The sequence below is a fragment of the Sorex araneus genome, chromosome 2, assembly GCF_027595985.1.
Source record: "Sorex araneus isolate mSorAra2 chromosome 2, mSorAra2.pri, whole genome shotgun sequence".
Lineage (NCBI taxonomy): Eukaryota > Metazoa > Chordata > Mammalia > Eulipotyphla > Soricidae > Sorex > Sorex araneus.
Window position 1 is genome coordinate 259,224,587 of NC_073303.1, and position 60,948 is coordinate 259,285,534.

Here is a 60,948-nt window from a genome sequence, read left to right on the forward strand (position 1 = left end):
AGTGGCCTGAGCGGTTTCTGTCCTTCGTCTGTCCTCCATCACGCTGTTTCTCAGGTAGTTGTGCGGACAGAGGCGTCTGTTTTTCTGCCCTTCGTTGCCGGCTGCAGTGTAACTGTCCCACCTCTGGTTCCCAAAGCTACTGGCCCTCTCTCATCCCCAATCCAAACCTGGGAGTCTCTGTTTTCCACACCAGCCGTCTCCTGCAGGTTTCCAGGTGCGGTTTCCTGGGGGTTGGGGGTGTTCAGTGCTTATTGGCCATTTGTGTGCGGTTTTCCCACTCCTTGGACAAATGCTTATAAGCGCTTTCGGCCTGCTTTGATGTTGGTGCTGTTTCTTTTTCAGGTGGTTTTGGTTTCTAGGCCATATGCAGTGGTGCTCAGGGGTATTCCTGGCCCTTTGCGTAGGGGTCACTCCCAGCCAGGCCCCAGGGGACCATGCGGTGCCCCAAATCAAACTGGGCTGTCCGAGTGCAAAGCATGGCTCTCCCACCCTGTGAGCCTTTCCCCTGCCCGGTTTACTGGCGCATTATTCAGAATGGTATTTAGTTATTTGGGGGCTGGGATCACACCTGGCGATGCCTGAGGACTGCTCCAACTGTCGGCTCAGGAGGACCATATTAGCGTCCACGGGTGGACAGTCTCCTGTGACGCATATACTCAGTCCTTTTGCTGTATCTGCAGCATCTCAGCCTGATTTGTGTTTTGTTGTTGTTTTTGCTTTGTGAGTGAGTGAGTGTGTGTGTGTGTGTGTGTGTGTGTGTGTGTGTGTGTGTTGACAGAGATCAAACTCAGAATCTCAAGGAAGAAATTCTGCCTGTTGTAGTCATATTCCTGTATTCCTGGTCCAGTATTGACATTTTGGCAGTGTGGAAGGTATGGTACAATAATAGCCATACATCTAAAGCATGAGTATTGACACTTCTTTTTTTTTTGCTTTTTGGGTCACACCCGGCAATGCACAGGGGTTACTCCTGGCTCTGCATTCAGGAATTACTCCTGGCGGTGCTCAGGGGACCATATGGGATGCTGGGATTCGAACCCGGGTCGGCCGCGTGCAAGGCAAACGCCCTACCCGCTGTGCTATTGCTCCAACCCCAGTATTGGCACTTCTTGGTCCGGAGTGATAGTCCAGTGGGGAGGGTGTTTGCCTTGCACACGGCCAATCTGGGTTCGATCTCCGGCATCCCACAGGGTTCCCCCAAGCACTGCCAGGAGTAATTCCTGAGTACAGAGCCAGGTGTAACCCCTGAGCATCTCTGAGTATGACCCAAAAAGAAAAAAGAAAAAAAAAAGCTTAAGTATTGAAACTTCTATTTTCTTTTTCTTTTTGGGTCACACCTGGCGATGCACAGGGGTTACTCCTGGCTCATGCACTCAGGAATTACCCCTGGCCGTGCTCAGGGGACCATATGGGATGCTGGGATTTGAACCCGGGTCGGCCGCGTGCAAGGCAAATGCCCTACCCGCTGTGCTATCTCTCCAGCCCCAGTATTGACACTTCTAAACAATCACTGTCATCACTGTCATCCCTTTGTTCATCGATTTGCTCGATCAGGCACCAGTAACGTCTCCATTATGAGACTTGTTGTTACTGTTTTTGGTATATTAAATACACCACAGGTAACTTGCCAGGCTCTGCCATATGGGTGGGATACTCTTGGTAGCTTGCTGGGCTCTCTGAGAGGGATGGACGAATTGAACCTGGGTCAGCCATGTGCAAGGCAAATACCCTATTCACTGTGCTATCGCTCCAACCCACTTCTAAACAATAATAATAAAAATTTAGAAGAGGGATCGAGGAGATAGGACAGGGTTAAGACACATGCCTTGAAGCTTGAGGCTTACCTGAGTGTAAGACCCGGCACCACACATGGTCTTCTGAGCACTTTAGGCATGAGCCCTGAGCACAGAGCCAGAATAAGAACTAAGCCCAGCAGGTGTGGCCCAAAAACCTAAAAACAACCCCCCCCTCCAAAAAAAACCCCTCAAGATTGAAAATCAAAAGCAAACTCAAAAAGCTGCAGTTCCCTGCGAGCTAGTGGTGGAGAGGACACAGACGGTCTGGGGCCGGTGGGCGGCTGGTGGCAGCACAGGTGGGCAGCTCCCGTGGAAAACAGGTTAATGGTTTCCTAAAAATAAAAGCTTAACACGCTCAGTTTCCCTAGAGCTTGGCAAGAGCACTCCTCGGTGTTTACCCCGGAGAAGGAAAAATGTTGTCGGCTTACACAAAAAGCCGGTCTACCAAGGCTCATAGCAACCCCGTCGGTCATCGCCACGCGCTGGAGTCAGCCCAGATCTCTCAGCCGCTGCGGCCGACTCATCACGGCCACTCCTTGTCACACAGAAGACGGACAGACCTCGGAGCCGCGACACTGTCTCTAGGAAATCTAGGAGGAAAAGAGAAAGCGACTCTAGGACCAGGGCTGTGGCTCTGCAATAGAGAACATGCCTCGATGATGCGTGTCTTGGGTCTCGGTCACTGAAATCATAAAATCAACAGAAATAAAATAAAAAGAAGAAAAGCCTTGCTCAGATGACCTACTCTAAGACCCAAAAAGAAAAAAGAAAAAAAAAGCTTAAGTATTGACACTTCTAAACAACCACTGTCATCACTGTCATCCCTTTGCTTATCGATTTGCTCGAGCGGGCACCAGTAACGTCTCCATTGTGAGACTTGTTGTTACTGTTTTTGGTATATCAATACACCACGGGTAACTTGCCAGGCTCTGCCATACGGGTGGGATACTCTTGGTAGCTTGCTGGGCTCTCTGAGAGGGATGGACGAATTGAACCTGGGTCGGCCACGTGCAAGGCAAATACCCTATTCACTGTGCTATCGCTCCAACCCACTTCTGCGTGTACTGGGGCTTGAGCAATAGTCCAGCAGGGAGGGCATTTGCCTTGCATGCAGTCCATCCGGGTTCGATCCCCGGCATTCCGTACGGTCCCCCGAGCACCACCCGGAGTAATTCCTGAGTGCAGAGCCAGGAGTAACCCCTGCTTGGCATCTCCTTGGTCCCAGTTGCCTCTGTCTTCAGGACTGGGAAGTGCCGCAGAGATGGGGGTGTGGGTGTCAGAAACTCAGGGCTGGATGCCCTGGCAGTTGAGACTCACTTGGGGACCCGCATAGCCAAACAGGAAGTTTATCCAACCAAAGAAGGCCCAGAGAAGATGCTTGCCCTCTTCATTTCTTTTGTTTGGGATGAGTGGGAGGGATTGGTGGTGCTTGGTACTCCTGGGGGGTGAGGGGAGGGGAGGGAGGTGGGATGTTCCCTGCTATCGCAAGACAAGGAAAATGCCTTCATCCCTCTACTAGGTCTCCAGCCCCTCCCTTCTCATTTCCACACAGCCGTTTCCCAGCCCTGTCCCAAATCTTTCCATCCTTTAAAAAATGCTCACCTTGGGCTGGAGTGATAGCACAGTGGGTAGGGCATTTGCCTTGCACGTGGCTGACCTGGGTTCAATTCCCAGCGTCACATAGGGTCTCCCGAGCACCACCAGGAGTAACCCCTTTGCATCACTGGGTGTGACCCAAAAAGCAAAAAAAATAAAATAAAATAAAATAATAATAAATGCTCGGACTGGAACGATAGCACAGCAGTAGGGCATTTGCCTTGCATGTGGCCAACCCGGGTTCAATTCTTCCGTCCCTCTTGGAGAGCCCAGCAAGCTACCGAGAGTATCCTGCCTGCACGGCAGAGCCTGGCAAGCTTCCCATGGCACATTCAATATGCCAAAAACAGTAACAACAAGTCTCAAAATGGACATGTTACTGGTGCCCACTCGAGCAAATTGATGAGCAACGGGATGACAGTGACAGTGACAGTGACGATAATAAGTGCTCATCTTCAGAAAGAAGCAAGAGGGCTGGAGCGATAGCACAGCGGGTAGGGCGTTTGCCTTGCGCGTGGCCGACCCAGGTTCGATTCCCAGCATCCCATATGGTCCCCTGAGCACCGCCAGGGGTAATTCCTGAGTGCAGAGCCAGGAGTAACCCCTGTGCATCGCTGGGTGTGACCCAAAAAGCAAAAAAAAAAAAAAAAAAAAAAAAAAGCAAGAAAGGGGGTGGGGGGGGGGGAAGGAAGGAAATAGACCCTCATCTCCCCTTCCAAGTCTGGCCCTGGGCAGAGGGGCCGCCTCGCTCTCTGCTCCACTTCCTGGCTTTCTTCCAGGATCTGCCGGGGGGGGGGGGGGGGGGTGGCTCCCCAACCTCGCGTTTGCTCCTTCCTTTTCCCAATCCCGCACTGAGGCCGGGTCCCCGTGGAGAGGAGCGGGCCGGCGTGGCAGGCCCTGCCCCCTGCACCGGACACTCTTGCCCACCGCTTCGGTCCTGCTCAGCTCCTGCGTGCGGCTGTCCGCCTCGCTCAGGGGACTCGGGCCTGTCTCCTAGCTACGCCGGAGAAAGGGCAAGGGCCTTGGTGAGAGCGGAGCTAGAAATAGCAGCGCGGGAGAGGCGGGCAGGGGCGGACAGGAGGCCCCAGCTGCCTCCGTGCCTCAAGTGGAGAACGTGGAGAACGTTCGCTTCAGACCCGGAGCCTTGTCACACAGGCGGCAGGCTCAGGGCACAGAGGGAGGCGTGGCCAAGGCCGGGCTGCAGACTGACTGTGCTCAGAGGCTCCGAGCACGCCCCTTCTGGCACACCTGATGCCCCCACCTTCACTCCCCTGTGTGAGTCCTTGTTTCTTTAGCCTTGCGGCCACCCGCAGTGGTGCTCAGGGCTTACTCCCAGCTCTGTGTTCAGAGATCACTCCTGGTGGTGCTCAGGGGACCCTCAGCTGTACCAGGGATGGGACCACGGTCGGTCACGTGCCAGGGGAGCTCAATAACCCCTGTACTGTTTCTCTGGCCCTGACTGAAATTCCTTTTGTTTGCGTGTTTTTGTTTGGGGGTGGGGCGTATCTGGCTGTATCCAGGGTCTCCTCCTGGCTCTGTGCTAAGGGATCATCCTGGCAGTACTCAGGAACCCTAAGGGGTGCCAGGGATCGAACCTGGGGCAGTTGAGGGTAAGGCCAATACAGGCGAAGTCTCGGTACGGTCTCTGACCCAGCACACACCGGTGAGAAGGTAGCTGTGGCTGACAGGCTGCTGCGCCCAGGCAAGGGCTGGGGGAGCCACGGTTTACTGACACGGTTTCCCGACATCTGTGGCACGCTAGACGCAGCACCCTGGGGCGGCAGCTCCTCTCTCCAGCGCAGCACGCAGGAAACGGGGGTAACCACATCACAGGAAGCGGTGACCCCAAGACAGGTAGATGAGAGAGACCTGGTCCAGCATGGGGGCTCAGCAGTGCAGGTGGAGGGAAGAGAGGGAGGAGGGGGAGGAAGGGGAGAGGGAGAGAGGGGTGGAGAGGAGGGAGAGAGGAGAAAGGGAGAGGGAGAGCAAGAAGGGAGGGGAAGAGGGAGAGGGAGAGAGGAGAGAGGGTCTCTGAGCTCCGTTCCCTGGGGCCCTCTGGGTCTGCCTGCAGGTTCCATGGGTCTTCTGGGCAGTAAGGACATCTGAGTATCTGAGTACGGGTGAGTTTGGGATTAAGACTCAGTTGGGGGGGCTGAGGCTGGAGAGATAGCACAGCAGGTAGGGCATTTTTGTCTTGCTTGCGGCTGACCTGGGTTCGATTCCCAGCAGCTCATATGGTCCCCTGAGCACTGCCAGGAGTCATTCCCGAGTGCAAGTGCAGAGCCAGAAATAACCACTGTGCATCGCCAGGTGTGACCCAAAAAGCAAAAAAAAAAAAAAAAAAAAAAAAAGGCTCAGTTGGGGGAGGGTGTTTGCCTTGCATGTGGCCGATCAGGTCCGATTCCCAGCATCTGATAGGGTCCCCCCCACACCACCACCGAGCACTTCCAGGAGTAATTGCTGAGTGCAGAGCCCGGAGTAACCCCTGAGCATCGCAGGATGTGATCCAAAAAGAAAAAAAAAAGGACTCACTTGGGCCGGGGTTGGAGTGATAGCACAGCAGGGAGGGCGTTTGCCGTGCACAACGTGACCAGGGTTCAATTCCCAGCATCCCATATAGTCCCCCCAAGCACTGCCAGGAGTGATTCCTGAGAGCAGAGCCAGGAGTAACCCCTGAGCATCGCTGGGTGTGACCAAAAAAAAAGGTGGACCTAGGTCTTCCCCCCTTCTTTGGAGGCGCCCCCCCAACCCCCCCACTGGAGACTGGTCAGCACCGCCAGGGGCTCTGGGGAGCAAAGTCCTAGTGGGTGCCTTGCCGGGGCCTGGTCACCCTCGGGATGAACCGTCCCACCACAGCTGCTGCCTTCCCGCTCTGCTCCCACCCTTCTGCCTGCTGCGGGGGGCCAAGGGCGTAGGATGGAACCTTGGGCCCCCCGCCCCCAGGCCCACCAACACGGCGGTTCCTTCTCTTTGCCCCTGGGGCCGCTCACCCGGCTGCGTGCCCTGGGCGAGTGGGCCCCGGGAAATGAGTCAGTCGGGGAATCCTGACCCATTTGCTGCTGCCGGGGGCGCTGGTGCCAGCTGCCCGGCGCAGAGCAGAGGGTTCCTCCAGCGACGCTCCGGTGCCACCGCCTCGCTCAGCTCCTCCTTCTGGAACGGATTGTAAGTGAACTGAAGAGCACTTTGGCCTTAGGGGAATGTCTGGGCAAGAGCAGATTCATTCCTTCTGCAAATCTGCAGCGCGGCCTGCTGCGTGCCAGAGACTGTTCTCGGTGCCGGCTGGCGGAGGGGAGCGGCAGGGCGAGGAGAACAGCCCCACACAGAAGTCGGGCCAATCTGTCGCTTCCCACAGTGATCTGGGCCCCGAGGGAGGGGCAGGAGGAGGGAGGAGTGTGGACTCGGGTGGATAGTTCGCTCCCTTCAGATCACTCGTGCTCAGGGCTGGGGGCGGGAGGGCGGGAAGCCCAGGGGCCATCCTGGTCACCAGTCACCGTGTGGTCCCTGAAGCCCCTTCGCCCCCCACGCCGCTGGGTGTGACCCCCCGACCCTAAACCAAACAAGCAACCGTCTTCTGAACGGCTCTCAGCTGAGTCCCGGGGTGGCGCTCCCCAGCTGCTCCCGCCCTCAGACGAGCCCCCTCAGAGCGGAGAATGTTTTTTGGAATTGTCTTGGTCAGTAGCCATGACGGGGAAAAGAGCCTTATGGAAAATTTTAATCAGGCAGGAAAAGAGAAAGAAGGAAAATGACAAAAGGCTCTTATTCCTAACGCTCACACGTGACTGTTGTTAACACTTTTTCCCAGGGTGTTTTATGCATCAAAACACTTTTACTTTCTGTCCTCTTAGACTCATGGCATAGACATTTTTCAAGCAAATGATATCTTTTTTTTTTTCTTTTGGGTCACACCTGGCGATGCACAGGGGTCATTCTTGGTGGTGCTCGGGGGACCGTATGGGATGCTGGGAATGGAACCCAGGTCGGCCGTGTGCAAGGCAAACGCCCTACCTGCTGTGCTCTCGCTCCAGCCCCACAAATGATATCTTTTAAAATAAAAAAAAATTTTTTTTTTGGTTTTTGGGTCACACCCGGCGATGCACAGGGGTTACTCCTGGCTCATGCACTCAGGAATTACTCCTGGCGGTGCTCAGGGGACCATATGGGATGCTGGGATTAGAACCCGGGTTGGCTGCATGCAAGGCAAACGCCCTCCCCGCTGTGCTATTGCTCCACCCCACAAATGATATCTTAAAAAAAAAAATGCCCTTTCATTTTTTTGGTTTTGGAGGCTCAGTCAGTGGTGCCTGGGAGTCGCTTCCAGCTGTGCTCAGGGAACCAGGGAACCGTGCAATTCGAGGAATCCGACATCCAACTCCAAACCGCACCCACGGGAGGCGGTTGTTCCGCTCACCTACATCCCTGGCCCTAAACAACAATCTTATCTTGTTGGATGTTTTGGGGGCCACCATACCCGTGCTCTGGGATTGATCCTGGAAGTGCCCCAGAAGGGACCAGACGAGTAAGGAGACATCTGCAAATTGCAGTACTTGTCTGGCCCCGTCTGATTTTCGATGCCTTGGCAAAGGAGGCAGCGTCCCTGATTCTTGATCTTCGACGGAGGTCGGAACTCTGGATTCCTTCTCTCACTTGAGTGAAACGTGGTACTCCAAGCATAGCTCTTTCAATTCCTCTTTGAGGGACCCGAATAGTGTTCTCGTCCTGTTTTCATAGGGCCCAGGTCTCTGAGGCGTATGTTAGTGCAGGAAGAATGGTGGAGTCAAAAGATATTCCCAGGGGCTGGAGCGATAGTACAGCGGGTAGGGCGTTTGCCTTGCACGCGGCCGACCCGGGTTCGATCCCCGGCATCCCATATGGTCCCCCAAGCACCGCCAGGAGTAATTCCTGAGTGCAAAGCCAGGAGTAACCCCTGAGCATTGCTGGGTGTGACCCAAAAAGCAAAAAAAAAAAAAAAAAAAGATATTCCCAGGGGCTGGAGCGATAGCACAGTGGGTAGGGCGCTTGCCTTGTAAGCGGCCGACCAGGGTTCAATTCCCAGCATCCCATATGGTCCCCTGAGCACCGCCAGGGGTGATTCCTGAGTGCAGAGCCAGGAGTGACCCCTGTGCATCACCAGGTGTGATCCAAAAAGCAAAAAAATGAAAAATAAAAAAAAGATGTGCCCAGAGCCAGAGGTTCTTTGTCCTTGTAACAACTTCTTCGATGCTCTTAAAGGTGTTTCATGATGCTCTCTTCCTCCTGCGCAGTGAGACCTCAGGTACCAGGTCGTTTGTCATGTTGAGTTCTCGACCTAGGTACACATAACTGCTACATTCGGAGATGTTCGTTCCATTGAGAGCAAATGGAATGTCAGGAACTAGTCCGTTTCTAATGAACTAGTCTGTTTCTCATGTGCATGAGCAGCACGTCCATGCACAAGGTGTGTGGCGTGTTTGTCAGTGTGCAGATCTTACAACATGCCACTCACATGGCAGAGCCTGGCAAGCTACCCATGACGTATTTGATATGCCAAAAACTAACAAAAATGGGCCTCATTCATATCTTTTTTTAGCTTTTTGGGTCACACCCGGCGATGCTCAGGGGTTACTCCTGGTTTTGCATTCATATTTGCATATTCACACATATACATAGAGTATATATTCACACATATGCATATAGTATATATTTTTCCTGTTTGAGTCACACCCAGCTGTGTCCAGGGCTTCCTGCTGGCTTTCGGCTTGGGAATCATCCTCTCTGTGCCCGGTGTCCATATGCAGTGACAGGGATCAAACTGGGGTCAGCCATGTGCCAGGCAGACCCCCTTACCCACAGTGTTATCTACCCGGCCCTTTAAGATTCTTTTAAAAGAATCCTTCACCGGAAGTGGAATTGAAAATTGTAGGTATTATTAAGTTGCAGATACCACCAAATTGCTTTTCCAAAGGGAACTATCTAGTCGCAGTGGCTTGGAAGCCTGAGGGAAAGTTCGTCCCTTCCCTGACTCACTTGCTCTATACCTTTGTCTCTGCTGGCTGGCAGGCCGCCGGGGAAGGCAGGTGCTCTCCTCTTGGTTTGATTTCAGTGTTTTGAAACTTTTGGGTCACACCCACAGTGCTCAGGATAACTCCTGGCTCTGCAGTTAGGAATCATCCTGACAGGGCTTGGGGAAGCATACGCCATGCAGGGCATCAGACCTGAGTCAGTCCCTGCAAGGCCAACGCCCTACCTGCTGTACTATTTTTCTCCAGTCCCCTCTCCTTTGTTTTAATTGGAATTTTGGCTCCGTCATTTGCTAGCAAATGAAATGCCCCTGAGCAAACCAGTTTACAGATTTTTCTTTTCTTTTTTTTTTTTTTTTGAGCCCACCCAGTGATGCTTAGAAGTTACTATTGACTCTTTACTCAGGAATCACTCTGGGCAATGCTGGGGGATCGTGCGGGATGCCAGGGCTCGAACCCAGATAGGCCTGTATGCAAGGCCCAGTGCCACACCCATTGTTTGATCCCTCTGGCCCTACTCAGTTACAATGATAACTTTTCTAGTCAAGAGTCTCACAGACCAGGTTTGGGGGCGTGGCTTGGAAATGACTGCTTTCTTTTCCTTTGCTTTTTTAAATTTAAATTTTTTTAAAGGCCACAACCGGCTGTGCTCAGGGCTTGCTCCTTGTTCTGTGCTCAGGCACCATTCCTGGCAGTGCTCAGGGGACCATATGCAGTGCTGGGGGAGTTAAACAAGGATCAGCCAAGACAAGTGCCTTAATTCCTGTTCTAAATCTTTGGCCCCTGTTGTAAGAATTTAAAAGATAACTATGAAAAAAAAAAAAAAAAGGAAGACTAGAGGCTAGAGCGATACGCTGTGGACTAGATGCATTGTCTGTCTGCTTGAGGAGGCCTGGGCTCACGGCCCAGCATTTCTGGCCCCCAAGACCACTGGCAGTGACCTCTGACCATGAGTCTTGAGAACAGTGTCCAAGTACCACTGCACGTGGCCCCCAAACTAAGCTTGCTTCCTTTCTTTTTACTTCTCCCCCCTAAGAATTCGTTCTACTGCTGCCCAAAAAAGAAGTCCATGGGGCTAGAGCGATAGTACAGCAGGGAGGGCATTTGCCTGGCACACGACTGACCCCGGTTCGATCCCTTGCATACCATATGGATTACTCCAGAGCACTGCCAGGAGCAGTATGAATTATTCCAGAGTAGTAATATGAATTACTCCAGAGCACTGCCAGGAGTAATTCCTGAATACAGAGTCCGGAGTAACCTCTGAGCATCTCAGGGTGATCTCCACCCCCCACCTCCCCGCCCCCCCAAAAAAAGGCCTTGATTCCCGGGCAGTTCTAGCTAGAGAGTACTCTTTCCTTTTGGAATAAAAGAAACCATTTACTGTCAGGCAGGGGCCAAGGGATTAACATGCATTACTCTATTTAATCCACACAAGGACCCTACCAAATAGGTTCTGTTATTAAGCTGTTTTAATGATGGGGAAGAAAAGGTTCAGAGAAGCTGAGCAATCTTCCCAAATCACACAGCAGGGAAGCGGCAGGACTTGATCTCAAGTCTGAGAATTACTCCGGCTATCATTTTGTCATTCTTTAGCAAGAGTGCATTGCAGCGATAGCATTCAGATTCACCCCAAGTTGATCTTTTCCCCCAGTCCCTGAAGCCCCAAGTTTCTCCATTAAAATAGGGAATAATAATAGTCCCGGTGCAGGGTAATTGTGAGGATTAAATGAGCTAATTAACTTGCAAATCTGCATTGGAATTAGAAGTGCTTTGTCTCACTGCGGGAGCTCTCCTGCGCCCTTCCAGCGAGGGGCTCTGGGCTGAGGCCCCAGATTGCAGGAACCTTCACTGGAGGTCGCACTTGGCACCAGAGGCCAAACTGGAAAAATCTGAAAGGCACCAAGGGTCATGCTTACCCCCTCTGTGTCCCTGGGTGATGCCAGGCAGTGTCGGTACTATTGCCTCAGTCTCTCTCTCTCTCTCTCTCTCTCTCTCTCTCTCTCTCTCTCTCTCTCTCTCTCTCTCTCTCTCTCTCTCTCTCTCTCTCACACACACACACACACACACACACTCACACATACACACTCACACGCACTCACACACTCATACACACTCAGACTCACACACTCACACTCACACACACTCATACTCATACGTGTACACTCTCACACTCACACATACACTCATTCACACCACTCACACACACACTCATACACACTCACACACACACATGCTCGCCCAGTGTGCAGCCCTCTGCAGCGGCCACGTGACGGCGAGTGCACGCGTCCCCTGCTCCCCGGTGGGCGGGGAGCGCCCGGGTGGCCTTGTTATGAATGAACGCGGGGCCGAGCGCGGGGCGCGGCTTCAGAGGCGAGTCTCTATGGCGACGGGAGCAGGGGAGTGCGCGCGCCCAGCCCTCCCGGGTCTCCTGCCTTTCATTCCAGAACTCGGCCCGGCTCCCGCCTCGCGGGCTCCACTGAGTTAAGTGCTCAAGGTCACGGGAACAAAGAGAGAATGACAACTAAATGGGCTTGTCATTTCCCTTTCCTTGGCATCCCTGGGCCCGGGGAGCCTGGGCCTCGTCTGGGAAGAATCAGAGTTGGATGCTGGAGCCGGCTGCTCAAGAAGGGGGTCACCTCGGAGACTTCCTGGGACAGGGGAGCGGGGGCAGGTGGCATGACAGTGATCCGGGGCCGGGTGGCCTGCGGGAAAGGCCTTCCGAGTCATTCAGACGACGCCGGAGAAAAACTTCTGGGTCCAGCTTCTGGCCTGCACCCAGCAGACAATATGAAAACAAAGACTGATGAATTTTGTGGCGGTCCAGGGTGAAGGATGGGGGGCCCCACCCCTCACCCTCTGCTCCCCGCCACTTTCTGTAGACCCAGAGCGGCCTGGTCAGGTCTGGGCTCTGGCTAGGCACCTGGTCTGTAGCTCACATGTCTGGAATCCTGTTATGCCACAAGCCTTCTTAGGCCAGAGTTGAGTCTCTCCATCTCTCTGTCTCTGTCTCTGTCTCTGTCTCTCTCTCTCCTCCCTCCCTCCCTCTCTCCTTCTCTCCTCTCTCTTCTCTCTCTCTCCTTTCTCTCCTCTCTCTCTTCTCTCTCCTCCCTCCCTCCTTCTCTCCCCTCTCTCCTCTCTCTCCCCTCTCTCCTCTCTCTCCTTTCTCTCCTCTCTCTCCTCTCTCTCCCCTCTCTCCTCTCTCTCCTCTCTCTCCTTTCTCTCCTGTCTCTCCTCTCTCTCCCCTCTCTCCTCTCTCTCCTTTCTCTCCTCTCTCTCTTCTCTCTCTCCTCTCTCTCTCCTCTCTCCCTTCTCTCCTCTCTCTTCTCTCTCTCTCTCTCTCTCTCTCTCTCTCTCTCTCTCTCTCTCTCTCTCTCTCTCTCTGTATTTGCTGAAGGAAGAATGAAAGCATTTCCTCCCAGGAAATGCATTCAGAAGGGCCCCAGGGGTGGTTTTCTCGCTGGCGCCCTGGGTTGGAGCTCTGCCACTACATGCTTCCCGAGAAGCACAGAGCCGAGAGTAGCCCCTGAACACCACTGGGTGTTTGATCCCATGTGTTCCTCTGAGTCCTACCAGTAATGATCACTGAGCACAGAGTCAGAAGTAAGCCCTGAGCACCTCTGGGTAGGACCCCCCCCCCAAACAAAGAGCAAAAAACCCATAAAGATAATTTATGAATGGGGAAGCAGATGTTGGGAGCGACTTCCCTTGAATCAGGTCCAGATCGTGCAGGTAGTCTGAGACCTCACAGGGACTCATGTGTGGGTTCCCTTCATTCCATTCTGCGTGTTCAGTCACCAAGCTGTAGTGCCCCACAGAGCTCAAGATCAGAGTCTCCCTGTGACCATGAGGATGTGAGCTTGAGTTGCTAGCTAGCTGCCTCATCTTTCCATCCACCCACCACCCACCCAGCCATTCATGCATTCAGCAATCTGGTTAGGCAAACAACTATCCATCTGCTGTTATCTGATGCTTGTCTCTCCCCACAGTTACATATGGTGGAATCCTAACCCTCAAGGCGGCACTCTGGGGAGGTGGGCCTTTGCGAGGTGATGAGTGCGCAAGAACTCTTGGACGATCAGTACCTCTGTAGAAGAGGCCTCAGAGGGACCACTCATCCCTGTAGCAGCTCCCTGATTTCCCACTTCCAGCTTGCAGAAGGGTCAGAAGTATAAATAAATAAATAAAGTCCCAGTATGGGCTTTTGTCCCAGAAGTCCAAACAGACTTAGATTCCATTTTCCCATCATCTCTCCATCCCATTCAGTGTATCCTGAATGGATACCCTGGTGTGGACAGGGGCAGCAGTTGGAATAAATGATTCAGAGGTCATGCAAATATCCATTCCACAGGGGAATTCTGCAATTCTGCAGGGGACATCCTCTATACCATTTCTGTTGGGGGGGACAGGAGGGGTACATACATGTGCTCAGGGGCTACTCTTAGCTCTGTGCCCAGGGACCACTCCTGGCGGTACTTGGGGGGGCCATATGCAATTCCGGGGATCAACCGAGATTAGCCCCATGCAAGACCAATTGCTTAATCCTGGTGATATCTCTGGCCCTGTGGTGTGTTATGCCAATTCTATGTCAGCAAGGGCTGCATGTAAAGATGATGAGGAAACAGTAATTCATCTAAAGAGCTTGAGGGTTTAGTCTCTCCTTTTGGGGAGAGCCACACTCAGTGGTGCTGAAGGACCTACTTCTGGCTCTGTGCTTAGGGGTTGCTGGCAAAGGTACTTGGGGGAGCATATTGTATCAGGATTGAACATGGGTGTCCTGCATGCAAAGCACATGCTCAGTCTAATCAGCTCTCTCTCCAGCACCCCAAGGAATAATCTCTTTGTGAAGTGCAAAACTAGAATTTGGGTTTTCATTTGAATCTTCTCGCTTTTTCATCCATTCATCATCTTGCTCATCTCTCTTTAGTGACTTCCATTTTGTTTATGGAAGGAGCTGCCTCTTTTTGCTTCTGAATCGAGCATTTGCTGTTCCTTTTATGGGGATAGGGGTACACCCGGCGATGCTCTGGGCTTACTCTTGACTTTGTGCACTCAGGGATCACCCCTGGCAGGGCTTGGGAGGCTGTGGTAAACCAGTTTCTGTTGATTTGGGGTATTTGTCATCCTCCTGCTAGATCCCAACGATGAGAGGTCATTTTGTTCCTATCCAGTTAATGCATTCCTATCCTTTGCTCCTTTTTTGGTTGTTTTTGTTTTGAGGCCACATTTAGCAATGCTCAGGGATTACTCCTGGGTCTGCACTCTGGAATCACCCTGGCAGTGATATGGGATGTCAGGGATCAGCTTCGTGCAAGGCAAATGCCCTACCGGCTATACTATCTCCTTGGCCCCTATCCTTTGCTTCTTAACTAAAATGTTTGGCTCAGGGCTGGAGTGATAGCACAGCGGGTAGGGCATTTGCCTCGCACTCGACCAACCTGGGTTCGATTCCCAGCATCCCATATGGTCCCCTGAGCACCACCAGGGGGAATTCCTGAGTGCAGAGCCAGGAATAACCCCTGTGTATCACCGGGTGTGAACTAAAATGCAAAAAAAAAAAAAAAAAAAAATTGGCTCAGAGCACCTACATAGAGAGACATTGTCCTTTACTTAGCTATCACAATTCAGTTTATGATTTGTTCACAATCTAAAATCTGGTTAGAATAGACTACTTCTTGGGGCTGGAGCGATAGCACAGCGGGTAGGGCATTTGCCTTGCATGCGGCTGACCCGGGTTCAACTCCCAGCATCCCATATGGCCCCCTGAGCACCGCCAGGGGTGGTTCCTGACTGCAGAGCCAGGAGTAACCCTTGTGCATTGCCGGGTGTGACCCAAAAAGCAATAAATAAATAAATAAATAAAATAGACTGCTTCCTAACTGCCCAGGAACTGTCATTGTGGTCTTTTGGTTTGTATTCTGTCTGCCTAATTTTGGGAAATGACCCACAATAGGCCTTTATTTATTTTTATTTGTGCAGGAGATATTGAACTCAGGGTTTCATCTATCAAAACATGCTCTCTGCTACAGGGCAACTATATTTTGTTTTAGTTTTAGGGCAACACCTGGTGACACTCAGGGGCTGTTCCTGGCTGGCTCTGTGACATGGTATCAGGGATCAAACCTGGGCCTCTCATAAACCATGAGCAAAACACATGATTAGCCCCTTTAGCTGTCTCTCTGGTCCCTGAACAAACTAGAAAGATGATGGGTCCATGGCCAAACCTTCTCAGCATGGAGGACTTGTCAAAAAATGGAAATAGACTTTGCCAGAATAGGGAGAGGATTTGATGGATGTGGACTTCAGAGCTAGCAGAGTTTCTGGAGTTGCAGGATGAAAATGGTGCTTTAGGAGGGCAACTTGGTAAGCCACAACCTAGAATACTTTTTTTTCTTTTTTGGGTCACATCCGGCGATGCACAGGGGTTACTCCTGGCTCTGCACTCAGGAGTTACTCCTGGCGGTGCTCAGAGGACCATATGGGATGCTGGGATTCGAACTCGGGTCGGCTACGTGCAAGGCAAACGCCCTACCCGCTGTGCTATCACTCCAGCCCCTGGAATACATTTTTAATGGAAACAATTCATTGCAACATCCTTCAATGAATTACTGCAGGAGGTAATCAGGTTTTAGAACCCCAACTATATATTTTTTCCCATTTGGGAGACTGTACAGTGTGGGCATTCAAATGCGGTCTAGTTTCAAATGTGAAACTAGATATGCTATGTTTAATTAATGGAGTATGGTGAATGAGTGACAAGGTGATCATGGTGAAAACCCCAGGAGATGGGGGTTCTGTCAAGTCTTTGTTCAGGGAAGGAGGAGAACAGAGAAACAGGAATCCCCTGTTAGGGCGGGGCAGATAGGTATGTGGAATTGCTAAGACCTGCAACCTGATTCAGGGTCAGCTTCCTCATCTATACAGAGGATGACTTGACTCGGAACTTCTTTTTTTTTTTTCTAGTTCCTATGATAGAACCTAGATCTCCAGCACGCAAGTGAGGCAATGTCTCCTCTTTACCATGGCCCTCCCAACCCCCTACTCCCTAGCCTGGCTGCACAGAACGTGCTCAGGGCTTTCTCTTGGCTCTGCGCTCAGGGATAACTCCTGTCAGAGCTTGGGCGACCATATCGGGTGCCAGGGATTGAACCCCGGTGGCTGTGTGCCAGACAAGCTCTCTACCCGCTATGCTCTCTCTCCTAAATTTCTTCTTCTTCTTCTCTTTTTTTTTCTTTTTTGATCACACCTGGCGATGCTCAGGGTTTCATCCTGGCTCATGCACTCAGGAATTACTCCTCGCGGTGCTCAGGGGACCATATGAGATGCTGGGAATAGAACCCAGGTCGGCCGCGTGCAAGGCAAATGTCCTACTCGCTGTGCTATGACTCCATCCCTCTCCTAAATGTCTTATTGAACTTCTTTAGTCCTGGCAACTCTGCTCCTTGCTTTCTAGTGGGCATCCCTAATGCCTAGAATCTCTTTTGAAGAAAAAGCTGGCTTTGAAGTCCCATTTGGGAGAAATGAATTTAAAGATTTTTTTAAAAAACCAGGAATAAGAAACTGATTAAAAGTGGGAAAATGAAACTGATAGAGAATGAGGGTCATCAGGACCTTCAAGGAGGTTTTGTATCTCTCAAGGCACAAAGAGCTGGAGTAAGCAGGTGTGCTGGTTTTCCAGGGGAGATAAGTGTTCTGGTGGCAGTTAGGCAACGCCTCAGCACTGCTATTCATCAGCTTAATAGAGTGGGTATGGTGTCCCTCCTCTTTCATTAACATTTTCATACTTGTTCCTAGAAAGTGGAGAGAAGTCAAGGAAAACACTTTTTGTGTGGGAGCTGGTGTGGCTGCCATGCGGTTATGGAGACTGCCTTGCACATCATTCTGTCTCCAGCAACCAGCACAGCGCCTAGCCCGGTAGGCGCCCCAAAGCAGTTCGTAGCGAAAACTCTAGTTGTCTTTCCCATAGACGCTTGTCGTGCGCACACGCGGCCGCCAGCAGGTCCGCGCCTAGAAATAACATTTATTCTAAGGACATCAGCGCAGGGATTCTTGGGAAGCGGTTCCTCTCCCGCACGCTCCCGCTGCTCCTCCCCTCGAGCCCCTTTGAAAGAACTGGGCGCGCCACGTGATTCCCTCCATTCTCTCACCTCTGCGAGCCTAGCTGATAACGGGCAGGTGCAAGAGCCAACCTTAACGCGCCCTTTCCTCTCCCAGCCAATAGAAAGCGGCGACAAGTAGGGGCGCTCCGCTTTTGTGACTTGCCCCGCCCCCCCCCACCGCACTCCCCGCCCCTTTTGAGCCCGCCCTCCCCACTCCGCCTCTTAAGATTCGACATTTGACAATTCATCCGGCCAATGAGAAGTTCCTCCTCCACCGTGGGGGGCGGGGCCGGGCGGATGATGGACGGCCGCCGCCGGCCAACGGACTCTTAGAATCGCGGGAGGGGTGCGGGACGCCACCAATGGCGCGGTGCCAAGAGCGAGCATCAGGGAAAAGGGGCGGGACCAAAGTGTGCGCCGGCGGGAGGGGAAAGGCCCGGGGAAGCCAGCAGCGCCGCCGTCGCCGCCGCCGCCGCCGCCGCCGCCGCCGCTGCCGCCGCGGCCGCGGGAGCCGGAGCCGGAGAAGGGAGAAGCCAGGGAGAAAATGGCGGCCGTGGCTGCTGAGGCGGCGGCGACCGCGGCGTCCCCCGGGGAGGGGGGCGCCGGCGAGGCCGAGCCCGAGATGGAGCCCATCCCCGGCAGCGAGGCGGGCGCGGACCCGCTCCCGGGCACGGCCACGGAAGCGTCGGTGCCGGACGGCGAGGCCGACGGGCAGCCGCCTTCCCCGCGGGCCGACGAGCCGCCGCCTCCCTCGCCGCCGCCGCCGCCGCCGCCCGGGGAGCCCGCGCGCTGCGGGGACGCGGCCGAGCCGCCGCCCGCCGGGGCCGGGGAGCCGCCCGGGCCGCCCGCGCCCGCCCCGGCCGCCGCCGCCGCCGCCGCCGCCGAGCCCCCGCCCCCGCCCGCGCCCGCGCCCGCGCCCGCGCCCGCGCCGCCCGGGGACGCGGCCGTGTCGCGCCTCATCCCCGGCTCCGAGGTGCGGGTCACGCTGGACCACATCATCGAGGACGCGCTCGTGGTGTCGCTGCGCCTCGGGGACAAGCTCTTCTCCGGGGTCCTCATGGACCTGTCCAAAAGGTACCGCGCCCCCGCGCGCTCCCCCGGGCCGCCCCCCGCGCGCCCGCCCCGCGCGCCCCCGGCGGAGGGCGGGCCCGACCCTGGCGCAGGTGGGCGCGGGGCGCGCGGCGCTCGACCCTCCCCGCCGTCCTGCGCGCTCCGGGGGTCCCCCCACCACCCCCAGCATCCCGCGTTGGACCGTGGGGGACCACGAGAGGCGAGAGCGCTGGGCGCCCGGCGCGGGAGGTTGCGGGTGCGCACTGCTGCGCTCCCGGGAGCCCGTTAACTCGAGCGGGCTTGGAGGAAAGGGGGTGTGCGCGCCGGGCGCCCCAAAGGCTCCCTGTCACTCAGGAGCTTCCATCAGAAAGCGAGCCTTTCTGCTGTTAACTCTGGGAGAGTGGATTCCCCCTACATAACTTTCAGACGGGAAAGCGCTCGCTCTCTCTGGCTCTCCTTTCTCTCTCCTCTCTCTTCCTCTCCTTTCTCTCTTCCTCTCTCTTCTCTCCCTCTCCTTTCTCTTTCTCACTTCTCTGTCCTCCCTTTCTCTCTCCCTCTCTCTCCCCCCCTAGTCCCCCGTCTCCCTCCAATGGTAGTGCTTTTTAAAATTTTTTTTTAAAAAAGAAAAGTTCTAAAGGAAGCCTCGGATTGCTCTGGGACTCTCAATCAAAAGATGGAGCGGCATAAAAGTGTCTTGGTCCCGACCCTTCAGGGCTCGAGGTGGAGGTTCGAACCTCAGAGGCTGAGAGGGTTGGCTTGGCCCCGCCAACCTTCGCAGCCGGCACGTGTTCATCTCTTTTGGGTGTAAAATGCTCGTGCGCGCTGCTTTCAACAGGTAAAGAAGCGAGCCTGTTGGAAGTGTGTAGCGTTAATCTTTCCATTCTCTTCTTTTGCAGATATGAAGTGCAGAGACTCCCATTCACGGCTCTCCATTCTGTTTGCCGCAACAGCACACACTCTCTGACGGTGTCTCACCTCTTGGGAAAGGGCTGATTTTAGTACGCTTTACTTCATTTTTGGGGGGCGGGGGGTGGTTGTCGTCGTTGTCGAGTTGGGGGGGCCGCTTGGAGTCCACTTGGTGCTAGGGATGGAAGTAGGGCCTCACAGATGTCAGGCCTGGGCTCTTATCTTTTGAGTCGCATCCCGGATCCCAGTATGCTGTATATTTAGTTGCCCTTCCATCAGCATGAAAAAGAATCCTTTCCCATTTGGGGAAGAAAGTCACTTAAACATTTCATGTTGAAGTCTGCTGCTGGGAAAGCGGGTGACATGGGAACTTTTACAGTTCTAAACTTTTGTTTGTGTGAAGAAATTGGTCTTTTTCTTCTTTTTTGTTGTTGTTTTGATAGAAAGCACCATAGGACCAATACGCTTTCTACTATGTACTCCTTTATATTCTATGTTTTTATTAGAAAGAGAGACTCAGGGCTGGAGCAATAGCACAGCGGGTCGGGCGTTTGCCTTGCACGCGGCCAACCCGGGTTCGATTCCCAGCATCCCATACGGTCCCCTGAGCACCACCAGGAGTAATTCCTGAGTGTACAGCCAGGAGTAACCCCTGTGCATCACCGGGTGTGACCCCCAAAGCAAAAAACAAAACAAAACAAAACAAAAAACCCCAAAAAACAGAAAGAGAGACTCAGTTGTGTGTTTGCTATTGAATTAAACAGAAGTGAATGCCAGTGATTGTGTGAGAATCTGGATTTCAAATCTGCAAAAGGAAGGTCCAGAAAGGTAAGTTGCTTCTGGAAATGGAAGAGTACTTTTCCTGTCTTGAGGTGCTAACTTTGTGTCCTTTCCTAGTTAAGTATCCATTTCAGTAGAGACCCGCAACTGTTCCGGTTTCCTTTGGGTTTTCTTTGCTACTTTGCTACTTAGTTTCTAAGTGAGGAAACAGTGAACATCTCAATTAGGAGACAATTATGTCCAGCAGTGTATCCATGCTTTCCTCAGAGAGGAACAGTTTCTGCTGTCATTTGGACAGGGTCATGGTTCAGAAAAGTCTGTTTTGGGTTACACCTAGCAGTGCTGCAGGTGGGATGTGTAGGGGACTGCTACTCCCGGTAGGGTGCTTGCGGACTGCTCCCGGCCACTGCCAGAGGGGAGAGGGACAGATGATTCAGCCGAGAGGTGCAGGGGCTGGAGTTCAGACCCCCTTTGGTGCCAGCAGCCCTTTGCACCCAGCCCTCTGAGTCATCTCTCCAGCCTATGGCAAAAGGGTTTTGAAATTGTGAGCTATGTTCAATTGTGTACAGAGTGTTTGATCCTAGATACAGAACTTCATGTTGTGTGGATTAATCAAGTCTGCTTTTATCAGCATTTGGAGTCTGTTCACTTTTTTTGGTCATTGTATTTTGCCTCATTTTTAGAGTCACTTGATTGAAGAACGCATTTTTGAGATTTGTTTTGCAGGGGAATGGGACAGGGCATACACATATAATTCAGAGGCACAGCAGAGAGTGGGCCGAGGTGAGACTGGTCAGGACAGAGTGTGGCCTCCAGTGCCTGCACAGGGATTTGCAGTCAGCACTGTGACTTCAGGCAGACTTCAGTGGCTCACTGGGTCCAGGCTCTCTGCTTTCGGGGTCCACTAATTTTGACTTGAGTCAACTGATGTTCACTTAAAATAAAGCCCTTAATTTCATACATATTGGCAGCAAGTAGGAAGGCTAGGTTTTAGTTACATTTTGATTTGATTATGGTTTTTTTTTTTTTTTGGTCTTTTTCAAAGTAGCTTGCTTTGGCTGAGAAGTTACGTGACACACTGAAAAATGGGGCTATTAGATGATTTAGTTAGAGGCAGGAATGTGAGCTTTGCACGCGAAGCCCAGGGTTCAGCTCCTGTGTCTGCTGGCGGTGACCCCCAAGCATAAAGGCAGGTAGAGCCCTCTCCCTCCCCCCCGTACCCCTATCCCAAAGCATCATATGTGGGGAAGGGGAAGGGGAAGGGGAGGTAGCCCAGGTGGTCGCACGTGACTCTTCCGGTGCGGTGCCCTGAGCTTGGTCCCTGGGGCTGCCTGACCTGCAGCATCAGGGGGTGAGCCTGTGGGACCCCTGTACAGACGCAGCGTTCCGTGTGCTGTAACATTAATTCCGTATTTTGGGCCACACCTGGCTGTGCTCAGCACTTAACTCCTGCTCAGGCTCGGGGGACCATAGGCCTGACCTGGGCTGCTTCCAAACCAAGCGACTTACCCCCGGTCCTCCGTCTCCGGTCTCCGGCAGTGTCTAAAACCGAGCCCCTCTCTCCTCCCCAGTTGCATCACCGTGATTAGAAAGTTCTTCACGATTGGGTTCAGGCTCCCAGTGTCCCAACACTGCTGCCCCCTCCCCTCCCCTCCCCTCCCCCCCCCCATCCACCCAGTTTCTCTCCACCCGCCTCCCTGCCTCCTTGGTAGGTACTTTTATCTTCCCCTTTAAGGCACTGTGGTTTTCAGTATTGTTTCTGGTATGGTATCATGCATCTCACTTGACCCCCTGTCAGCACCCCTTTCCTCCAGGATGACCCTTCCCCCCACCACTACCCTAGCGCTCAGCGCCCTGTCCTGCCCCTCCCCTGCCGTGACAAGCTTCCTGGAACTCTGCTCTCATGTTCCTTCGTTCCGGTTACCTTTGTGCATTGGTTATTTCCCTACTCTGTTATTTTTTGGGGGGGACTGGGGGGAGCTTTTTTGAGCCACACCTGGCATGCTCGGGTTATTCCTGGCTCCGCACTCAGGGGGACCCCCCGGGATGCTGGGAACAAACCGGGTGGGCTGAGTGTAGGAAAAAATGTCTTTCCTGCTGTACTTTCACTCTGGCCCCACCTACTAGGATTCTTTATACCTCACATACGTGAGAGGTCATTCTGCGTGTCTCCTTCCGTCTAACTGTATTCAACAGGATACTCTCTGATTCCATCCCCGGAGCAGCAGACTTCAGGACCTCCTTTTCTTACTGTGCAGCAGGATTCCATCCTGTGCGTGTGCCAGAGTTACAACATGCCTGTTACTGGATGCTTAGGTTTCCTCCAGATTTTGGCTATTGTGACTATTGCTGCATTGCTCGTAGGGGTGCAGGTGTCTTTTCTGGATTGTGATTTTGGACCTTGGGGGTCTAGAGAGAAGACTTGCAGGGTCACATGGGGGCTCAGTTCCTAGTCCTGATGGTTTTCGTTTTTAGGCCACACTCTCCGGGTTTACTCCTGGCGGTGCTCAGGGGACCATATGGGATGACGGGATCAAACCTGGGCCCCCCTGGTGCAGGGCAGGGTTCTACCCACTGGACTCATCCCTCCAGCCCCAGTTCCGAGTCTTTTTGAGGAATGTCCATATTTCCCAAAAGGGCTGAACCCTGTCGACATTTCCACCAGCAGTGACAGAGGGTCCCTTTTAACCTTCACTCACGCCAACACTGGTTGTTTTTGTGCCTTTCGATGTGTCTCTGGTGTGAGGTGATACTGTTGTTTTGATTTGCAGTTCCCCGATGATTAGTGATGAAGAACACTTTTTCATACACCCTTTGGCTAAAACTGCCTCCAAGGTGAGCGATGTCTTCTCTAGTTTATCTTAGACCCCTGCACTGCTGTCTTATACCCAGCCCCTTTTAGCTAGTTTGAGTTCTACTACTTGCATTGTAGTCTGATAGAAGTAGATAACTCACAAATTAGTATCAGTATTTCTGTCCCCCCTTTTTTAGCCTCGTGCGCTAGAGATTTCAACATAGGCATGTCACCCGGCTGTGCTCAGGGTCTTTGCCTGGCTCAGTGCCCAGGGATTGCTCTTGTCTGTGCTTGTTCCAGGGATGGAACCTGGGCCGTCATAGCATGTGCCCAGCCCATTGAGCTTGCAGTCCCCACTGTTGGATTATTTAACATAAGCGTTTCACCCAGTTGCTCAAACTCAAAATACTCGTTTTAGGCAGAATTGACATTTAGTTGTACTGTAAGTTTCTTAGTTTTTGTGTTAGGACTATACCCAGTGATGCTCAGGGGTTACTCCTGAGCTCTGTGCTCAGAAATTACTCCTGGCTCTGCTTAGTGGATCATATGGGACATCAGGGATGGAACCTGGGTTGGCCAAGTGCAAGGCAAACAGCATACCACTGTACTAGCTTTCCTGCTCCTGACTAATACATCGCTTTAAAACATTTATTGAATCACTGTGAAATAGAGTTTTACAGAGTTGTTCATGATACAGTTTCAGTTGTACTGTGTTTTGAGGACCCATCCCTCCTCCAGTGTCCACTTCCCTCCACCAAACATTGCTTTTTCTGTTTGTCTTGGGGCCATGCCCAGCTGTGCTGGGGCTTACACCTGGCTTTGCAGTCAGGAATCATTCCTGAGTGCGTTGCTTGGGGCCACGTGGGGTGCTGGGGATTGAATTCAGGTTGGACCCATGCACAGCAAATATCCTACCTACCATGGCTTTAACCTCTGCCTTAAATTTTTGTTTTTTAAGTGGTGGCAAGGCTTAACCTGTAGGCCTCATATAAGCAATTCCTGCACTCTGTCGGTGAGCTACAGCCTCTGACCCTTAACCCCTACCTCCCCCACACCAGACTGTGCTCAGGGATCATTTTGTTTTGGGGCTACACCCAGCAGTGCTCAGGGCTTACTTCTGGTGGAGCTTGGGGGACTCTATGGGGTAGATGCCAGGTTAGCTGTATGCAGAGGAAGCTCCGTACCCACTCTATCATTTCTTGGCCATGCTCACGGGATCATGTGCTGTAACAGAGTCAAACCAGGTCATTGCATGTGAGGCATGTATTCTCTCTCTGGCCTTCTGCCCTGACTTAATTTTTTTGAGGGGGAGAAGGGCATACCTGATGATGCTCAGGGGTTGCTCCTGGCTCTGCACTCAGGAATTACTCCTGGTGGTGCTCAGGGGACTTATGGGATGCTGGAGATTGAACCTGGATTGGCTGGTGCAAGGCAAGTGTCTCTTACCCGGTTCAGCCTCTTATTATTTTTTTTCTGTAGTGCTAGCCAAGTAGTCTGCTGAGTTATATCCCCAAATCCTAGCATTGAATTATTTTGAAGGAAATTCCAAGGAATTACAAAATACCCCTTTACTATGTATTTTGTTTTAAACCTAAAAAAAAATAAGGAATATAAAGACATTATCTTAAAAAAAAAGCTGTTGCCTCAGATTATAGCAGTAAGGTATTTATTATGTTGTAATGGACTTCTGTCAGTCAGTGTCAAAGATTGTCTCAAAATCAACATCTCAAACTTAACATTAAAATTAGTACAGTGGGGGGGCTGGAGCAATAGCACAGCGGGTAGGGCGTTTGCCTTGCACGCAGCCGACCCGGGTTCGATCCCCAGCATCCCATATGGTCCCCTGAGCACCACCAGGGGTAATTCCTGAGTGCAGAGCCAGGAGCAACAACCCCTGTGCATCGCCGGGTGTGACCCAAAAAGCAAAAAAAAAAAAAAAAAATTAGTACAGTGTGGGCCGGAGCGATAGCACATCGGGTAGGGCATTTGCCTTGCACGCGGCCGACCCGGGTTCAATCCCCGGCATCCCATATGGTCCCCCAAGCACCGCCAGGAGTAATTCCTGAGTGCAAAGCCAGGAGTAACCCCTGAGCATCGCTGGGTGTGACCCCCCAAAAAAAATTAGTACAGTGGGTTGGCATTTGCCCTCCATGTCACCAACTCGGGTTCCATACCTGGCACCCCGTATGGTCCCCTGGGCCCTGCCAGCCATGATTCCTGAGCAGGAGTAAGCCCTGAACCCTGCTGGGTGTGGCCCCAAAATACAAAGCATTTCAGTTGCTAAATTTTGTTCAAGTTAACATCCAAGTGAAGTTTCCACAGTAGTTCGTTCGCTGATTTTCTTGTCTGCCTGCTCTTCGGGTCCCTTGCAGCTCGTTCAGTCAGACTTTGGCAGAACTTTCCATGTCCTGGATTTTTCCCCTGGTTGCATCCCCTTGGGTGTATTTCCATTGAGTTTTAAATTCCCTCAGGAGCAAAGGGAAAGGACAGCAAGTACAGTGCCCCCCCGGGCCTCTCTCCCTCAAAGCCACATCTCTGATTTGGGGTCTGTGCAGATGGCCTGGATGTCTCTCGCTTGACTGGGAATCTTAGGCCTGTCCCTCCAACACACCTAGCAGCTTTGGTATTGCAAGCAACTTGAACCCGTCCCAATGGCCTTCGGGAAACAACCTTGTAGCCCAGATTTCTGAAGGGGTAGTCTCTGAGTCTTTTTTTTTTTTTTTCCTTTTTGGGTCACACCTGGAGATGTACAGGGGTTACTCCTGGCTCTGCACTGAGGAATCACTCCTGGCGGTGCTCAGGGGACCACTTGGGATGCTGGGAATCGAACCCGGGTTGGCCGCATGCAAGGCAAACGCCCTACCTGCTGTGCTATTGCTCCAGCCTCAGTTTCTAAATCTTAATTCGTATGTGAAAGGGCTGTGTTTGTTAGGACCAGTGGTTTCTTTTGGCCCTGATGAATTATGTAAATGGTTGATTACTGTATATCTTAAATACTTACCTTATATTCAGTCAGGTGTCACAGATTGTCTCAAAATTAACATCACAATTGCTGGGGCCTGAGCAAAGTACAGCGGGTTGGCATGATAGTACATTTGCTGGCCAGAGGATCCTGCTTGAGAAATGTCGAATAAAGCTCTCTGGGACCTGAAAGTTTTGTGGGGCCTCAGTTTTGTGGGACCTGATAAGTATGAAGGAATCCTGAAGTAAATGCTGAAGCTTGAAAAAACATTTGTGCGTTTTAGTTTATGGTTATCCAGTTTAGCTTACTAAAGGTTGTGGCTAGTTATAGACTAGATAACACGGACTCGCATTAAAAAAAAGGTTGTGATCTTCTCTATGTCCTTACAATAATTTGTAGAAAATTTGCTTGTCTTTTGAAAGGAAATACAAACCGAGACATTTTTTTTTCTTTACAGAGACCATGAATCGTACATATGGTGCAGTAGCTCTGCTTTTGGCGGGAAAAATATGCGGCCATTCTGTGGCGCAGTGAGTAGCAGCCTCGGTAGCGCAGGCTGAGTGTCCAGGCTGAGTGTCCAGGCTGAGCGTCCAGGCTGAGCGTAGAGCTGGACGGCGCGTCCTTAGTCCCGGAGTTGGGGACTCTGAAAGCATTCTGTTTGGGCGACCTTTCTGCTTAAATCTGAAGGTGTGAAAATGGGTTTCCTACCAGGAACGTGACACAGAGACACTTGCCAGTGGCCTCACTCCGTCCCCGGCAGCTGTGGGTTGGTTCCCTGGTACTATCCTGACACTCGCTGGGCTGAGGGGCGTCTTTCATTGCAAACTGGATTACAGCGTTTGGGGGGGACTTTTTTTTTTTTTTTTAAATAAGTCATTAGTTGGTCATTATAAATCTCACTTGAATCTGAATGTAAAATAGTCTGCAGCATGTTAAGGTTAGATTATTTATTTATTTATTTAGCTTTTTGGGTCATTCCCAGCTATGCTCAGGGGTTACTCCTGGCTCTGTAGTCAGGAATTACTCCTGGCAGTGCTTGGGGGACAAAATGCCAGGGATGGAACCTGGGTCGGCCACGTGCAAGGCAAACACCCTACCCACCGTGCTGTCACTCCAGCCCCAAGTTTAGTCATCTTCAATTAGTCTTTTGGAAACTGAAGTTTGTGGATTATGAGCTCTTCCCTCAAACGGGCTTGATGGGGATGGTCCTGAGTTGTTCTTAGCGCCTGTGGAGTGCAGCGCGTACCTTTGATGAGCGATGTTTGTTGGCCCTCCTCTGCCTGAGTCCCGAGGGAACTCGGACACGCATTTCCAGAACGTTCCCAGAACAGGGTGTGCTCCGGTGGCAGATCTTAGTGATGGTTAAGTTACATTCGGGGTGGGTTTAATAAGGCTTCGTGTTTTTCTTTCTCTCTCTCTCTCTCTTTTTATTTTTGTTTTGGGTTTTGGGCTGTACATGGTGGTGCTCGGGGATTACTCCTGGCTCTGCACTTGGGATCACTCCTGGTGGTCTTGGGAGACCATGTGGGGAGCTGAGGATCAAATCCAGGTTGGCGTGCCTGGCGAACACCCTCCCTGCCGTGCTGGCGCTGCGGCCTCTCCACACTCTCGGGGCGCCATCCTGACCGCGGTGCAGGATCCCTCGTCTCCACCCCACCTCCCATTTGTGATTTTAATTTTTTCGCGTCATATCTGGCAGTGCTCAGGGGCTGCTCCTGGCTCCGTTCCTGGGGGATCATGCTGTGCCAAACTCCTGACTGCCCCCATACGTAACATATGTGCTCCCCCCTTCAGCCCCCCAGCTGCATTTAATTTAATTTATTTATTTTGCTTTTTGGGTCACACCCGGCGATGCTCAGGGGTTCCTCCTGACTCTGCACTCAGGAGTTACCTCTGGCGGTGCTCAGGGGACCATATGGGATGCTGGGGATCGAACCCGGGTCGGCCGCATGCAAGGCAAACGCCCTAACCGATGTGCTATCGCTCCAGCCCCACAACTGCATTTTAACAATGTGAGTTTGATGCAGATGAGTCTGGGATCATATTTGGCAATGCTGATGTTTAGGGGCTAGTTTTGCCAAAGTAGAATGGCATATATTTGTTCAACCTTTCATGAAAATTGTTGCTGAATTTCCCAGGAGCCGCAGTTCCAAAATGAGGAATTCCTGGGGTAGGCTGCTTGCTTGGGCCGGCAGGTTTCACACCTTGATTGGAAACTGGTCTTCAGAGGGTTAGCTTGGAAGGGGTTATGTAAGTCGAGTGGTGGGTTTTGTTTGTTTGTTTCGACTTTTTTTTTTTTTTGGCTTTTGGGTCACACCCGGCGATGCACAGGGGTTACTCCTGTACTCCTGGCTCTGCACTCAGGAATTACTCCTGGCGGTGCTCAGGGGACCATATGGGATGCTGGGATTTGAACCCAGGTTGGCCGTGTGCAAGGCCGTGTGCAAGGCCGTGTGCTGTGCTATCGCTCCAGCCCCTGTTTCAACCTTTCTTTGTATTTGCTTTTGGATCCTACCGGGTGGTGCTCAGGAGTACTCCTTGCTCTGAGGTTCCAGTTTCTTTTCAGGGGATGATGCGGCCATGGGAATTAGTCCTGGGCTCCTGCCTACAGAGCACGCACTCCAGGCTGGCTTTCTGGCCTTTCCTAACGCACGTTCTCTGCCACGGTGCTTTGCACCCTCAGCCCGTGCGCTGGCGCTCTCCCACATGTGTACAGAGCGGGAAGCCACTTAGTTACGGCTGGCAGCGCTGGTTCCCGCCTGGGTTATAACTGCCTGCCAGTGGTCCTGTGTGCAGCGTGACCCCTGTGCATCCAGGGCACCGTCCGCAGGGGTCAAAGGATTGAAGGACTTAGTCCATAATACTTGGTTGCACTTTTCTGTGTATTCCGGTCATCTAAGAAAGTTGCCAAGATTAACTACTCTCTGGACTCAATCTGTGTGCTTGGTTTCATTTTACTCCGTGGCAGCTCTAATGATGCCAGTTCTGTTAATCTTCATTGATTCAAGCCAGAAGTCTAGGAGGGGGTTAATTGTCTTAAAAGTTTTAAGTGACACACACTAAGTACATATGTTGCTTTTTTTTTTTTTTTTTTTTGAGTAGTGGTTGGATGGGCCTGGCAGTGATCAAGGTTATTCTTGACTTTGTCCCAGGAGGCTGGTCCTGGCGGTAGGGGAACTGTAGGCGGTAGGGGAACTGTAGGCCGTGTCTGAGGTTGAACCTGGGTTGTCTGCACGCAAGGCAAGCGTCTTAACCCCTGTACTGTCTCATCCATAGAAGATGCCTGTAAAAAAGTGCATGTGTTCGTGTGTGTGTGTGTGTGAGATTGGGGCCATACCTGGTGTTAATTACTGGGATGGAGCTGAGGCCTGCATGCTTGCACTGGTGTTGCTTACTGGGATGGAGCTGAGGTCTTCTGCATGCTTGCGTTTAGTCTGCGAGAGGTGCCAGAGTTGGGCCGGAGGCCCTGAGGTTAAGGCATTGCCTTGCAGGCAGCTGCTGCCGTGTCTGGTTTGAATCCTGGCTCTGGCACTGGCGTCCCCTGAGCACAGAGCCAGGTGGGCCCGTCCCGCCCCAGAATTGAGGATTTTAGATTTTATATACTTAATGGATTGTTTTGGGGCCACTCCCAGCAGTTCTCAGGGGCTTCTGACTCTGCTCAAAAGTGACCCCTGATAGTGCTCAGGGGATTGTATGTGGTACGGAGGGTAGAATGGGTTGTAGCATGCGACACAAGCCCCTTCATCCCACTTGATGCTTTGCTCTAGACTTTGTGTTACTGTTTTTGTTTGTTCTTGGACCACACCTGGCGGTGCTCAGGGCTCCTGGTTCTGTGCTCGGCGTCACTCCTGGTGACCTTGCAGGACCCATGTGAGGGGCTGGGGATCAAACCCGCTGGCCGAGTGCAAGGCAAACGCCCAGCTGTGCTATTGCTCTGGCCCTCTAGACTTTATTTGTAAGGGCTTGGTGGAGGCTTGACGCTTTCCTTCTTTTCCTTTCCTTTCTGTGGTGGCGTCTGGCCGTTGTGGCTCTAGAGATGACCAGATTGACCGTGCGGGGCCCTGCTGGAGGCTGAGCCCTGTCTCTGCCTCCCGAATATAAAGATCTCACTGAGTCACAGCCCAGGGCCCTGACTGCGCCCCTTTTGACCCGTAGCTGGTAGTGTTGGGAGCTGCTCCCAGCTCTGTGCCTGGCGGGTCACCCCTTTCGGTGTTCTGGGGACCATGTGGTGTGGTAAAGGAATCTGGGCCTCGGGAACCCTGCAGCCCTGCGGATGCCTGTTGGACCACTTACAGACCTGACCGATGCCCTCTAGCTCATGAATTTTGGTGGGAGTTAACCCCGGGAATGACAAATAGCCGCGTTCTGTTTCTCCCATGACCAAGCAACAACTGTTTGCTTTAACAATTGAAATTGCTGGGCCCAAGAGATAGTACCGCGGGTTGGAGTGTGGTAATACAGCAGGTTGGGCATTTGCCTTGCACACGGGCCACCCAGGTCTGGTCCCGGCATCCCGTATGGTCCTGGTTCCCCCAGAGCCCATCAGGAATGAGTCCTGAGTGCAGGAAATGTCAGGTATGCTCAACTCTAAGTGTTCAAAAGCCAGTTAAGCTTTTGTCTTCTCTTGTTATTTTGTACTTTGTGGCTGCTACTTTCTTTTCTTTTCCTTTTTTTTTTTTTGGAAGTAAAGCAGATTTTATTTGGAGGGTTTTTGAAGGTGAGGAGGGGGAGAGAGTGAGGGGAGAGAGAGTGAGGGGGGGAGAGAGAGAGAGAGAGAGAGAGAGAGAGAGAGAGAGAGAGAGAGAGAGAGAGGTTCTCTCTCTTAGAGAGAACTCGGGCTTCTCCAAGGGCAGAGAGAGCCCCTACACACATCCCAGCATTAGGTAGGAAAGCATGAAACTACACATCCCGAGGGGAGATGCGGGCGACACATATGCTCAGGCAGCACATGTACTCGGCCGCGCGGGCACAAGCAGCACACGGGCTCAGGCAGCATATGCGCCGTGGCTGCTCCTTTCTTGATGGCTGGTTTATTACTGTAGTTCAGGTAACATGTTTACATTAGTGTTACTGTTTGTGGTTTGGGCGAGCAGTTAAGCACCTTGCTGCTGGAAAGACCCCGTACTCTGCCCACGAGTTCCTTGACACTCTTCCCCACCGCCCCTTCCCGTAATCCCCGGCGAGCGTTTGTCATCCTTCAGTGCTGTTTGTTCCTGTCTCATGCTGCAGATGAATGACGTCATCTGTTCCTTCTCCTTGCTCTGACCTCCTTAACATACCGTCCTGTTCAGTGGGTGGCTATTTTACATGGGCATTGTGATTTGTTTGATTTTTTTATTTCCTTTTTGGGTCACACCAGGGATGCTCAGGGGTTACTCCTGGCTCTGCACTCAGGAATTACTCCTGGCGGTGCTTGGGGGACCATATGGGATGCCAGGGATCGAACCCGGGTCGGCTGCGTGCCAGGCAAATGCCTTGCTCACTGTGCTATCGCTCCGGCCCCAGGCACCGTGATTATTTTCTGGGGCCACAGCTGGAAGTGCTCAGGAGTCATTCCTGGCTCTGTGCTTGGGATTCTGTAGTGTTGGAGGCTTCTACCCGTACCAAAGCAAGCACTTTCCCTCCTGCAAGATCTCTGACCCACAGAGATTTGGGGGTTATTGTGTGTGTGTATGTGTGTGCGTTGGGGTCACACCTGGAGATACTCAGCCTGACTCCTGGCTCTGCATTCAGGAATTACACCTGGTGGGCTCTGGGGACCATATAGGATGCCGAGGATCGAACCCATGTCGGCCTGCCCTCTGTACTGTCTCTCTAGCTGCCTCCAGCCCCCGAGCTTTTCAGAGAGATTCAGGCATTCCCTGTTCCTGAATAGAGGAACACTGAATAAATAGAATTGCCTGAAGTAAACAGTTATTTATTTCTTGGTCCTTTGGGTCATGCCTGGCAGTGCTCAGGGCTTCCTCGGCTTTCGGGGGGCCCCTGTGGAGTGCTGGGGACCACGCGCTGGTCAGCCCCGTGCAAGGCAAGTCCCTTAGCTGCTGGACTATCTCTCCAGCGCTCCATAAATTTTTAAAGAGATCTGTTTGCAATTGAGCATTTAAAAATCTAAATTCGAAAATGTTTTTACATTTTTTTTTTTCTCCCTCTAAGAGACATGCATGATTTTATAAGAGAACAAGAGAGTTGAGTCAATGCTTTTAAACACTGGGGCAAGGAACATTTTTACTATCGTTTTAGTTTTGGGGGCAGCATTTGCCTGTGCTCTGGGCTTACCCCTCGCTTGCTCTAAGGGGCTCGCTCCTGGCAGTGCTCAGCTGCTGCTGACCCAAGTGCTTTGCCCACAGGATTTGAGCCCTGTGAGCGGTCTCTAGGCCCTTGTACTCGGCCACTCAGAGGTCATTCCTGGCCTTGCTCAGAGACCATGTGGGGGACCCGGGATCCATCCAGGGTCACCTTCAGAAAGACAAGTTCCTTAACTCCTGTTCTCTCTCTCTCTCTCTCTCTCTCTCTCTCTCCTCTCTCTCCCTCTCTCTCCCTCTCTCCCTCTCTCCCTTTCTCCCTCTCCCTCTCTCTCTCCCCCTCTCTCTCCTTCTCTCCCTCTCTCTCCTCCTACTCCCTCTCTCTCTCTCCCCCTCTCTCCCCCTCTCTCTTTCTCTCTCCCCCCCCCCTCTCTCTCTCTCTGGCTTCTGGATGGTCTTCAAAGAGCTCTTCTCTGTTTTATTTACTTTTTGTCACACTCAGCTCTGCTGGGGGTTGCTCCTGGCAGTGCCTGGGGCACCTTCCCGGGCCTGCCCTGTCCTCTCAGGAGCTCACATTTCCCATCCACATTCCTGTCCAGGGTTCCTATTTAAAATAGACAAAAGGGTCGTTAGCCTCACAAAAGCAGCCTCTCCTGGAGCAGAGTGGGCTTTATTTGGAAACCGCATCCGAAAAGCAATTAAGACGAGTCTCAAGGCACAACGTGCAAACACTTAACCTTAGGGCACACTCTGATTAGAGAGAAATCCTTGTAAGACTTCTGCCTTTATTTTTGGTTCTGGACTTTACCCCGGGGAGAGTGGCAGCTGGCTGGAGGGGGCGGACCTCGACTCTGTGGTGCTGGGGGGGACCGGGCCTCCTGTCGGTCAGCCAGCTCGCGGGCCCCGCTGTAAGGACCCCCACGCGCCCCTTTCGTTCACGTCTTGTGTTCTCTTCTGAAGCTGCTACCCAGCTGCCCTCCTCCGGCACTTGGGTCCCCTCGCCCCTGCAGGCCTCCCTTGGAATACTTGGGCTTTGGGTTTAACAGTATCCAGCCCGGGGGCGTGGCTCGCGGTAACGCACGGCTGTGAGGCCCTGGCTCTGACCCCAGCACTGCTGGGTGGGGGGGGGGGGGGGGAAGAGAGACAGTGACAGACTTGACTTTTGATACAGCTGGCACCTAAAGTAGCGAGGTGCTGTCCGCTGAGTAGACCCGATGGCAGGCAACTCTGTATATTCTTGATCTTGGTAATAGTCCTATCACGGTATACTTAGCGAACATTCCAGAATCCAAAGGGGTTGTAAAACTGCACTTTTGCTTTGGCAAGGGAAGTGTTCTGCTGCTAAGCTACATCCTCTGCCTCAAAACTGCACTTTAAAATGACTGTTTTTCTGTTTGTTCTACGACCCTATCCAGGGCTACTCCCCGTGGTGCTCAGGTTCAGACCCGAGTCTCATGCACAGCCTGGGCACTACCGCCCCCCTGAGTTTGTCTCCCAGTTGCTTAATTCTTTCTTTTCTTTCTCTCTTTCTCTCTTCCTTCCTTCCTTCCTTCCTTCCTTCCTTCCTTCCTTCCTTCCTTCCTTCCTTCCTTCCTTCCTTTCCTTTCCTTTCCTTTCCTTTCCTTTCCTTTCTTTTCTTTTCTTTTCTTTTCTTTTCTTTTCTTTTCTTTTCTTTTCTTTTCTTTTCTTTTCTTTCCTTTCTCCCAGCAATGCTCAGGGGTTACTCCTGGCTCTGCACTCAGGAATCACTCCTGGCGGTGCTTGGGGGATCATGTGGGATGCGAGGATTGAACCTGGGTCAGCCGCATGCAAGGCAAATGCCCTGCCCACTCTACTATTGCTCCAGCCCCAATTTTTTTGGTGCCTAAACCTGACCTGAATCTGCTTGATGATGGGTTTATCTTAAAAAAAAAAAAATCTGGGAAGATTTGGAATTCTGTCTTATTCTTGGTTTGGGAGAATTACACCTGGAAGGTACTGGTCACTCAAAAGTGAGCCTTGACAGTGCTCATAGGGCCATATGTGGGCAGGGGACTTGAACCAGGGTCACTGCCACGGCAGCTGCACACAGGGCAAGTGTCTCATCTCCTGGATTGTCTCTCTGACCCCAAAACCAGAATTCTGAACTCCCGACCTCATGGAGGTTCAGGAAAGAGCTTTGTGGGCCCGTTTGCTCATCCCTCCTGGTCCCCGAGGCCAACTGAGGGAAGGAGGAGCAGTGACCATAAGGAACTCTTGACGACTCACTCTCCTTCTTTGCTGTCACTTAAATTAGGAAAGAGGGATAGTGAGAATACTTGACTCAGGTCAGAGTGATAGGTAGCACAGCAGGGAGGGCGTTTGCCTTGCACGCGGCCAACCCAGGTTCAATCCCCCCAGCATCCTGTATGGTCCCCCAAGCACCGCCAGGAGTAATTCCTGAGTGCAGAGCCAGGAGTAATCCCTGAGCATCGCTGGGGGTGACCCAAAAAGCAAAAAAAAAAAAAGGAAAAAAAGAGTATTAATAGAGTTGTGCTAATTAGATCAATTAATATGAATGAGTATATATTTAGAATAATGCCTGGCACATAAGTGGTATCCAAGTGTTGACTGTTTCTACTTGAATGAAGCGTAGCGACTTAGTAACTATCAAGGCCCCCTAACATGGGTTGCTTGAGCAGCTGCCACTCAGCCTGAGCCCTGTGGTAGTCTGCAGTTTTGCCATCCCCGTCTTCTAAATAGCTTGGGAGGATTGTCGACGCTTCAGGTCTTACTGTCTAGCGTAAGCTTGTTTTCTTAGTAAGGTAGGATGGGCGCATGTGCTGCCAAGCCCACGAGCTGCTTGCGTCCACGTGACCCAGCACGTGCGGTGCCCGAGCACATGTGTCGCCTGTATCTCCCCTCTGCAGATGTGGACTTTCTTCATGCTTTCCTGTCTAGTGCTGGGGTGTGTGTGGGGCTCTCTCCGCCCTTGGAGAACCTCGGGTTCTACTCTTGAGCACGTGACTCTCCACGGGCTCTTACGTTCTCTCCCTCCTTCCCTTCAAAACCTCCAAATAAAAACCCTAATTAAAAAAAACAATTAATAATAATAAAGTAGGATGCCATTTAGTTTTCACTGGGGAGTGAGGTGACAGAAATTGCAGCAGGATGGGTGGGGATGTCTCTCAGTCTCTCCTTCCTGGTGATTCCTCAGGGCGGGCGACTTGTGAGGAAATTAAGGGCTTTGTCATGAAGAGGAAGTCACAGTCTCACTAGAGACTTGCCGCCTTGGAGCCCTCTGCTTCCACTGCCCTTTCAAGCAGCTGAAAGGGCTGCTTCACTGACTGTTGATAACAACAGATCAAAGTTAGGGGAAGGAATATTTTGGTGCTCTTTTGTACATATTAAATGTGGTCCAGACAAATTTGAGGTTCGAAAAACACTTGAATTAAGTCTTTGAAAACATTTATTTGGACTTTTTTTTCCTTTTTGGTTATGGCCCACACTTGGTGGTACTCAGGGCTTACTTCTGGCTTTGTGCTCAGGGCTTACACTCGCAGGGCTCAGGGGGGCACATGGGGTGCTGGGGACCAAACCCAGGTTGGCTGCATGCGAGGCAAATGCCCGTCTGCTGTGTTGTTGCTCCAGCCCCTATTTAAACCTCTCGAACCTGTTCCTCATCAGGGTTCACTCCTTGGCACTGTGCTCAGGGGTCACTGCTCCAGGCAGTCTCAACCCCAGGTCAGCCGCATGCCCAGCAAGTGCCCTTGCTGCCGCAGTACCTCTCCAATACAGTAACTTTGTTCATTTGTTTTTGCTTTTTGGCTCACACCCGGCGAAGCTCAGGGGTTCCTCCTGGCTCTGCACTCAGGAGTTACTCCTGGCGGTGCTGGGGGACCATGTGGGTTTCTGGGAATCAAACCTGGGTTGGCCACATGCAAGGCAAACGCCCTACCCGCTGTGCTATCGCTCCAGCCCCTCCAGTACAACAATTTTCTCTTTTGAAACTAAAACTAACTTCGTCTCATGCTTCACTTCCATCACCTCTTCTGTCAGATGTTTTACCTTTGTTTTGTTAGTTTTGGGTTTCTGTGTTTCTGGCACTGGGGCTGTCGGGGGGCATCCCTGGCTGTGGTCAGGGCTTACACGGGGCTCTGCACTCGCAACTCACCCTTGGCGGGCTTGGGGGACCACAAGGCATGTTCTGGGGATTGACCCTGGGTCACCCGCGGGTGAGGCCAGTGCCTTCGCAGCTGTCCTATCTCCGGCCCCCGAGTTGATGTTCAGTCACAGCGCCAAGGTGCCCGGCCCTCTGCTGGTGTCCCGAGGTTACGTCTCTGTCCCTTTCCCCCAACGATACGGTGTTGAAAAGCTTTGCTCTGACAGTCGAAGCCTGGCGCCCGGGATCAGCGGGGAGAAAATGAGCATGACGGTGTATGAGCGCGACCCGGTGTAAACAGGAAGGAGAAGAATCTAGGTCAGACGGGTTCGTTCAGGTTGCCGGGAGCTTCGTGATGCTGAGCCTTTGAAAACCAGCTCAGGGCCGGGAAGTGCACTGGGGTGTATATGTGAGTCACTCCTGAGCGCAGAGTGCGGAGCCAGGAGTGACCCTGAGCACTGCCGGGTGTGACCCGAAAAGCTAACAAAACAGTTTCAGAAAGCAGCAGCTCTGTCGCACTGTCGTCCCACTGCTCATTGCTCGAGCGGGCACCAGTAACGTCTCTATTGTGAGACTTGTGACCTCTGTTGGCATATCGAATACGCCACGGGGAGCTTGCAGGGCTCCCCGAGAGGGGCGGAGGAATGCCTGCTTGCAGAAAGCAGTAAGAACTATAAATTTATGTCTGGTTATTTGTATCGAGTAGTTGATGGTGCATGTTTCTGTTGTCCCGTGGTTGCTGATCCTGTCTGTGTTCGGGTTCACGTGCACACTTCCCTCCGCGTCCCTTCCTACGCACCCTTGATGCCCCCCGCCCACGGTGAGCTCGGTTCTGCAGTTCTTAGGTTCTACTGGCTTCGACCATCTGCTGTTTTCAGAGTCCGTTTATTCATATCTCATACGTGTCAGAGGTCGTTCTGTGTCTGTCCCTCTCCAGGCTGACTCCTGCCAGCGTGCTACCCTCCAGCTCCGTTCCTGTAGGGGCAGATGTTTGATTTTCGTCTTTTCTAGTAGCCCCATAGTATCCCATTGATTTTAGTTTATTTTATTTTTGCTTTTTGGGTCACACCCGGCAATGCTCAGGGGTTACTCCTGGTTCTGCACTCAGGAATTACTCTCTGTAGTGCTCAGGGGACCATATGGGATGCCAGGAATCGAACCCAGGTCAGCCGCTTGCAAGGCAAATGCCCTACCGGCTCTGCTATCGCTCCAGCCCAGAGTTTTTAGTTTTCACATAGGTATGCAATGGTCTCTTCAGTGTAGAGGGTTTTTTGTTTGTTTGTTTTGTTTTTGGGTCACACCTGGCGATGCACAGGGGTTACTCCTGGCTCTGCACTCAGGAATTACTCCTGGCGGTGCTCAGGGGACCCTATGGGATGCTGGGAATCGAACCTGGGTCGGCCGCGTGCACGGCAAATGCCCTACTGCTGTGCTATCGCTCCAGCCCCCCAGAGTAGAGTGTTTGGGCCCATTGTGTAGATGCTCAGAGGTAAAATCGCAAAGTTATATGGAAATTCAGGTCTTATATTTTTAAAGCGTTTCCACGTTGTTTCCCAAAACTATTGAACCAGTTTATATTCCCCCCAGCAGTGGATGAGGGTGCTGGACACTTAACTTGGTGCTGTTCGTTTGGGAGGGGTGCTTGGAGAATGGCTATCAACCCCCAGAGGTAGTGCCTATTTAAGTGAGGATTGAAATTTTGAATGATACCTTTGTCTTTTAAAGCTTATAGATAGGTCAATAAAAGCTTTAGTCAAAGCCAAAATGAGTTTAGACATTTAAAATGGAATCCAAATACTAGAAGATATTATACTTCCTGTAATAGTCACATTTTGAATTTTGACTTAGTTTACATCTACGTTAGCTGAGGGTTCTTTCTATAGTTTTTGTCTCTTGCTCTGAGTCTCAGTGTTGCTTCTCAAAATTTTTAGCACAAGGTTAAGAAGTTTGCCTTAGGGGCTGGAGCGGTAGCCCAGAAAGCAAAACAAAACAAAGAAGTTTGCTTTAAACGTTGTAGACCTGGGTTTGGTTCCTGCCACTTGATACAGGGTCCAAGCCCCACCGGAAGTGATCCCAGAGCCCAGAGCCAGGGGTAAGCCTGCTGGGTGCGTGCCCTTAGCACTTGTAGCACCCATTCCTTCTAAGTTATTAAGGAGATAGCTATTTTAAGGAATTACTCCTGGCAGTGTTCCGGACACCATATGGGAAGCCAGGGATTGAACCCGGGTCGGCCATGTTCAAGGCAAACACCCTCCTCACTGTACTATTGCTCCGGCCCCAAATTAGTGGCTTTCCAAGGAATGCGGTCACAGATTGTATTTTGTATGTGGATCCTATGTGCACGTACATCACTGTCATTGTCACGCTGTTGTTCATCGATATGCTCGAGCGGTCTCAGTAACGCCTCCATTCGTCCTAGCCCTGAGATTTTAGAAGCCTCTCTTTACTCGTCCTTCCCAATGGTGCGACATTGGAGGCTCTTTCAGGGTCAGGGGAATGAGACCCAGCATTGTTACTGGTTTTGGCATATGAATACGCCACGGGGAGCTTGCCAGGCTCTGCCGTGTGGGAAGATACTCTCAGTGGCTTGCCAGGTTCTCTGAGAGGGAGAGCTAGACAATAAGAGGTCGCTTCCAGGAGCTTTGTTTTATGGTTTCTGGATCTTGGCCATTGATGGGATTACATGGCACCGGGGGCAGTTTGTGGGTGTGACTGCCTCGCTACTGGAAAATGGGGAGTCTGGGTGGACGAGGCCCAGTCCCAATCCGAGCAAGCTTGGTGATCTCAGCCCTGGGTCCTGCACACCTGGTTCCTCTGCCACAGCCATGCTCAAGGCCACTCTCCACATGCTCAGACGAGCATCACGCATGAAGGAACTGGCAGAGGAAACTTGTAATATCCTAAAGAAATTATATGAATTAACCTAATTGGGGAGGTAACTAAGATATCACTCTCAAGGTGCACATACATGCTTGGAAGAAATATTTTTGTTGTATGTATTTCATATTTTGATTTCTGCTTCTCTCTCACTCCTGGTGGTGCTCGGGGCTTACTCCTGGTTTTGTGCTCAGGGATCCTTTCTAATGGGGCCCAGGGGACCAAATCGGCTTAGGCTGATGCACGGCTAGCTCCCCACCCACCGCACTGCCTTCCCGTCTCTGGACTCTTGGCTTTTTAATTTTATAGTTGTAAACCTTGAAATTGGTTTCATACCCAACAATTTCATTTTTATCAAAAAAATTCTTTGTTTGTTTGTTTTTGGACCATACCCAGCTACGCTCAAGGGTTACTCCTGGCTCTGCCCTGAGTAATTACTCCTGGCTGTGCCCAGGGGACCATGTGGGAAGCTGGAGATTGAACCCAGGCCAGCTGCAAGGCAGGCACCCTTCCCCTGGGCTCTCTTGACCCCTCTCTCTTGTGTGTTTTAGTTTTTAAAATATGTTTTATTTTATTTTTCTTTTTGGGTCACACCCGGCGATGCACAGGGGTTATTCCTGGCTCTGCACTCAGGAATTTCTCCTGGAGGTGCTCAAGGGACCCTATGGGATGCTGGGAATCGAACCCAGGTGGGCTGCATGCAAGGCAAATGCCCTACCCGCTGTTCTATCACTCCAGCCCCTCTATCTTTGTTTTTATTTTTATTTAGGTATTAACTTTATTGGGGGGTTGGGGAAAACATCCTTCACTGCCCTGGGGTAACTCCTGACTCTGTGCTCAGGAATCACTCCTGGAGGTGCTCAGGGGACCATCCAGATGATGCCCGGGATCAACCCCAGGGGGGCCATGAGTAAGGACAGTGCCCCCCCTGCCCTGCTGTACTGTCTCCCCAGCCCATCTTCATGCTTGAATCTGCCGTGATCCCGAATGTCCCGGAGACGGAGTTGGGCCACAGACCCCATGCCTTGGTCCCCTTTTTCTTTTTCTTTAGTTCTGGGGGACACCTGGCAGTGCTCAGAGATAGCTCCCAGCTTTTCTTGGGTGGGTGTCACTCCTGGCGGGCCCACAAGTGACACCCACCTATCTCTCTGGGCCCGCCTTGCCCCCGTAAACTGATTGCCTTTCTGTCCTCAGCGGAAGGTTCTTGTTCCTTAAATTGCCTTCTCTGCCAGTCACACAGCATGCTCGGTTACTCGGGGCTGCTGGTCCCCCATCCTCCGCCAATCCTTTCAGTGATTTCTCTTCATCACGGTACAGCTGAGTGCTTACATTACTAAAAACATTAATGCTTATACTTATATGCCGGCGAGGGAAGAGAATGCAGGGAAAAACAACCAACATTTGAAATTAGTGATTTTCTTAAACTCAGTGAGGCTCAGAGTACCAGATTCCATGGTTTATTTGATACGAATAGCTCTAAAAGGAACGGCTGGGTCATCTCACACTGAAAGTATCATTTTAATATCTCATTGTGAGATTGATGATGGGGGTCCAGAATGGTAGGACAGCAGGTAGGACGCTTACCCTGGCATCTCCTCTGAGGGCGCCTGGAGCCTCTCAAAAGTGGTCCCCAAGGCTGGAGTGACAGTACAGTGGGGAGGGCGTTTGCCTTGCACACGGCCAACCCGAGTTCAATCCCCAGCAACCCATATGGTCCCCTGAGCACCGCCAGGACTAATTCCTGAGTGTGGACTCAGGAGTAACCCCTGAGCATCGTTGGGTGTGCATGTGACCCAAAATGCAAAATAAATAGACTAAGATTTAAAAAAAAAAAGTGTTCCCCAACTGAGCACAGAGCCAGGAGTAAGCCCTGAGTGTGGGGGTGTGGTCCAGAAACAAAACAAAATGATGATGAGTTCCCAGAGTGGGCTCTGAAGGACAGACTAGGTCTGCTGCCACCTGGGGGCTCCCTCCTGTGTATCAGCCCGAGTTTGTCCCCCCCACTCCTGAAAATGCTGCTTTTCAAACCCTTGCAGTTGATAAATATTTGTTATTGGTGGGTTTGTGTGAGCCACTCTGGTAGGTCTCTAGGAAGAATGCTTTGAAGGAATTAGAATCAGATCTCTGGGAGCCCTAAAATCTCTGGGAGCCCCCCCTTTTGGCTTTTGGACCCCACATTGTGCTCTAGGCTTATCCTGCCTCTGTACTCAGGGCCAAATTAAATTCGGGGCTGGGAATCGAATCACGGTGAGCTGAATGCAAGTTCCTTATCTGCCGTATTCCTCGGACTCCTAATCTCTACACTATATCTGTGGGGTCCACATCTGTAGGACTCACTCCTGGTTCTCTACGAAGGGATCACTCTTTGGTGGGCTCAGGGTACCATGTGTAGAGCCAGGAATAGAACCCTGGCTTGGCTGTGTACATGGTTATTGATATGCTCCATTAAAAATAGAAATACGACGGTAAGAGTCTGTATTCCATGTCAATGCTTTGCAGTCTGGATGCACTGGGAATTTGGGGAAAAAATTGCATCTGACTAACAGTCAACAAAAGAACTAGACCAGAGTAAGTAATCTTACATGTAATAAGTATATTGTGAAGCTGAAATATTTACAATGTATTGTGTATATACCTAATTTTTGGACAAGGTTGGGCGGGGGGGGGGGTGGTCGTCCACCAAGCAGTGCTCAGGGGACTTTGGTCCACTCCCAGTGATAATTTTGATTGTTCTCAGGTCACATCCAGCAGAGCTTGGGGGATAGTTCTGGCTCTGGTCAGGAGTGACCTGTGCTCAGGGGACCACATAGCGTGTGACTATATGAAAGGCAAGGACGCCCTGGCGGTGCTGTCTCTCCAGCCATATGTCATGCACTTGCAACAGCCCTTCATTCTTTTTTTTTTTTCTTTTATCTTCCTTTTTTTTGGGGGGGGGGTCACATCCGGCAGTGCACAGGGTGACTCCTGGCTCTGCACTCAGGAGTTACCTGTGGCAGTGCTCAGGGGACCATATGGGATGCTGGGAATTGAACCCGGGTCGGCTGCATGCAAGGCAGACGCCCTACCCGCTGTGCTATTGCTCCAGCCCCCTTTCTTTCTTTCTTTCTTTCTTTCTTTCTTTCTTTCTTTCTTTCTTTCTTTCTTTCTTTCTTTCTTTCTTTCTTTCTTTCTTTCTTTCTTTCTTTCTTTCTTTCTCTTTTTCTTTCTTTCTCCCCCTCCCTCCCTCTCCCTCCCTCCCTCCCTTCCGTGTGTGTTGGGCTACACCAGCAATGCTCAAGGGTGACTCCTGGCTCTGTGCTCAGGGACCACTCCTGACAGTGCTCCAGGGACCGTGTAGGGTGCCAGGGTCTGAACCCCAGTCAGCCGTGTGCAAGGCAAGCTCCAAACTCCCTGTACTATTTCCTTGGCCCTAAAACCCATTGATTTTTGTTTTGTGAAACCTTTGCAAGTTGTTACAAGGTGACACAGGTGTATGCTTGTTGCAGAATGGAGATGAACTCATTACATGTGGGCCAAGTTATTTTCTGTATATGTGGTCTTTTCTACAGCGAATGTAGTATCAGGTGACAGGTGACACACAGTGTGAAGCTGGTTAGTTTTCACCACCCCTGGGGGAGCTCGGGGTTTCTGGCTCTGCACTTAGGGATCGCTCCCGTGGGCTTGAGGGCATACGCAGCTTTGGGGAGTGACCGAGGGTTGGGCACGTGCAAGGCCAGTGTCTTGCCCACTGTGTTGTACCTCTGGCCCCCACTTTTTTTTTTTTTATTTTATTTTATTAAATCACCGTGTGGAAGATTACAATGCTTTCGGGCTTAGGTCTCAGTTATACAATGCTAAAACAACCATCCCTTCACCAGTGCCCATATACCACCACCAAAAAAAAAAAAAAACCCACACAGTACACCTCCCATCCCGCCCCCCCACCCCCTACCTTGTAACTGATAAGTTTCATTTTACATTCTGTTTACTTTGGTTACATTCAATATTTCAACACAAACCTCACTATTGTTGTTAGGAGTACCCCACTAGATTCAGACCTACTGTGAAGACAAATAAGGTCGCGCGGCCACGGTAGCGGCCTCGCTGGCCCCCACTTTGACTCGAGACTGGGAGTGTCTGTTGTGTGTGTTTTGGGTCACACCTGGTGTTCCTCAGGGCCTGCTCCTGGCAGTGCTTGGTGACCACATGTGGTCAGTCTGAGGGATTGAACCCAGTGGAGTGCCTGCAAAGCGATCATCTTGACCCCCGTGTTCTCGTTCTAGCCCCAGAAGCGTCTGTTCTAAATAAGGCCCGTCCTTTTGACATTAAGTAGTCACAGCAGGGCTTCATCAACTTGTGCCACTGGTGAGATTTTTTTTGTGTGTGTTTTGATCCACACCCAGTGGTGGTCCGGGCTTGCTCCTGGCCGTGCATGCAGGGATTCCTCCTGGTGGAGCTTGGCATCTCTGGGGGGTGCCGGGGATTAAGCCTGAGCTGGCAGCGTGGGAGCAAGAGCCCCACCTGCTGTATTCATGCCCCGACCCCAAAGCTGAGAAGTTTTTATGGATCTCAGTCATACAAATAAAACATTTACTGGTAATGTATCATAAAGAAATTAAGTAAACAAGTTTTTTTTTTCTGGGCCATGTCTGAAGGTATGTAGGGACTATGCCCGGCTCAGTGTTTGGGGGTCACCCCTGGTGGTGCTCAGGAGCCCCTGATTGGAATGCCAGATGGGTCGATTCTTACAGGCACGCGATCTGGTGTGTGACACGGTCTTCCCAGCTCTGACTTGGCTTGTGTGTGTGTTGGGCCACTCCTGGGGGTGCTCAGGACGTGACTCCTTTGCTCAGGGAACAGTCCTGGCAGGGCCTGGGGCACCGTAAGGGTGTCTGGGGTCAGACCCATGTAAGCCACATGCGAATCGTGAGCCCTGCCTGCTATACTATCGTGCCAGTCCCTCCTTAAGCAAAGTAAAAAAAGCTTTGAGGTCCCTACCTTGGGTCATGGCCCACAGTGTAAGGAGACGAGAGCTCGGAGCCAGCATCTCAGTAGCTCTTTCACCTGAAATGTGGGGTCAGTAAGAAAGGGAGGGTGGCAGGACTCGGGGTGGTGGGCGGGGCGGTGGGCGACTGTTAGTTGCATTTCGTCTCTAAGATGAGGTTTTCAGGAGAGGGCCTGTGAGTGTCAGGGGTGCCTCAGAAGCTGAGTCACAGACGTTAATGTCTCCTCTTCCTTTCGTTTCTTTCCAAGGTTTGGGCCTCATGGGATCCCGGTGACAGTATTTCCCAAGAGGGAATATAAGGATAAACCCGAAGCCACGCAGCTCCAAAGTCATACATTCCAAGACGGGCCGGAGGTCAAGTGTGAAGCCAATGGTGCTGTTCCCAACGACCCTTCTCCCGTGCCGCCTCCTGAGCCCAGCCTGGCCGCGAGCCCGTGGACTTCCAAGCCGCCGCCGCTCTTCCACGAAGGAGCGCCTTACCCTCCCCCGTTGTTTATCAGGGACACGTACAACCAGTCAATACCTCAGCCGCCGCCGCGGAAAATCAAGCGACCCAAGCGGAAAATGTACAGGGAAGAGCCCACGTCGATCATGAACGCCATCAAGCTCCGGCCGCGCCAGGTCCTCTGCGACAAGTGCAAAAACAGCGTCGTGGCGGAGAAGAAGGAGATCCGGAAGGGGAGCAACACCAGCGACTCTTCCAAGTACGAAGACAAGAAGCGGAGGCACGACGGCGTGACGACCGTCAACAAAAAACTGAAAACGGACCCGAAGGTGGACGGAAAAAACCAAAACGAGAGCCAGAGGAGAAGCGCCGTGGTGAAGGTGGCGAGCATGGCCCAGGGCAGGGGCCGGGTGGTGAAGGTGTCCGCGCAGGCGAACTCGTCCAAGGCCCAGCTGGGCGCGCAAAAGGTGCTGCAGAGCAAGAACATGGACCACGCGAAGGCGCGCGAGGTGTTGAAAATGGCCAAAGAGAAGGCGCAGAAGAAGCAGGGCGAGGCCGCCGCGGCCCGGCCCGCGCACGCCAAGGTCCACTTCACCCGGCGCTACCAGAACCCCAGCTCAGGTGCCCTCCCGCCCCGGGTGCGCTTAAAACCGCAGCGGTACCGCAACGAGGAGAATGACTCTTCCCTGAAGGCGGGCCTGGAGAAGGTGCGGGGCGGCAAGGTGGCCCCCAAGCCCCCGGCCCGCTGCACCTCCACCCGCTCCGCAGGTGAGGCCCCTCCCGAAAGCCAGAGCCCCTCGCCGGGCGCCGGACAGGCCCGCGGGGAGGCGCGGGACGCCGGGGGCGCGCAGGAGGAGCCGCAGGCCGCGGGCAGCCGCGGCGGCAGGAGCCACATCTCGGTGTGCGCGGCCCTAGAGCCGGGGCGCCGCTCCCCCAGCGCTTCGGTGTGTAGCGGCGCTAGCACAGAGGACCCGGGATCCCCCGCCTCCGAGGGTAGCTCCCCGGCGGGCGCGGCCTTTCCTCCGGGCGGCCTGCGGGCGCCGGCCACCGCCGCCCCTCCGCGGGAGGAGAGGAAGCTCAGTGATTCCTTGAAAATGAAAGTCTTTTCCAAAAACGTCTCTAAGTGCGTCACGCCAGATGGCAGGACCATCTGCGTGGGGGACATTGTCTGGGCCAAGATCTATGGTTTCCCCTGGTGGCCCGCCCGGGTGCTGTCCATCACAGTGACCCGCCAGGACAGCGGGCTCCTGGTCCGCCAGGAGGCCCGCATTTCCTGGTTCGGGTCCCCCACGACCTCCTTCCTCGCCCTCTCGCAGCTCTCCCCCTTCCTGGAGAACTTCCAGGCGCGCTTTAATAAGAGGAGAAAGGGCCTGTACCGCAGGGCCATCACAGAGGCGGGCAGGGCTGCCGAGCAGCTGACCCCCGAGGTGCGGGCTCTGCTGACCCAGTTTGAGACCTGACCCTCCCCCTCCCCCTCCCCCCCCCCCCCCACAGTAAGGTAGGCCAGAGCTGCTGCGAGGCTGCGGTGCAGTTAGGAGCGACTTTTGGGAAGTGACTCAGCCAGGGGGTGGCGGGTGGGGGGGCAGGGGGATCGCCCTCATTTGGCTGCTTTTCTTTTCTTTATTATTATTTTTTTTTAAATGACTGACCTCTGATAGCCATTTTCAGACTGAGAAACTTCAGCTGAGCAAGCGTTGGGCCTTTGTCTTCAGGAAGTGAGACGTTAGCAGTATTTCCCAGTTTCGAAGTCTTCAGAAGCATCCCCAGGTGCAGGAGCCATAGCCTCAATGGAAAAGGAATATTTGCAGGGACTCTTCATTGCCATTTGTACCTAAGCGTGTGTGAGTGTCCGCATACACACGGATCACACGGAACCCGTCACTGTGTGACGTTGGTGGATGCTGGGGACTGCAGGAAGGGCTGGTGAGCTGGGGCTATTTCATGACTACTTGGTGTTTTTTTGTTTTTTTATTTAAATTAATGAATACTTAGCCGTTCCATGTGCAGATTGGCGTAAGAGTTTGATACTGAGGTGTTTGACAGATGGAGATTCTTGCTCTTCGTTCTAGACTGGGGAACGTGCCCAGTCTTACTTGGGCTTAACCATGGCCCAAGGCTGGCTCGGTTCGAACCACCACTATCGCCCAGTAAGGGGCGTAACAAAAATCTGTGAACTTTTGGCTCGGGCCTTTTAGGTAGGTGTGTTTTTGGATATGTAAATAGTTGATTGCTGAATTTGGTCAGATTTCTCCTGACTGGCTGTTCCTAAGTTCTTAGGATACGTCCTGGTAAATTACACTTTGTGAATTGTCATGTGTAATTGTTGCATTTTTGGATGTACCTAATTTGATGATTAAAAAAAAATTCCGTTTAAGGTATCTGTTTGCAGGTCAGAAAATGAGAAAATGTAATTGTGTAATGCTATGAAATGTATCAAAACAAAGTTGTAAATAAAATCAACTAAATCCAAATTATTTGTGTGTGTTTCTCAAAAAGCTTTGAAAATTTTTAAGATGGTAGAGAATTACTCTTTGTAATAGTACGTAGAGAAGTGAAAAAAAATCAAAGTTACTACCCTATTTGCCCCATCTGGGAATATTTTATCCTGAGCATTGATGGAAATCAAACTAATAACTGATTAATCAATTACCTTAAAACGAGGCTTGGAGCTTAGAGGTCTGACATGCTTCTTCAATTGAGGCTTTCCTGCCAGTTTTTGCATAGTATGTAGGCTTGAATTTTTTCATTTTTAGTTTTCCTGTTGCATTATGTGCATCCCTGTTTTCCACGTGGGTCACGGCGGTTATCTCTAGCGTGTGGCCTCCGCCGCAGCCGTCTTTGCTTCTGGGGCCAGTAACTGAGCTCTCACTGCATGGCCCCTCTGCCCTAAGAGTTGATACGGTTCACATTTTTAGTGTACTGTTGGTGGATTATATCTCTGACTGCCCTTGGAGGCAGATCTTTCAAGATTTGAAAAGACAGCTCTCATGCTTTTTATAGGAACCTTTGGAATTTGCTGTACTACCAGTTTGACACGTGAGAAGCCAGAGAAACTTTGTGGCTAATACAACTTTTTAGTTATTATGGATTGGATAAAGAAAAGATCAATGGAATGGAAAAAAAATCTGTCTTACGGGCAGTGACAGTTATAGAACTTGCATGATGTGTGCCCTGATTTCCATACATGCAAGTAAGAATTTACTTCTGGGGAATTAAGTCAATGCTTTTTGATTGTAAGAACACACATTTGAAAAAAAAAATCGTTGTTTCATTTGAATATATTCTGTCCTGCAAACAGAAACCACCCCCCTGTTTAAGAATTCTTGGATTCTAACAGGTTGGAAGTAGTTCAGTGTGGTTGAAGGGTTTTAGACTCTGAGTGTTTGTTTCAGTTAGTAAAGTCGTTTTTAAAAGATTAGAAAGATTTCAGCATGCAGCACCAAGTTAACCTAAAATATGATTTCTCAGGGATGGTGCGTGATTCAGGTGAGTTTGGTAAACGCGCTCGTGCTTAAGTTTGATAAACACACCATGGGAAAAAGAATCCTGACTGTTGAGTACAAAAGGAATCGCAGACTTCAGTATCCCAGTCCTGCCTTTAAGGAGAAGGTTGAAACAATCAGAAATGTTTGCAACGCAGCTTTGGTTAGGCCTGTTGATCCCGGCACTTGTATTTTCAGATTGTTCCAGCCGTGCCCAGCACAGGGTCTGTCTGTGTGGGGACTCCCGGCTCAGTGCTTGGGGATTACGCATCAAACCCAGACTCTCTCCTTGCAAGGCAAGTGCTAGACCATTGGGCTACATCCCTCGCCCCCTCCTTGTCTTTTTTTTTTTTTTTTTTTTGCATAGTCACACCCGGTGATGCACGGGGGTTATTCCTGGCTCTGCACTCAGGAATTAACTCCTGGCAGTGCTCAGGGGACTATGTGGGATGCTGGGAATCGAACCCGGGTTGACCCCGTGCAAGGCAAATGCCCTCCCCGCTGTGCTATTGGCCCAGCCCCGCCCCTCCTCCTTGTTTTGAACTGGCCATTGTCCAAGGTTTGAATAGGGTAACACGTTTTTTTTCTTTCTTTCTTTCTTTTTTTTTTTTTTGTCTTTTTGGGTCACACCTGGCTGTGCACAGGGGTTACTCCTGGCTCTGCACTCAGTAATTACTCCTGGCAGTGCTGGGGGACCATATGGGATGCTGGGAATCGAACCCGGATCAGCCGCGTACATGGTAAATGCCCGACCCGCTGTGCTATCGCTCCAGCCCCCGAATAGGGTAACACGTTTTTTTTTTTTTTTTTGGTTTTTGGGTCACACCCGGCGATGCACAGGGTTTACTCCTGGCTCTTCACTCAGGAATTACCCCTGGCGGTGCTCAGGGGACCATATGGGATGCTGGGATTAGAACCGGGGTTGGCCGCGTGCAAGGCAAACGCCCTACCCGCTGTGCTATCGCTCCAGCCCCCGAATAGGGTAACACGTTTTAAAGAAATTTCTATCATCTTAAATGCTTCCAAGTGTGAAGAAGCTTTTCCAAAAAAGCTGCCTATTAATATTTTACTCACATAAAAAATACCGTGAGCAGTTAAGTTTGTCCAGTTTCTACTGCAGGTGGGGGGAAGAGCTGAATTGGGTGATGGTAGCCCTTTTTTCCCTTGTCTGTTTCTATTTAAAAATAATAAAAGGTGGAGCTCAGTGTGGAGATAACCAAATGGATATCCCCCCCCTCCCGCCCCCTGCAGAGAGAAAACCACAGTTAAGAGCTGCTTCCCTGACAGAAGCAGCTAATAGCAAAGGTTAGCAAGGGAGAAGAGTGACAGGAGGTGAAAAGATGTCTTTGTTTCTAGAAGTTCTTAGACACCTAAAGCGTCAGAATCCTCGCGCCTAGCTGGCCCTTAGTTAGGGACCTCTGCTTCACTCCTGAGCAGTCCTGACCCCAGAGACCTTATGCGCGGGGAAAGTGAGATACAGAATTTACGGGTCTGGAGGCCGAGTGGACTTGTCTCATGGTGTTTGCTCCTGTGTGATGGCGGCTGAGTGGGGGTCTCGGGAGAGCACACGGGGAGGTGCTCAGGGGCCGTATGCAGTGCCAGCACCAGGGGCAGCCCCAGGAGACTCCCAGGCGATCTAGGAAAGTTGATGCTGCTCTGATTTAGGGTCACCTTGGGTGTGGACCCAGCGGAGTGTGGCAGAGAGGACTCTCAGGCGGGGCGGGTTCAGGTTGGATTAGGACTGCATAAACTTCGTCCCAAGGCCTCGCCTAGCCCCCTGCGCTTGCCCAGCCTCCATTCTCATGGAGAATCTAGAGATCTTCAGAGTAATAGGCCAGAGGAGCAAAGGATGCCATGCCACTCACGGCCAGGAATGCTTGTAACTAGTAGGTCTGCGATTCTAAGTTAGGGACCCAAGGGTGTCGCCTCCCCTCTGAGCAGGCCATGCGTATGCTGCTGGCCGTGGTCTGTCCCCGGCACACACCTGCCTTGACAGCACATCTCGAGTTGGGAACTGGAGATAAGGACTCTGTCTGTGTAGATCTAAAATGGGATGGCTCCTGTTTTAACTGGTTTTTGTTTTGTTTTGTTTTGTTTTGGTGGTTTGTGCCCTGTTGGTTCACTTTTTGTTAGTATGGAGAACAGGCTCCCAGACTCTCGAGGAAAAGTTGACAGTGCTCTGATTTAGGGTGATGCTTGGGTGAGGGCCCCCTCCCCACCCCAGGTGAATTAATTGGTGTTTTTGTGCATGCCTCTGTGTGTGTGTGTGTGTGTGTGTGACGTTGGGTTTTAGAGTATATGTTTGGTTAGACCCGAGCAGAAATTAATTGGTTGTGGGGAGATGAAAAGGAAAAGAGGAAAACCTAAGCAGAAAGTTACCAGGATTTATAGACGTGCTGGATTTTCTATTTTTCCACAGTAACTTGGAAGGCTGGGCTGGAGCGATAGCACAGCGGTTGGGCGTTCATCTTTCATGCGGCCGACCTGAGTTCGATTCCTCCACCCCTCTCGGAGAGCCCGGCAAGCTACCGAGAGTATCAAGCCCGCACGGCAGAGCCTGGCAAGCTACCCGTGGCGTATTGGATATGCCAAAAACGGTGACAATAAGTCTCTCAATGAGAGACGTTACTGGTGCCCCCTCGAACAAATCGATGAGCAACGGGATGACAGTGACAGTGACAGTAACTTGGGAGGCTAATACTGCTGAATTTATAGATGACCCGCTGTTGTACTTCTGTAAAATACTTTTGTGAAGCTCTACTGTGGGAAACAGGCTTGTTGAAAAATATCTGACCTTGGGGCTGGAGATGAGACGGTATAAAAAGCCACAGTGATTATGCAGATCAGATTTTAGAAGTTTAAAAAACTAACCCTCCGTGCGCACAGAGATTTCTACGCAGAGCCAGGAATAAACCCTGACCTCCGCCAGGTGGGGCCCAAAAGCCAAAACCAAAGCCAGACAAGACCCCAAACCCAAGAACCTGTTGGGTATATATGAGGGGTATATATGAGCTGGCTGGAAGCCCCAGCACCCTGGGGGGTGGCCCCCAAGTAGTAACCAGGCTCTCCCTGGGGGTATGGCTCGGTGAGGCGGAGCCCAGGCCCTGTGTGTACATGACCTGGGTTCAGAGTTCAGGCCTTTACGGTGTGGGGGCCCCATATATATATATATATACCATTATTTGGTATATCCCCAAATAACCAACAGGGGCCTGACGGGAGAGGGCTCTGGCCCTGCAGCTGGTCCCCCCAGCACCTCCCCCGTGTGGGCCAAAGCCGAACCAGCCCTGAAGCTCCCGGAAGGAATAGACTGAACCAAGCATTTGGCTTGCAGGGGCGGGGGCTTGGGAGGGTTGCCCTGTGGCTTGTGAAAGTGGGGTCCCCTCCCCCGCCCCGTGCTGGGAGTGCCGGAAGGGGCTCAGCGTGGCGTGTCCACACATGGCTTCCGGCTTCCTGGGCATGTGGCTGACGGGACAGACCGCTGAGCCTGGCACACATCTGCCACCGAGCAGCCTCAGGCGGGTGCCCCGTACCCGGGAAAGGAGAGAGCAGTGCCCCTCTGGGGGACGCTGGGGGCTGTGGACTCGCCTCCTTCCCCTATGGGCAGACCCTTCCAGCTACCCGTGCAGCATGCAGAGATGGGCCCAGGAGACGGGATCGTCTAAGGTGTTTGCCTTCTAGGGGAGCCCCGACACCCCCAGACGTTCCCTCGAACCCCACGAGGGGGGATCCCTGAGCCTAGCCCTGGGGCCTTGAGCCCCATTCTGTCCTTGGGTGAGGGGACCGGGCAGCGCCTTCTGGCTCCTGGAGGCATTTGGTGTGGAGGTTGTGTTGACAGGACAGCCCGTCGCAGGCGTCAGGTTTCATCTCGGCCCCCTCTCCCCTGGCAGAGTGCGGGAGAATCCTCAGGCCACTCACAGGCCCTTCCAGAGTGTTCCTGCTGCTTGGGCACTCGCCCCGCCCGCCCGCAGCCCCCCTGCCGGGAAGGCTCTGTGCTCTTCAGCCGGCCCATACCCAATGCTTATTCCTGGCTCTGCACACTGCACGTCTGGTGGTCCTCGGGGACCACAGGACTGGACCCGGGTCGGCTGTGCGCGAGCAAGCGCCCTGCCTGCTGCACGGGGTCTCTGGCCGCCCTCCTCCACCCCTTTTCAGAGAAAATAAAGGCTCAGACCTGGCAGCGCTGGCAAAAGGGGAACTTTGGGCCATTTCTGCCATGGCTTGGGCCTAGCAGTGCTGGGCGACCCCACGAGGCGGGCTGCAAGGGGGCGCAGGGCTGGGCACGGGGGCAGGGGCAGGGCACGCAGCTTTGCTTGACCCCCTGAACCGAGGTGCTTCCGGGGTAGGCCCCTGTGACCCTCCAGGCCGTGCTCGGGCTTCCTCCTGGCTTCACCCCTGGTGGGTTTATTCCTGGGGTGCTGGTGACTGAACGTGGCTCAGCCACGTCTGGGGGCAGCGTCCTGCCCACGTCCTCTCTCTCCTGCCCCTCCCTTGGGGTTCTAGTCAATAGTTTATGAAACGGTGAAGAAATGAATGTGGGTCGCATCCCTCCTTCCTTCCTGTCTGGCGCGGCTGTGTGTGGGGGGGGGCGCGGGCATCGCTCTGGCATGCTGATTGGAGCCTTTATTTCCCCCACACGGTTCAGTCGATTTAGGCGACACCCAGTGGCCCTCAGGGGTGAGTCTAGTGTACTTCCGGGTGTGTGTGTGTGGGGGGTGTCACTCCCAGCAGTGCTCCTGGGACCAGGAGATGCCAGGGGTTGGGTCCAGGCCTCCTGCCCTCCCAGCCCTCCCCGGCTCCGCACGGCTGGGTTTGTAATCTCGGGACCCGGCCACGTGGGGTGGCACGTCCTGGCGCGTCTCAGGACTCAGGGAGTAACTGCAGGCTGTCCGGAGCCCCGGAGGGAGCTCGTCGGAGGACGTTGACGTGAGCACGTGCAGAGTCCTCTTGGCAGGCAGGAGGTCTGGGCTCGGCCCCCATTACCGCATCGTCCCCGTCCCCCAAGTATCAGCGAGACAGCGTGGGTGTCAGAGCACGAGGCCCTGCGCGTTTCCACTCGCTTCCTGCCGTGCCGTTGCGTGTCCCGGCTGACGAGTGACTTGCAGAGAATCCTAACACAGGTTTTTTAGAGGGGCGGGGGGAGAGGCACGCCTAACTGGGCCCAGGGGTCACTTCCTGGCCAGGCCCCAGGGGCTGTCCGTGGTGCTGAGGGGCACGACAAGCCGTGCGCCTGCTGTCCTGTGTCTCCGCCCAGTAGCGCTCGATCCTGGACTCCGTGACCCTCCCGCACTTGCTGCTGCTGCTGGGAGAGGTTTGAGCGGCCCTGATGGCCGACACAGTGAACGAGGGTCTGCTGCGGACCGCCTTCCCGCACCGTCCCCTCGCACTCCCAGACTCGGTGCTCGTTAAAGGGAAACCCTTGGTGTGTCTGCCGCTCTCTGCCCTGGAGAAGCTTCCTTGGGAAGGACAGACACGCTCTCGGTGCCCAGGGACACTGCGGGCTGTTGTGAAGGGACTCGCTGATGTGATGGACCCTAGCTTTGGGATTTATTTCTTGGGAACTTGGGAGCTTGGGAGTGACCTTGGCTGTGTTCAGGGGGTCGTGTGTGGGGACAGGATTCGAACCCGGGCTGGCCGTGAGGCCGGTCCTCTCAGCCCCGTGCTGGCCCTCTGGCCCTCGGAGCAATGAGCGTTCTCGAGGCAGCCCTGCGCCCTGGGAAGTCACACCCGGCGGGTGACTAGTGGGAAAAGCGATCATGCATTTCTTTAGACCAGGACAGCTCTGTAGTGTGGACACGTCTTAGCCTATAGCTCCTTTAGACTTGCAAGGAGATTCTTTTTTTTTTTTTTCTTTTTGGGTCACACCTGGTGATGCACAGGGGTTACTCCTGGCTCTGCACTCAGAAATTACCCCTGGCGGTGCTCAGGGGACCATATGGGATGCTGGGGATCGAACCCGGGTCGGCCGCGTGCAAGGCTAACGCCCTCCCCGCTGTGCTATTGCTATTGAGATTGTTGATGAATACTCGCTGGGTTCTTCTGTGTAAGGGTGGAGAGGTTAAAAAAATTCTTTTTATGGCTTTGAACTTGGTTTCTCCGCTGGTTGCCGTTGGGGTGATAGTTAATTGTATTTAACATTGTGCTCATTGCACTTCCCTGTATTTAAGTTTTCTTGAGAACTAAAGGGTAAAGAGCCCATTATTGAATCTGAAGAAAATTATTCTCAGTTAAAATTCAGAATTACAGCTCAGGTGTATAAGTCTCCTTTTGTTCCAGAAAGCCCTGTTGCGATGTTTTGATTATTTGTTCTTCTGATTTAAAATACATAATGTTTGTTTGTTTGTTTTTTTGGGGGTGACACAAGACAGGTTATTCCTGCCGTGCTCAGGGATCACGCCCGTTGGTGTGCTGGTGACTGCATTCAGGGACAGGTGATCCCTCAGCCTGCTGTGCTGTCCCCCCCCCCCCCACACAATATGGCTAGTTCATAAGGAATAATAAAAAATAATAAATTAAAATTTCATACATTAAATTTAAAAACAAAATAGCGAAAGTTATTATCAAGCATTTGCTTATTTCAAATATGTTAAGGACTGAACATGATTGAAACCAGTGATCCCAGAGTTGACTACTTGGACAGGGTAGATGATATTTTACTTTAATTCAAGTGTTTTTTTGTTTGTTTGTTTGTTTGTTTTGTTTTTTCAAATCAGGCTTTCAGGGACTGGAGGTAGCCCTGCGGGTAAACTGCTTGCCTTGCGTGTGGCTGACACCCCACATGGCCCCCCCCACGCCTGCCGGGACTGGTGCCTGCGTGCGGAGGGCGGGAGTCAGCCCCAAGCACAGCCAGGTGTTTCCCCTCCCGTCCCCCAGTCGGGCTTGGGGGGCTGCAGAGAGAGTTGGAGGGGGTGGAGTGTACATGCTGTGTGGGCGAGACCCAGGTTGCATTCCCGGTCCCCGTGGTGCTCTGAGCAGGGCGGGACCCCCACTGAGCTGGCTGGAAGCCCCAGCACCCTGGGGGGTGGCCCCCAAGTAGTGACCAGGCTCTCTCTGGGGGTACGGCTCGGTGAGGCGGAGCCCAGGCCCTGTGTGTACGTGACCTGGGTTCAGAGTTCGGGCCTTTACGGTGTGGGGGCCCCTCACAGACTAACCTCACCTGCCCCGGGCGGCCCTGTAGCAGAGGGGTGGGGAGGGGGTGTGCAGTCCTGCCGCTGCCCAGTACTTGCCGCTGTGCGAGGGAGCCACCCAGCTCGGGCGTGTGGTGGCCGTGTACAGAATGGGGGCCTGGCGCCCATCAGGATGCGGGCGCTGACTGCAGTGTGGGGGGACCAGGATGGCCTGCAGTGCTCGGCCCTCAGTGCTCGGCGAGTTTGGTGAGGAATGTTTAGCCAAGGAGGGCAGTGCCCCTTCCGTCCACCTTTTTCTGCAGCATCCACATGGGCCAGAGAGTGCCCTCTGCTGGCCACGCGCCTCCCTCGCTTCTCTTCCTCGCCAGAGCGGGCGAGTTACCTGGATCCGGGCGGCTTCAACCTTCCCTACCTGGGATCCCTTTTCGCCTGTGAGATCTCTACACGGCCCACTGTGTAGGTTCATATATATCCAGATGAAACCTTTTTTTTTTCCTGCCCCTCAAAGCACATTCAGTTGTGGGACCCCCTAAGGGTCTGCAACCCAGTTTGAAGAAGCTAGGGTCCGGAATTAAGAAAATTCAACTGGATTTTCGTCTTATTTTTACTTTTTTTTTTTTTTGCTTTTTTTTGGGGGTCACACCTTGCGATGCACAGGGGTTACTCCTGGCTCTGCACTCAGGAATCACTCCTGGCAGTGCTCAGGGGACCATATGGGATGCTGGGAATCGAACCCGGGTCAGCCGTATGCAAGGCAAACGCCCTACCCGCTGTGCTATTGCTCCAGCCCCTATTTTTACGTCTTCTTTCCCCTGTAAAGTGGACTGGAAAGCTCCCAGTGACAGCTGTTTTGGCTCACTCGGTGTTTTCTACCATAGGCCTCAACACACGGCAGCTAACACATCAGGCAGTGACCGGTCCTGCTGACCCCTCCCTGTGTCTGGCAGACCCCTGTGGACTCAGAGTGGGGGCAGTGAAGTTGGCAGCGAGACGGGCAGGTCTGTCCGTGCAGCCCTGCCAGGGAGGAGGAGGCCGTCCTGCCAGCAGCGGTCACTCTCCAGAGCAGAGCGGGCCACACTTAGAGCGGCCTTGGCGCCTGGCCCTCGTGCTCCTTGTCTTGGGTGGCCGGGCGCACTGCACGCAGGGGAGAGGTTGAATCAGGGAAAATGATTTCAGTGCCACTTGCTTATGTGAGCGTGCTGTGGGTGTGTTGTGAGCTTCTAGGCAGTAACGTCTCTCCTAGACATGCGGGTCACTTTGCAGAAGCGTGCCCAGGAGCGACTGAGTATGCAGGGGAAGTAAATCATGGGTTTCCTTATTTCACTCTCTCGGTCTTGGTCACTGACCATAACGTAGTCATCATAATTAAATGATTGTGTAAGATATATATACATATATATGGATGTGAACACATATGTACCTCTATATATATTCTTTTTTTTTCTTTTTGGATCACACCCAGCGATGCACAGGGGTTCCTCCTGGCTCTGCACCCAGAAATTACTCCTGGTGGTGCTCAGGAGACCATATGGGATGCTGGAAATCGAACTCGGGTCGGCTGCGTGCAAGGCAAATGCCCTACCCACTGTGCTATTGCTCCAATCCCTGTACCTCTCTATATATTCTTGATGTATGAACCTCAAACCACTGTCATGCAGAGCAAGTCAGAACTGAGGGGCCAAAAGTCACAGCTGGGAAAAAGTACATGTATGAAAACATAGGCAATATATAAAAGGTTTATTTTAAGCGCTTCAGTGGCCGGACAGGTCTGGGAGTTTTTATTCTGCCTTTGAACTCCTGGTCTGTGTCCGACCTGGAGACTACCTCACCTGACGGCGTGTGTGGGTGGTGGGCTCGGCTGTGGTGGCGTGTGCGGGTTGGCATGTGGGTCGGGAAGGGCAGTTTATGGAGAGCAGGACCAGGGCGGTCTGGCCGCCTTTCCTGCAGAGGGGTCGGTACGGCGATCTTCTGAGGCAAGTGTTTCATTTTCTGCACCTCATGCAGGAAATCACGGGATCTGCTTTAATCTGGCTCACAGACGATTTGAAATGGGACTCAGAGTTTGCTCCAGAACTGAGTCTTTAACAGAAGGGAGTGGACTTACACCTGGATTGGTGGTTTATCCTTTTTTGTAAACTGGGAATATTTTCTTACACCATCATTATTGGCATGTCGTAGTTCTCAGAAATAACGATCATGAGTGCAGTGTCAAGTTTCACGTGTTAATTATTGTTTCTCCAGAACCAGGACGACCCTTTACCCTTCTCCCTCCCCGCCCCACCCCTTCCATTCTGCTGTGCGTGGTGTTCAGGTAGGGGGTCACTGCCCATGGCTTGAGAAGACCCCGATAGGATACGTCCCAGGCCTGGGCTCAGAAGCGAGTGTAAGACCAAGTTCCCCGAGAGCAGGAAGGCGCTTTCTTGGAAACGTTTGCAAGTTCGGTTGGTCCTGGGTGGGGTGGGGTTTTCTCTCCCGTTCTACATCCTGCATGTTGTCCGTTACTCCATCTCGAGTTCCATCTCTTTGGTTTACAAATACATGGAAGACGAAGAGTCCTCCTCCTGCCCAGCTCATACCGCTTTCGGAGTTCAGACTCTTCCTGGGTGCCTGGGGATCGAGGTGTGAGACAGTCAGGCAGGGGTTCAGAAGGCCGAGCGTCACAGCGTCAGAGGAGGCTGGAGACGCCGGCGTGTCTGTCGGTGAGTGTCCTCACGAGCCTGCTGTGTCGTCTCTGCTGCCGGCCAGGTGGGGGTGGAACAGGCCGGATGTCCCTGTCCAAGACACTCTGCCTCCTGCCGCCGCTCTGCCCTCTTCCCGCGGGCAGACCCTGGCGTCTGGCTGACCCCTCCTATCCTGGACATGTTCTTGCTGCTTCAGTCTGCAGGTGGCGAGCCTAGAGCAGGCGCCTCTGGCTTCCTAGCTGTCGACTTCCCACGCGTAGCATTTCACTTGTGAAATAGCAGCGGAAAGGCACAGTTGCCCTCTCACCAGGCAGATTGTCAGAAAAAACACCCTTAACGAGTGCAAACTGACTGAAGGTGACAGCCGTTTCCTTTGTGCTGTGATTTGGCCAGCTACAGCATAGGTGCTTGGTTTAAGTGGCAATTATTTTTTTTTTCAAGTTTGACTGCCTTAAAGTCAGGCATGAGCCACGGCTCTCCGGGGCTTGCTTTCACAACAAAATCCCACCCACCCCCCGCCCCCCCAGATAATACTTGTGCTTAACTGCATTTTCTTCTTCTTCTTTACTATATTTCAGCACAAAGACATTAGCAGGCCGCTGGGTTCATGGACCGGTACCAAATCCCACGCGAACAGCAGAGCTTCGGGACTGGATGCAGTTGGAGACTCGTTTTTCAAGCTACACTATGAAGTAGTGTTTCAAACCAACAGTCTACACAGGGGCACTTTCAGACTGTGCTATGCGAAACTGAAGAAAAGGTATTAGGGGAATATTTTATTAAAAAAGAAAACAACAACAACCAACCACCATGAACTATTGCAATAAGTTATGCATGAGAGGAGAAGTGATGAGATACGCATACGGAGAACTGACTTGGATTTTACGTCGGAAGAGTCACTGACAGGAACGTCCTCCGAACAGTGAAGTTCTTACCAAGACCGTTTGGACAGGCCTTAAAGGCGTGGGATGGCGGCAGAAATGCGGAATTATTTTTTCATACTCATTTTGTTTTCTTCCTAAGGTTTCTGTTCATTGGTTCAGATGTGAGCAAAAAAGGTGTTTCCTAATGTGGCTGTTGGCCTACGCGCCGGCAGCCCCCCCCCCCCCCCCCCCGTGCGGAGACCCCTGTTCCTTTAGGTGCCGGTGAGGCCACAGAGGGGGCCCCGTGCCTCGACGAGCACGTGGCCCTCTCCTGTCCTGGATCCTGAGGCAGGGCTGTGTTGCCGTGACTCTATGTTTGCTTGTTGGAACATTGTAAGATGTATTTATTTGCCACCAGTATTGATCATTTCGTGCACATTTTCATAACGAACTTCTTCCCTTTCAGACCGACTCGAAAGTGGGCGGTAGGCTAGAGCGGACCCCAGAGAGAGCTTGCACGCTCCCGGGAGCTGGCTCTAAGTTCTACTGCGCTGGAGAGTTTTGCTTTCCTTCGTCTCCCTGCCCTCATGGTTCTAGCTAGTTCAGAGAATGTGCCCCTCGGGATGTGGGCCTCTCGTCAGAGGCCCCCTGACTGCAAGCCCTTCTTCCAGGTGTCAGGTGGAACAGCCCCCAGAGACAGCGTCAAATTTTCATGCATGGAGCATGAACTCTTATTCATGGCGACCGTGATGTTTTCCTTGTTTTTGGAAAAAGTATTATGGAAAAAAAAAAAAAAAACGTTTTTCTTTTTTAATGAATGGAAATACCAGATGGACCTGTTAGTACATTTTTAAGGCATTTTTATATTTGATGGTGCCGTACTTTTAATAATAAAACTAAAGTTTTTTAGTGGCAATACTGATTTATTTTTTAAACCAGAAAGATAACCCATATTGATTACTTAATACAAAAAAAAAAAGGGAAAAATGCCAAAAAAAAATTTACAAAATTTATTTGAAACAACAGCAAGGTGAGCATTGCGGGGAGGTGTCGAGACTTCCCAGACTTCCATCATTTTACTCTGACAGATTTGGAATTCTTTAACCCCACACTCAGGATTAGCAGACAGTTCTGGGTGCGAGTCTTAGAACACTTTCACTATCCCTGCTTTGGGATTGAGTTTTTTTTACAACTCAGAAAGATAAGGTAGGCAGTTTTGCTTTTTTGTATGCTTAAAACAAATCCTCCTCTCAGACAGGTAATCAGAAGTTCTGGTCACAGTCTGAAACTGGTCTTTCTTGGGAAACTCCCAGTGGCGTCGGTCGTACAGCTGACCAGTCCTCCCAGGACGTGCTGTGGGACTGCTCGGGGCCCTCACTGGGTTTCTCGGGTATGTAACCACTGCGGCACTTTCTGGCTCGCTTGAGAACCAGGCGGTTTCCCGAGCTGAGACGGATTGCACAACCAGATCTTAAACGAAGCAGAGAAGTCATTGCGCTGAAGTGACCAAGAAGTAATTTAAGGCAAAAAGAATTGTTTAAAACCTGATGTCTCCCATCTAAATATTTTCTTTCTAAACCATACTTTCATTTTCTTAAAAATGAAACTTGGTGGTATTTAGAATCTAGACATCCCATGTTGCTATTTCACATCACTGCTTTAGTTGCTTAATATTTAAGCTTTGCTTCATGCTGCCTGTCTGTTTCCAAATCTTCAAAGCCTATTTCATTTTTGTAGACTTGAATGACAAAAATGGTTTCTCATGTGAAGTATGCTGAGACTTAAATGTTCAAGGACATTGTTGTAACGTTTATCCAATAAAGTCTTGATTTTTTTCTAAATAATTATTTAAACATGATTTGTTTACTTTCTAGGTGTTAGGTTTTATTTTTATTTATTTTTCTTTTTGGGTCACACCCGGCGATGCACAGGGGTTTCTCCTGGCTCTGCACTCAGGAATTACTCCTGGTGGTGCTCAGGGGATCATATGGGATGCTGGGAATCGAGCCTGGGTTGGCTGCATGCAAGGCAAACGCCCTACCTGCTGTGCAATCACTCCAGCCCCTGGTGTTAAGTTTTAAAGATTGTTAAAATCCCACCACTCATTCTAAGTCAGGGATTAACTAAGTATAACTGTGTAAGGATAAC

General features: G+C 52.1%; 1 protein-coding gene across 4 annotated transcripts; it reads left to right on the forward strand.

Moving 5' to 3' along the window:
* The first annotated feature begins 17,946 nt into the window (after nucleotides 1-17,946).
* Nucleotides 17,947-60,647, forward strand: PWWP2A (PWWP domain containing 2A). 4 transcript variants are annotated; one of them, XM_055127759.1, is made up of 3 exons: nucleotides 17,947-18,561; nucleotides 44,451-45,415; nucleotides 58,516-60,647. In XM_055127759.1, the coding sequence occupies exons 1-3, from the start codon at nucleotides 18,032-18,034 to the stop codon at nucleotides 58,527-58,529; spliced, it is 1,509 nt and encodes a 502-aa protein (XP_054983734.1). In that variant the 5' UTR covers nucleotides 17,947-18,031; the 3' UTR covers nucleotides 58,530-60,647. The 4 variants fall into 4 exon arrangements, with proteins under 4 accessions (XP_054983734.1, XP_054983735.1, XP_054983732.1 ...); XM_055127760.1 differs by lacking the exon at nucleotides 58,516-60,647 and adding an exon at nucleotides 56,135-56,632; XM_055127757.1 differs by lacking the exon at nucleotides 58,516-60,647 and having other exon boundaries at nucleotides 44,451-47,409.
* The last annotated feature ends 301 nt before the right edge of the window (nucleotides 60,648-60,948 follow it).

What these genes read in the sequence shown, in the direction of transcription:
- PWWP2A (XM_055127757.1), top strand. Translation starts at nt 18,032, where the DNA reads ATGGCGGCCGTGGCTGCTGAGGCGGCGGCGACCGCGGCGTCCCCCGGG. An exon ending in CTCATGGACCTGTCCAAAAG is followed by an intron (nt 18,562 to 44,450) that starts GTACCGCGCCCC and finishes TTTCTTTCCAAG; the next exon opens with GTTTGGGCCTCATGGGATCC.